Source organism: Perognathus longimembris, chromosome 18 (assembly GCF_023159225.1).
Source record: "Perognathus longimembris pacificus isolate PPM17 chromosome 18, ASM2315922v1, whole genome shotgun sequence".
NCBI classification, from domain to species: Eukaryota; Metazoa; Chordata; class Mammalia; order Rodentia; family Heteromyidae; genus Perognathus; species Perognathus longimembris.
In genome coordinates, this window is record NC_063178.1 from 51464393 (window position 1) to 51536481 (window position 72089).

The 72089-nt window shown below is 38.6% G+C and overlaps 1 pseudogene; it reads right to left on the reverse strand.

The window, feature by feature from the left end:
* Nucleotides 1–18103: 18103 nt before the first annotated feature.
* LOC125367062 lies at nt 18104–41744 on the reverse strand (annotated as a pseudogene).
* Between the last annotated feature and the right edge of the window lie 30345 nt (nt 41745–72089).

Below are 72089 nucleotides of genomic sequence, written 5' to 3' on the forward strand. Positions count from 1 at the left end.
TGCTGCCGAAAAGAATGTGTATTCTGTTGTTGGTGGGTGGAATATTCTGTAGATGTCAGTTAAGTCTAGTTGGTCTATGCAATTATTTAGTTCTGAGGTTTATTTGTTCAGTTTTTGGCGTGTTGATCTCTCCAGAGGTGCTAGTGGATTGTTAAAGTCCCCAACTATCAATGTGTTTGGGTCTATGAGTGTTTTAAGAGTCAGCAGTGTTAGTTTGATGAAGTTGGGTGCTTCTGCATTTGGTATGTAGATATTTAGAATGGTGATATCTTCCAGTAGGAGCGATCCCTTTACTAGTATGTAGTAACTTTCTTTGTCTCTTCTTACCTTTTTTAATTTGAAGACAATTTTGTCTGATACTAGGATTGCAACTCCAGCCTGCTTATGGGAGTCAGTTGCTTGATAGATTTGATTCCAGCCTTTTACTTTTAGATGATGTTTACTTTTGCTGGATAGATGTGTCTCTTAAAGGCAGCAGAAAGATGGATATTGATTTTTGATCCAACTTATGAGCCTATGTCGTTCCATGTCATTTCTTAGGTCTTGTATGGACTTCTTTACTTCATTAACTTGATTACTTTGGTTTTGAGTGTTGTCTCTCAAATTTTTCAGCTGGTTCGCTATCTTTTCATTTGACTCTTGAAGTTCAATTATCTTTCTATTTGTTGATGCCATGAAATTCTCCATTAATTTTGGCTTTGCCTCATCATGCTTTATAATAATTGACTGAAGAGATTCAAACTTTTCATTTATCATGTTTATCAGTAGACTTTGTAGAGCATTTTGGGGGTTCTCTTCTATGTCTTCGATTGACTGCTCTGCTTCCTGCTTGTTTTGAGTGGGGGATAAGACTTCATTGTTTGTCATCTTTCATGTGTTCCTTCTGCCCATTTGGATTGGGAATGCCAGTCTACCAGCACCTGTGAGCACCGTTTAAGATCCAAAGCAGCCCTTACCAATCACTGTTGTGTAAATCTTACAAGTTCACAATTATATACAGATACCCTTATACCTGTCTATAAAATTAGATTTGGTGTTCCTGAAGAATTCAATTTCAATGTAACAACCAACCCTGGGCCCTGTATTCAGTAGTTACTTATTCACGGTTACAACTCTATAAGCAATTCTTGTTTTTATATTAGGTTCTTTTAGGACTGGCTTTCTCTATGAACCCCTTTGATTCACTCGGATTAAGCTGTGATACCCTCTATCCAATAACCATGAGTCAATGGAAACTGGAGGTCCAGGCAGTAAGTCCGGAGGGTAAGTTGGAGGTATTAAAGAGAATAGAGTAAAATCTATTGGGGTGGGGGGGTGGTGATTTTGGTTTAGTTTCAGTGAGGTGGCAATGTGGAGAAGAGTAGAATCAGTAGAAAGAACAAGGTTAAAAATGATAGACAATGGAGTGTTAGCAGAAAAGGGTGGAGGTGTTATCCATAGGAAAGTAATTTTTAGAGAAAGGGAACACAAAGAGAGAAATAAAGTAAAAATACTAGAAGAGAGATGCACAAAACAGAAAAAAAAATTTAAAAGACAAAAATAAAAAGGAAATAAACCAGAAAAACGATCAACCAAAACACAACAACAAAAAAAAAAACTTGATAAAACAAACAGGTAAAAATGGAAAACAAATCAAACAAAAACAAACAAACAAACAAAACCAAGTGGGCTGGGAATATGGCCTAGTGGCAAGAGTGCTTGCCTCGTATACATGAGGCCCTGGGTTCGATTCCTCAGCACCACATATACAGAAAATGGCCAGAAGTGGTGCTGTGGCTCAAGTGGCAGAGTGCTAGCCTTGAGCAAAAAAAAAGAAGCCAGGGACGGTGCTCAGGCCCTGAGTTCACGGCCTAGGACTGGCCAAAAAAAAAAAAAACAAAAAAAAAAAACCAAGGACGTTTCAGAAGTGAAAAAAAAATGTTTTTTTTTAAGTTTAAAAAATGTTTGAAAAGAAGAAAAAAAATGGATTCCTCCTTGTTTGGGTGGTCTTTCCCCAGTCTCTGGTTTCCTTGCGATGGTCTGCAGTCTATTTTTCTGATTGGCTGGGTTTGACTCGATTTCAGTTTGCTGGTGGTGGTTCTGTTCTCCCCCTTCACCTCTGTTGGTGCAATCCTGGGTCTCTGTGGTTTGCACAGCTTGCGGGGAAGCCTTGCTGTCCTCTGTAGATGGGGACTTAAGTCTCAAGAACTGAGGCTCCTCTGTCTGCTGTGGAGCTGCTGCCTTTAACGAATGGCTTTGAATAGGCTGTGGACTCAGCAGGGCGGGGTACCTCTGGCCTGTTTTACCGGGCTGAGAGTTGCTTGCCTGGGGGAGGCTCCTCCCTCTTGGGCGGAGCAGCCTCCTTGGTGGAGGTGGCTATGGAATGCAGCTCAGGTTCAGGCTGGGAATTGGGCTTCCTCTGTTATGGGACTGTTAAACTTTCTCGGGAACTGTTTGTTTCCCCATCTGGTGTTTTCATGCCGCCGGGAGCTGCTTGCTGCTTTCACTTTAAATTTAAAAATTCCAGGGGCTGGGGATGTGGCCTAGTGGCAAGAGTGCGTGCCTCCTATACATGAGGCCCTGGGTTCAATTCCCCAGCACCACATATATAGAAAACGGCCAGAAGTGGCACTGTGGCTCAAGTGGCAGAGTGCTAGCCTTGAGCAAAAGGAAGCCAGGGACAGTGCTCAGGCCCTGAGTTCAAGCCCTAGGACTGGCCAAAAGAAAAAAATTCCAGTGGGCAGGACGAGGCACCTCTGACTAAGCCAAGGCCCAGGACATGCCTCCCACCTGGGCTGGGGGCATTCTTCTGGGCAGAGCTGGCTCTCACTGGTTAGTCCCTCTTGCCCTTATCAAAGATGGCTACTTTGACCCCACTTTCCCCAGGCCTGCTTTAGTTCCAATCTGGTTTGACCCTATGCCAGTGGCAAAGATGGCGCTTTGCTCTGGTGGTGGGGGAAGGACTCCCTTCCAGAAGCTGCTCTGTGGGTGCGAGTGGGAATATCTTTCGTGGGGTACTCAAGCTATCTCTGCGATTTCAGGTCGTCCGTGCTCAGTGGCCATCTGGAGTATTTCTCGCTGGTCTACGCTCTATGCTTTAGCTGCGTGGATTGTGGGTTGATGTTCTGGGCGCTGTGCCGGCGTCGGCACTGATGTGGTGGTGGGATGTCACCTGGAGCTCAAATCTGTGCTTTCAGAGGAGCAAAGTTGATTTTTCCTTCCTTGCCAGAATCCCTGTACTGTTAGAACTTACTCTGGCTGTCTTTCTAGGAGTAAAAGTTTCTATGGGGTGAGAAAACAGCGATGTAGGAGGGAGCTCAGCTAGTGCTCTGCAGCTCCTCCACTGTCTTCTCTGGATCTCCTCCAGGTAAATATTTTAAAGTACATAAACTAATGGGAATACAATTATACAACTCTCATTAACTCTCTATATAAAGAAAATATTTCTTTTGAAACAGGCAGCCAGGAGGCAATGTTCCCCTTGGGGTTAAGTTTTTGCATGCAAATAAAGGCTGAGGTGAAGGTGTGAAAGCCTCTACTTTAAAAGGCTTTAGAATGCCTTTCTAGATAAGAAATTTGGAAGTGAAAACAAGCAGCCTGAAGCAATGGGTGGCACCTAGGCTCCAGATGTCTTCAAGTACATCCAGGCTTGGTAAGACTTGAGAGATCAAAAATGGATCTCAAGATATGAGATTTGAAAAACAGACCTGTCCTAAATGGTTGTTTTAAGTTGGAAAATTATGGCTACCAAGATGATTATTTAATTACTACCCCCATTTGCCTTACAGCTGTTCAGTATAATGGTTTATTATTTGCTGCATCTGATAAAAACATTGCATCAGAATTGTTGCAAATTTTGCTTTTGCAATTGCAACAGTATGGTTTAATAATTTCCCCTGATAAAATTCATTTAAACAGAAGATCCATTTAAGTATCTGGGATATTTAGTTAGAGGACAAGCAATTACAACCCAATTAATAAAGATTTGGACTGTAGAATTAAACACTTAATTGTCAGGATTCTCGACTCACGTGTTTCCCCTGACCCGTTGGAGAGGCATGGGAGCGTACCCCCATGGAACCGAGAAGAGGTGAGAGCCACCCTCCCCAAGCCCGCACTTATGTTTAAGGCAGGACACAGGACACACAGGTGATTCGGGGAGAAGTCGAGCAAACATCTGGTTTATTAAGAAAAGACAATCACATTTATAGGCTGAATGTGGACAGGAAGGGGGAGGGATATGGAGTGGCTAGCTAGGCATGGGAATAGGCTGATTAGGCTGTCCATCACGAGTGACATCATGGGACTTCTCCTAAAGGCGGTCATCACATGCCCCAGGACCGCCTCTGGGTTCATCTCCCACCGCCATCTTGACGCACACACGGTCGGAGGCGGGAGGTGGGGCTGGTTAGAGCCGTCTTTCTGGTTCCGGGCCTGGGCCCGGAGAAGGCAGGCAGGGCTAGCAGCCACGTGGCTCCAGGGCTGGAGAAGAGGTGGGCCTCCACCTCTTAAAGCTGCTAGCCAGTGCCACACACATAATAATTTTCCAAAGTTATTGGGAAACATTAACTGATCCCTACCTATGCTTTACATAATCTATTCTCCATTCTTCAAAGAGATTCAGCTTTAGTCTTTGTAAATTGACTACTGAGGCACGTCAGGAATTACTTTTAGTAGAAAAAGCCCTGACTCAAAATTCCTTACCTTGGGTAGATTTATCTGCCCCTATTGGGTTATTAACTCTACTTACCAAAAAACTACTCTATAGGGGTGCTAGCATAGTACAACAAGCCTTTGGAATGGATATGTACCAGGCCCACATTCTCTAAAAGGCTAACCACACATCTGAATATGACCAGTTTTATTATCATGCAAGGCCATAAAATGTGCCTGCAAATCAGTGGGCAAGACACATTCTTCATTATCATCCCTATACCTAAACAACAATTCGAATTTACATTACAAACCTCTGATCTTCTCCCTCTGGCCTTGAATGTCTTTACTGGGGAAATTTAATACCATTTACATTCTTGCCCTTTATGGCAATTCTTTCAAAAACAAATTTATATTATTGATAATAATTTACATTCTAAGCCCATTCTAAATACTCCAAGTGTCTTTGTAGATGGTACTAAATATAACAAATGTACATTTTGGATAAAAGATAAATATCAAGTTTTTCTCACTTCTTAGCAATTGGCACAACAACAAGTTACAGGTTGTTATATATCCTTTAGAGAATTTCTTAAAACACTTTAATTTAATCACTGGCTCTGCCTATGCAGCACATGTATTATGCAATATATATTCTGCTAATATTTCCCAAATAAAACACCCACTAGATTCACTATTTAAACATTTACAAAGCTTGTCACGTCAAAGACAGCGCTCCCTGTATGTAGTTCACATTCATGCTCAGTCTAAATTGCCAGATCCTATGACATATGGTAATTCTCAAGGAGATACTTTAGTCTCTTTTGCTCCTGCAAAAGAAAACCAAAACCATGCTATCTTTAAAATTTCATAATACTTTACATGAATTAAATATAATCATCAAGGTCAAGGTATAGTACAACAAGCTTACTATACTTTAAAAACACAAATTAAAAAATAAAAAGAGGGAATATGGATAGTACCAAGGGGTATGAGACTTCTATAAAAAGTCTTTATGAAATAGCCAAAGCCATAATTGAGGAAGCAATTTGTTCTTAATTTATTTGTTCTTAATTTTTAAAATATTGCCTCTAGGAGATATAATGGCCACAGCAGAGAACCACTTCTTAGCCCTGCCTTTGTTAAACAAGTCACAGGCTGTCTGGACTTGATTGGGTATAGGACCAGATTGTGTTACAGGGGAGATAATAACCCAGGGGAGAGGGTATGCTTATATTTCTACAGAAGACAGCCCATTTTTCTAGCACCTGATCCTGTGGATTTGGCAACAAACGCCCCCTGTGCATCAAGACTGGTGTGTGACATTCTCATCCAAGTGATAAGGCTATTCTAATGGACAGGTGTGCAATGATAACCTGTAGGGGCTACATCAGAGGTAATATATTTGGCCTATATTTGTAACCCTCCTTTACTGCATCCATATTTAAAGACAGAAGCCACCATCTCTGTTTCTACATCTTCTGATTTACTTTCTCGCCCTTACGGGTCTGGCATTCCAGTCTCTCCTATGGAAGAAGGATGATCTTTTAACTTCTCTTACTCTCAGTTCTCTAAAACTATCTATTTAGGCCATTCTCCGTATTATCCCTTAAGATGTCAATATTGGATTCAACACAGAGGTTCATATAATTCCAGTAGAACTTGGCTGGTTAGACTGTCTTCTTGGTCTGTGGGATCTCACACCTATAAATTACACAATTATCCTAGTCCTGCTGGCCTGCCTAAATGTGACATTTTTACTTATCTGAACTTCAGTTTTACTGAAAGGTTTTGGGAAACTTGTCAAGGAATTTTTCCAACTATATGGAATACATCCCAACATATTTGGTATGATTGGGGACCTTTTGGTGTGTGGTTACAAAACTGCACCTGCTTTATCTATGAACATGTCCAACGCCATGTCTGCTAAACAGCTTTTAGAATGGTTTGGAGCAGGCTTTAGTGACCCCGAGCCTTCCCTTGCTCATGAAAACAGGCTATTTCCTCCCCAGCGTCATTTGTGGAAATTAGCCACCTCTCTGGACCCTGTATTGTTGGCCAGAAAATCCTAGCCCTATTAAAAATGTCTGATTACTAAAACTTATTGCCCTGGCAAAATTATCCTACGGCCGTTGATTGCCTAAAGCTGTTTTGAAATTCAGTGGGGCCCCAGCTTGCAAAAACCACTTAAAAAGCAACCAGGAAAATATTAGATTTTGCTCAAGTCAGGCGTTAGTTTAAGCTTCTTTAACCAGTCTATGCAGAAAGTTCCAGGAAGCCCAGCAGGAAGTGTGTCATTCTATTGGAGCCACTAGGAGACACTGATGCCTGCTGCCACCGGAGCCCCTGCTCATCCTTTTGGGTTAAGATGGAGGACAGCCTGACAATCATCTGGAAGAATCTACATCTTCACCCTGGGCACCCCTACCATGTCTAGATAGGATCGTGATTTTGATCTAGCGCCACTCACTTTGGATGCCTTTTCACATGCATCATCCCTGTGCTGGAGGAGTTTTACAAGGACTAGTAATGCGCTTTTGCTGTTATGCCAAAGTCATGAGAAGACCACAAAGAAGACCACAGAGAGCCAGATGTTCCAAAATGCAAAAACAAGGCTTTATTCAGCTGAGCTGCAGATTGGGCCTTGTCCTATCCACCGACACAGCGGAGGTTAGGAGGAAGGCCCTGAGATGATTTCACAGAGCTTATAAAGGCGAAAACCAAAGTTATAGCAATCAGATGTTCAAGCAAAATTAGGATACAGGTACAAATCTGATTGGCTCAGGGCTCCAGCCATTTCAGGGCAGTTAGAGTTAAGCATTCCCAGGCTGTTAGAGTTAAGCAAGGAGTTTCCTGATCGGCTGGGTCCGAATAAACATGTCCTGGTAGCCAGGATAATTGGTGGACTGGATTACTCATAGTTTAAACAGACAACAAAACAGGGGCTGCCTGAAAATGAGGTTTACTTTAACTCTTCATTTCAAGCAGCTTTTGAAGAAGATTTGTTGTTCAATTGGACTGATTATCGCAAAACTTGTCGGACTGATTGCCATTGCTACTACTGCAGAGATATCAGGAGCCACATTGCGACAATCTGTCGAAACTCATGAGTTTATGGTGCATTAGCACCAGGACTCCCACAATTAATGACAACATCAGCTGGAAGTAAACACCCACCTTCAAGATGAGATAGAAGGCATCAAAGGAGTGGTGTTCTGGCTTGGAAAGAAATATCTGGCTTTGCAGCAATGATTTTGACCTGTGATTGGAATTGTAGTCATGGCTGTTTAACGCTTTATAAATATAATGCCTCTGAAGGTGAATGGAATAATATACATATACTTATAGATGGAGCCATACTAAATGGTTCTTTAAGTGAGCAAAGTTTATACTGGGATGTTTTTGAGGCTTTTCCAAAGGAATTACCAAATGTCTCTTCTATTGATGAGATTGCCCAGGGACTAGCCCATACTAGCCCAGACCTTAGAAGGATTAGACCCCAGGGGGTGGTGGCAAAGTATTATACATAGTGTTGGAAGTGCTTCTATTGCCTTAATACTTATGTGTTTTTCACTGTAAATAGGGATGTCTCTTCACAGTAAATAGAGAAATCAGGGTCAAAGATAATTAGTGTCCAGGAAATATTAGCTAGGTGATAGTTTTCTGCTTTGACTGGTTTAATCATTTGTTTTAGTATCAACAATCTTTGTAGTAGCTAAGCCCTTTATAAGTAGCCACCCTTTGTAGTAGTGAAAACCTTTGTAATAGCCACCTCTATCGCAGTAGGGACATCCACAACTTTTTATTTATATGGATATCATATGTATTAATTTTTACTCCTGAAGTTGTGACTTGATTTCTAACCCTGTATAAACCCTGGCCCTCCTGAAATAAAATGTGCATTGGTCCACTCGGCTTTACATCCCCCCATGTCCTGACTATGGTTTCAGTTACGCGGGTCCAACAAATTATGATATAATAGTAGGTAGGTTGTGTTGCAATTTTTTTCTATTTGTTGCCGCCAGTGATTTCTGAGAGATGGATGATCATGTCAAGCAGGCAGGAACGCAGGGAGACAGGCAGGCAGGCAAGCAGACAAGCAGGAAAGCTGGCAGGAAGTTATTCAGGCAGGCAAGCATTAGGAGGTACAGTCAATATCCAGCCATGAACACCCTTTTGTAAGATTTATAAGGATACAATAAAGAGAACTTAGTTCACAGTCTCAATACATCTGGTAAGGGAAGCATATTTAATAATGTATACACCATGAACCCAAATCCTTTAATTATTGTGCTTAAGGGCAGTCACTTTGGTTGAGAAAATAGTGTCCATTATGACAAAATAGTAGCTATTTTTTTGTAATTTTTTTTCTGTTTTTTTGTAGGATGAGATTTCTGAGAGATGGATGATCATGGCAGGCAGGCAGGCAAGCAGCCAGCCATGTATGCAGGCAGGAGGGAGGTATTAGGAGGTACAGTCAATATCCTGACATGAACACCCTTCTCTCAAAAATCTCAGGCTATAGTAAACAGAACTTCATGGACTGTATCCTAGGATTTCTGAGAAATACGTGATCATGGTATGCAGGCAGGCATGGAGACAGGCAGGCATTAGGAGGTACAGTCAACATAAAGTCATAATAAACCTTCACTCAGAAAACCATGGAGACAATAAACAGAACTTTGCGCACTCTTTCAACACATCTGGGAGGGCAAGCATTTTTAATAATGAATACAAAATGCCCCCAAATCCTTTATATATTGTGGTTTTGGACAGTCAGATTGGTCGAGCAATAATGTCAATTATGACATAATAATAGCTATGTTTCTTGTAATTTTTTCGGCTTGGGATTTCTGACAGGTGTTGATCATCACATGCTGGCAGACCAGGAGGAAGGCATTAGGAGGTACAGTCTCCGTCCTGTCATGATCACCCTTCCCTCAGTAATCCCTGGCTATTATAAATAGAACTTTGTGTAGAACTTTGGGAAGGGAAGCATTTCTAATAATGTACACAACATGCCCCCAAATCATTTATATTTTGTGCTGAAAGGCAGTCAGATTGGTTGTGCAAATATGCCAATTATGATATAACAGTAGCTATGGTTTTTGGAAATTATTTCTGTTTATTGTAGCATGGGATGTCTGAGAGGTGGGGGATCATGGCAGGAGGGTAGGTATGCAGGCAGGCACACAGGCACGCAGTCAGGAAGGCATGCAGGCAGCCAAACATCCAGTTGGCAGGAAGGCAGTCAGACAGGCAGGCATTTGATGGTACAGTCAACAAACTGCCATGTACATGCTTCTCTGTGAAATTTCAGGATATAATAAAGATAACTTTCAGCACTCTCTTAACACATAAGTGAAGGCAAGCATTTTAAATAATGTATACAACATGCCACCAAATCCTTTATACATTGTGTTTAAGGGCAGTCAGATTGGTTTAGCAAATAATGTATATTCTGACATAATAGTAGCTATGTGTGTTGTAAATTTTTCTGTTTATTCTGGCCTGGAATTGCTGAGATGGGTGATCATGGAAGGCACACACACAGGAAGGCAGGCACGATGGAGGCAGTAGGAGATACAGTTAATGTACTGTCATGATCACCCTTCTCAGAAAACCCAGACTACAATAAAACAAACTTCACACTCTTTCTCAGCACATCAGGGAAGGCAAGGACTTTTGCATGTTTGTTTTGTATTTGTTGCCTGTCGTGGGGTGTGGACTAAGCTTGAGCATTGCTCCTGGCTTCTTTTGCTCAAGGCTAGAACTGTACCTCTTTAGCCACAGCGCCACTTCCGGCTTTTTTCTATGTATGTGGTGCTGAGGAATCAAACCCAGGGCTTTATATATAAGAGGTCAACACATTACCAGTAGTCCACATTCCCAGCTAAGGAAAGCAGTTTTAACATTGTATCCAACATGACCCAAAACCTTTATACATTGTGGTTAAGCTCAGTCAGATTGGTTCAGCAAATATCAACTATGACATAATAATAGGTATGTTAGTTGTAATTTTTTTCTGTTTATGGTAGCATGGTATTTGAGAGAGATTGGTGATCATGGGGGACAGGCAGGCAGACTGGCAGGCATCTGGATGTACAGTCAACACCCTTTCATGATCACGCTCCTCTCAGAATACACAGACTACAATAAGCAAAACTTTGTGCACTGTCGCAAAAGATCTGGGAAGGCAAGCCTTTTTAGTAATTTATTCAACATGTCCCCAAATCCCTAATACATTTTGCTTGAGGACAGTCAGACTGGGTGACCAAATAATGTCAATTATGACATAATAGCAGCTATCTGTTTTATAATTTTTTTCAGTTTATTGTAGCCTGTGATTTCTGAGAGTTATGTGATCATGGCAGGCAGGCAGGCACAAAGGCAGACAGACATGAAGGCAAGCTGGCAGGAAGGCTGGAAACAGGAAGGCAGATATTTAGAGGACCAGCCAACATCCTGTCATGATCACCCTTCTCATAGAAATCCCAGTCTACAATAAACAGAACTTGAGCAGTGTCATAACACATCTTGGAAGGCAAGCATTTTTAATAATGTATACACATGCCCCCTAATCCTTTTTTATATTGGGCTTAAAAGCAGTCAGCTTGATTGCTTAATATTGTCAATTATGACATTAGAGTAGCTATGTTTTGTTAGAAATTTTTTCTCTTTATTGTAGCCAGGGATTTGTGAGAGATGGGGTATCATGTCATGCAGCCTGGCAAGGTGCCATGTAGGAAGCCAGGCATGCAGACAGGAGTGAGGCATAAGGAGATACAGTCAAACTCTTGTTATGATCTCCCTTCTCTCAGAAATCCTAGGCTTCAATAAACCGAATTTTGAGCACTGTCTCAAAACATAGGAGAAGGCAAGCATTTTAAAAAATGTATACAACCTGCCCCCAAATCTTTATACATTGTTTTTATGGTTAGTCATATTGATTGAGAAAATAATGTAATTATGACATACTACTAAATATGCCCTGTTGTAAAATTTTTCTGTTTATTGTAGCCTGGGATTTCTGAGAGATGGTTGATCATGAGAGGCAGTGTGGCAGGTAGGCAGGTAGGCATGCAGGCAGGCAGCAAGGCAGCCAGACAGGTAGGCATTAGGAGGTACAGTCAACATCCTGTCATGCACAACCTTCTCTCAGAAATCCTAGGCTACAATAAATAGAACTTCGCAGACTCTCTCAACACATCTTGGAAGGAAAGAATTTTAATAATGTAGACAAGACTCAAGTTCTTTATACATTGTGCTTAAGGGCAGTTGTTGGGATCTGAACGATCCCTTTCTCCCCAAATTTCCAGGGAGAAATGTCCAAACCCCAAAAAACTATGAGAGAGCACTCAGCCTTATTTTCCGCCTGCAGAAGGTGAAGGTGTGCTCTATCTGGGCTGCGTTTAGCCAAGGAGAGTGAACTACTGAAATCTCCCACCCCTGCCCCTTCTCACGAGTCGGTGATAGGCGCAGAGAAAGGAAGACTCCAGGGAGACAGTCTGGGGTTATGAACTGAACTCCTCACCCAAGGGGCGGGGGGAAGGTTTTTATTATGGTGGGAAGGTTTTTATTACGGTGGGGAAGGCGGGAAGGCAGGCTTTGCTAATTGGCTGAGCCGGGCTGGGCTGTCCTGGCCAGAGTGGCATCTTGGGACTCCCCCCACGGGCTGATGTCATGCCCCAATTGCACCACCCCTGGCTACAGGCGGCGCCATCTTGAAGGCATCCATGTGGACCTGAGATCAAGACGGGAGGCGGGGCAAGCCAGAACTACTCTTTCCGGTTCCAGACCCGGAAGGCGTAGGAGTGGCTTCCGGCCATTTGGTCCCAGGGCGGGAGGAAGGGGAGGTCGATTGGGGCCCGCCCCTCTACATATCCAGCCAGCATCCCCACAGGCAGTCATATTGGTTGAGAAAATAATGTCAATTTTGACATAATAGTAGTTAAGTTTTTGTGTTTTTTAAATAAATATTTTGTCTTTATTGAGCCTGGGATTTCTAAGAGATGGGTGATCATAGCAGGGAGGCAGGCACACAGCCGGGAATGCAGGCAGGCAGGCAAGCAGGCAGGTAGGATTGAAGGCAGGTAAGCAGGCACGCAGTCTTTAACAGGTAGTGTCAACATCCAGTCATGATGACCCTTCTCTCAGTAATCACAGGTTACAATAAACAGAAATTCGTGCTGTCTCAACACATCTAGGAAGGTAAGCACTTCTAATTATGTATACAAAATGCTCCCAAATGCTTTATACACTGTGCTTAAGGGCAGTCAGATTTGTTAAGCAAATAATGTCAATTATGACATCATAGTAGCTATGTTGTATTGTAATTTTTTCTGTTTATTGTACCATGTGATTTCTGAGACATGAGTGAACATAGCAGGTAGGCAGGCAGGCATGCAAGCTTGCAAGAAGAGGGCAGGAAGGAAGGCAGGCATTAGGAGGTACAGTCAACATTCTGACATGATCACCCTTCTCTCAGAAATCGCAGGCCACAATAAAGACAACATTGTGCACTGTTTCAACAGGCATGGGAAGGGAAGCATTTTTAATAATGTATACAACATGCCCCCAAATCTTTTATGCATTGTGCTTAAGGGCATTCAGATTGGTTGAGCAAATGATGTCAATGAATACATAATAGTAGCTATGTTTTGTTATAAATTTTTTGTTTTTTATAGCTTGGTTTTTCTTAGTGATTAGTGATCATGGCTAGCAGTTGTCATCCTCTTCTCGTGCAAATCAGTTGAACTTGGATGTTTTTCAGAAAAGGGTGTTGTATCATCTCATGGTGAAGTACATCTGAGAGTTAAAACAGGAAACCTGAAAAGGGTGTTGTATCATCTCATGGTGAAGTACATCTGAGAGTTAAAACAGGAAACCTGAACTAAGAAAAGCTCCTGACTGCCTTTAATTTCTGATTCCTAAATGAAAAATAGCAGAGAAATGTAATAACATATCTTAGTAGAAATTCTATTTTACCATAATTACTTGATTACTTTAGAAATGTCTCATGTACTTTCAAGTCTCAGCTTGCTTCAAATGATGATTCTCAGTTCTTAGTCTCCTGACTAACACACACACACACACACACACACACACACACACACACACACACTAATAAAAATGTATTTTCCCCAGCTTTCCTTGTATCATGGGAAGGGAAAAGAGAAATATCCTCCAAGCTTCTCTCTTGAGATGATTTCTCCAACCTGAAAATAACCACAAATGACCCAAACTGTTTGTTTAGCAGAACGTGGGTGTGGAGAAGAGCCAGTTGAAAAAGACACAACAGTAGGGTCTTCTAAAAACATCCTGGGATTTTAGTGTCTCGGTTTATTTTTTACCAAAAGTAAGGAAAGTAAACAATGTTCCCATTGCAGGCAAAGTCTAAGGGTATTCTTTACACATTTTTTTTACTGTGTACACTATAAACAAACCACACATGCTATAAAATAATTTTTAATTTATCTGTCAAGAAAGTTCATAGAGGTATATTACAATGGCACATGTTCATATTTTATTTCAAATTAGTTTGCTTATCAGCCATTTCAAATCATTAATAGAGAAGTGTTATCTCCAAACTCTAAATTTGACTTCAGTTTCTAGATGAGAAAATTGTATAAATAAAACTAAATTTACCTTGGCTTTCTCTATAGAATCATTTTTGTTTTTTTCTTTTGTTTTCCTGGCTTAGTTTATGTTCAAGTTTGGGTCAAGCTAGTAGTCAACCTGTCATTGGATCCAGGTAAGGGTTAAGGATATTTTTCTTTGAAAGTAGGGAGTCTTCAACTGTAAGGTAAATCAGTCACACACACACACACACACACACACACACACACACACACACACACAAAACAGATAAGCCACATTTTGAGAAGTCAAGTTGGGAGTCTTTATTGGAAGAGCAACAATTTCAGGTAGTTTTTTTTGGTCACAATGAACTGCATATCCCTTACATACACTTACCATTGCTAGAAAATGGATACATGACATTAGTGAAACAAAGAAAGAACAGAAAAACAATTCCAACAAACCAGATGAACTCAAATGAAGAGCAGATATAGAATGCCATGGTGACTGGAGGACAGACAGGAGACACAGTGCAAGAGGCATGGTGTAATGGCATCTGAGCAGGTCTGGGCATAAATGAAATCAAGTCTCAGGCAGAGTCAGAGCTTCTGAGGTTCTGACCCAAGGTTGGCACCTCCAGTAAACTGTTGTCCAAGTCCCTGTCCTGCTTCTCAGAATTTAGATGTTCCCCTCACCTGGGATGTAGGACCTTATCTTCCTTTACCAGGAAGACAAGATGGCAACAGGTAACCTCAATTCATTAAATTGCACACAGCCAAGGTGAAGCTAGCTAGACAAAGCTTTCCCATTTCACACTTAGAGTTCTTTGATTGCCGACCAAGATTTCTTGGAAAGTCACGATGTTGACCAAAAATGGTAAAGATTCATCAGGTAAGTACACAAGCAAGCAAGCAGAGAAGCAGACAAAAATCATACAGACAAACAGAAAGGCAGGAGCCCACTATAACAGAGAGTGCATGATCTCATGAGATAGAGAGATTTTGATGGTAAGGCAGGGAGTCTACCTTAAAAGTTATGTAAAGACAGATCATCCTTGCTCTAATCACTCCTGATGTTACTTTTTAAGTTTCTGGATGTTTGGGTCCCTCTTTGCAGGTAAGAATGCATCCTTCCTTGAAACAGATCCTTTCCCTTGAGACAAGGAAGGCATCCTGTTATCTGTATTTTTGGTAAGGAGTTGCTTAAGCTTTGGGGAAGCAAGTCTTTGAAAGGCATACCTGCTGTCAGACAAGTACTATTTTATTGGGATGAAACATGCATGTATTCTGTTGTCTCTCTTTGATGTAAAGATGGCACTTCTACATTCATCATATGATCATTCTGAGAATCCTTCATTAGGCCTCCTTTTACTCAAGTTATCAATCTTAAAACATCATCTGAAAAGCAGCAGAGCCTTTCTGAGTGGCTTGGTTTTTTTATTCTCTCATACCTGTGAATTTGCAATATTTACATGGAAATCAAATGTTCATTTGAGAGGATTTTTTTTCTGGTTTTGGGGCTTTAACTCTGTGTAAGGTTTGCTGAAGTGAAACCACCCCGTGGTTCAGGCGAAAAGAGTTCACTGGAGTACAGCAAACTGCCAGCACACCTTGCAGTGGAAGGCCCACAGAAATGGTCTTACAACTGGCAGGGTTGGAGTTCAGTAGGAAAGGAAATGGAGGATCTGGGGCATGGTGAATGTAGATGTGACCTCAGCATCTGGGAACCTCCCACAATTTGATGATGATGTGAGGAGAACTGAGCTCCACACCCACTTCTGCCCCAATCAGTGAATACTCACTATATATACATAAAATAGTGCATATTTATATTTAATATGTACTATTATGCATTATTGGCTATCATTTTGAGTGCCTTGCTTATCTTATAACTCATTTAAATAGGTACTAATCCTTTGTATGTCATATTTTCTTTTTCTTATTATCAACATATGCCAGCTCAAGATCTTCACCTCTACAATTGACTATAACATTTGCACAACATTAAAATATGTCTTAAGAATCATCTCATGTATTTTTTTTACTCAGACTTGATAACTTGCTCTCCTGCAAGATGGCCAAAATGCACTTTCACTTCTGCATAACTTATAGTTGTGGATCTCTTATGTGATCAGTGTTAACTGCTTGCTACTAAATGGGCAACCAGTGTTTTAATCATCAATAGTAATCCATTTCTGTTGATGGATTTATTAAAATCAAGAAAGATAAAATGTGAACATTGATAGAAATGGAGATATTTTAACCATCCTGTGATAAAAATACTAATAATTTAGAAATAGTTGCTAAGTAGTATGCCTTTAGAAAGGAACATAAACACAATGCAGGATTTTATTTTGCCTAACAATTCTATTTTAAAACTAAAGCAATACAAGTCCATTGTCAGCATATAATCCCTCAGATAGTACAAAAGAAATGACATTGTAATCATAAATTGACATGTTTGATTGGAAACCAGTGTAGAAGTATGTAAAGATAACAATAAACATTTAGTAAGGAATGAATATTTCAGAAGAAATGTGCAACGAACGATAGAAAAGAGTAGAATAGCATGCCATTACGTGATCATATATCTTAAATAGTCATGTATTTCTTAAATATAATACAGAGTGCAATAATTCAGACCTTTTAATGATGAATAATACATTTCTTATACAATTAAAATATTAGAAATGCAACATTACTTTTTATCAAAAGGCGTAACATCAAATAACATGAAAAAATACACAGATGAAATGTATATAATTTTGTACATATACTAGTTTTAAAGTGATTGAACAAGAATAAGATGAAAAGGATATCCAGCTATGGGCAAGCAAATTATTATGAATCTCTACATCCAACAGGTATTATTTCATAAAGTCAATACCTTATACATAATTGAATATTTTTGTAGCAAATAAACCCATTGAAATTCTGAATCAATATAAGGAAAGAAGATAAGGTAGAGATATAAGGAAGTGAATGAATGAGAAGAATTAGGAAATTTAATCAGAGAGAATGGGAGAGATGTTCCACCGAAACAGACTGAGGAGTATTGGAAATGGCAGATCTGTGCCTGAAAATACAACACTTATGCAAAATACACTCAATTAAAATTATGAAACTATTTATTTATTTATTTATTCTTGACAGTCCTGGGACATGGACTCAGGGCATGAACACTGTCCCTGGCTTCATTTTGTTCAAGGTTAGCTCACTACCACTTGAGCCCCAGGGCCACTTGTGCATTTTTTTGTTTATGGTGTGCTGAGAAATTGAACCCAGGCCCTCATGCATGCAAGGCAAACACTATACCACTAAGCCATATTCTCAGCCCCAACATGGACCTTTTTAAAGAGGAAAATATAAATGAATGGTGACTAAGAAGAATAGCAATGCACAGGCAGGACGATGATGTAGTTTAAAAGTTAGAAAGGTATCCATAAACCCAGACATACAGGCAGACATGATTTTGTGATTAGGGTTTGAAGCCAATTTAGACAGAAAGTCAAGAGAACCTTATTCCAAGTTAACCATCTGAGTGGACAAAGTAGAGGTGTGCATCAAGGATTAAAGCACTAGCCTTGAGCAGAAAACAAGGACATTACCCAGGCTTTAAATTCATGACCCATGACTGGAAATGAAGAAATTTTAGGGAAATGATTCAGAAAGCACAATTACAAAATTAGTAACAGTGAAAATATTCTAGTGGAATTGATTGTGTCAGTGCAGAGTAAAAAGAAAGAAAAAATACACAGAATGAAACTCAGAGATTCATTGCTCTGATTGTAACTTGCAATTGTACCATTACTAGAGAAATGAATGAATATCACTTATTCATTGAATTGATTGCAACAATATAAACTAACATCAAATAAAAAAAGGAATGCAAATTTAGTCTCAACCTTGCATATATTTGATTGTACATGTAAGTTTCATGTCAAGAAGAACTATTTCTCCCAATGTGTATTTTGTCCCTAAAGCAGTGCAGAACATTTCTATCTGGCCTCAACAAGATGATGTAGCACTTGGGTGCAAAGATGCAGCCCAGGAGCCCTGCACTGGAAGCTAAGATGGAAAAGACCTCTACAGCCACCATGACCTTTCCCCTGGCACTGTGGTAGGCAGGCAGAAAAGTGAACCAGACACTGCAGAATACCAGCATGCTAAAGGTCAGGAACTTGGCTTCATTGAAGGTGTCAGGCAGGTTCCTGGCCAGGAAAGCCACAGTGAAACTGGCCAGGACCAGAGAAACCAGGTATCCCAAGACACAGTAGAAAGCAATGAGGGACCCCTTGTTACATAGGATGATGATATGACCATGTTCTGTGTGTGTATCTGTGTCAATGAAGGGTGGAGAAGTCCCTAGTCAGAGTACACAGAGAGTCACCTGGATCAGAGTACAGATGGGAATGATGAAATTAGGAGCCCCCAACACCAGCAGCCACCTCATCCTTCTCCCTGGGAAAGTGACCTTGAAAGCCAGAACCACAGTTACTGTTTTGGCCAAGACAGCAGATACAGCTACAGTGAATGCAACTCCAAACGTGGTTTCTTGCAGAATGCAGGAGATGGTGTTGGGACGGCCAATAAAAAGCAAGGAACAGAGAAAACAGAAGATGAGGGAGATGAGAAGGATATAGCTGAGAGCCTGGTTATTAGCTTTGACAATAGGAGTGCTCTGATATTTCACAAAGACTCCAAGAACAACTGCTGTGAGTGTAGATAAACAAAGAGCTATGCAGGTCAAGGCTATCCCCAAGGGTTCTCCATAAGCCAGGTAACTTGTAGCTCTTTGGAGGCATAGGGTTCTCTTTGTGTTGGCATACTGGTGATATAGGCACTTCACACACTGCTCCATGTCTGGTGAGGAATTCAAATAACCATTAAGCCATTGCAGTACTTAAAGGGAAGTTAGAAAAACTATACATAGAGATAATTCCAACATTTCAATACTTATTATCATGAAAGTAACTGTTACCAGACTTGTTCAGTATTATTTTATGTCTTCATCATATGCTGACATGCATTTTCACCTCTTTTTTTAGCCATTGTGAGTAAATATTAAACAAGTTATTTACTGCCCTTTCTAATATCCCGATAAAAATGTTCTATACGACTTTATGCTGCCATAGTTATTCTTAGCCTTGTCTACCCTATTCAAACCACTCATCCACAATAGTGCATAATAAGCTTCCACCTCTCTAAATGTCTGTGTCCAAAATAAATCAGAGCCCTGTAGTCCTTCCTTGCCATTTTATACTTGTCTCCTACTTACCTGGAAAGGGCTGATCAATTGAAAATCAAATCAATTTTTGAAGACTTAAATTTACACTATGGAAAAACCTGTGCCTGCTTCTTCCACAGAACTCAACCCACAGCACTTGCTCTGTTGCAATGACATTTCTGGGGAGTAGGATAAAAAGTTATGAAAGGTCTTTTTTGTGTTAAAGTTCACTTTGAAGTAAAAGGACAGCATACTTTTAAAAAGGCTTTGTATTTAATATAACTAATATTAAACTTACATTGGTGATTACTTGAGTAGACATGTTGAATAATGTCGAAAAAATTAAAGACACGTAATTCAGAGACCAAGATTTCTTTATCAAGGAGCAGTAGCATGATGGTCACAATTAGATTACCAAGTGAAGAAAGAAAAGCTTTGATGCTGCAATCCTAATACACAACTTTTGCATTGCCATGTTTGGGGGACACTAAGAGGGAGCATGAATTTTCTGTCTAAGTCATGCAATTACCTGTCTCATTAGCGATCTCATTTTCTGAACAAGGAGTGCATTCAAAACAACAGGCAGCCTTTCCCTCCAGAAGGGATTTCCTCAATCCAGGAGGACAACTCGCACTGCAGACAGAGTGTGGCGGCTGAAGAAAGCCAGATATGTATCAATAACCCATCAGACTTTTACCTGACACACGAATAATTCCATTGTTTCATTAAGCGTTGTGTTTTATGCACATAAATCTGGTCATTTGAATACCATTATAGACTCCACCTCATATCCCCCAAACTGCTTCTGTTCTATATTCTTGATCTCTATTTAACCTGTTGAATGGTGAGTATTGTGGAAATTATTGGTAAGAAAATAACTCCTACTGGCTAGCACTGTGGAGATTCTGGAATTCATGTTATAATTTCTCTCCTACGTATATGTGAGTGATGAGGAATAAGGAGGAAAGTCATTTTTGAAGCATTCAAAGTGTGCTGCACAGAAATGCACAAGCCTTTCCTTTTCAGACTTATTTGAAGCCCAGGGTCATCATATCTTCGTATTCATCCAGTGGCCATGGGCTAAGAAACTTGTTTTTAAAGCTTATGCTTCTTCATTGATAACTCTCACTACAAGTGCCTAAGTAGCAGGCAATTAAGTATTGAATAAAACTTCCACGAGATGGAGCAAAATAAACATTTAAAACAGCACAGAAACCTGCTGAGTAAACTGCAGTTTAGCTGGGCACCAGTGGCTCATGCCTGCAATCCAAGGTACTCAGGAGGCTGAGATCTCAGGATCGCAGTTGAAAGCCAGGCAGGGAAAGAAAGTCCTTGAGACTATTTTTTTTTTTTTTTTTTTTTTGGCCAGTCCTGTTTTTTTTTTGGCCAGTCCTGAGGCCTTGGACTCAGGGCCTGAGCACTGTCCCTGGCTTCTTCTTGCTCAAGGCTAGCACTCTGCCACTTGAGCCACAGCGCCACTTCTGGCCATTTTCTGTGTATGTGGTGCTGGGGAATCGAACCCAGGGCCTCATGTATACGAGGCAAGCTCTCTCGCCACTAGGCCATATCCCCAGCTCCGCCTTGAGACTCTTATCACAAATTAACTATCAGAAAAACCAGAAGTGTCACTGTGGCTCAAGTTGTAGAGGTCTAGCTTTGAGGCAAAGAACTCAGGCACACACTAAGGCCCAGAGTTCAAACAAAAAAAAGTAAATGATATTTTACGATACTATTCTCAGTAAGCATTGAGAAACACAATGGTAACACTTTTGCTTTTATTGGTATAATTTTGTGGTCAAGGTGATGTACAGAGGAGTTACATTTTCATAGGTAATGTAGTGTGAACTCAGAGTCTGGGCCCTGCCTTTGAGAATTGTTTGCTCAAGATTAGGATTTTACCACTTGAGGCAAATCTCCATTTCAGCTATTTAGAAGTTAATTGAGATAACATTCTCACAGATTTTTTCTACAGAGATGACCTGGCATGTAATCTGAGATCTAAAACTGACAGCTTTGACAGCCTGAGAAGATAGAATTACAAACATGTGCCATGAATGCTCCACCATATTAAATTATACTGTTCCTTTCCTATATAGTAGTCCATCCATGGAATTTCTTAAGTGGAAAATATTTAAAGGTCCAATACCTGCTTCTTAGTAAATACATACGGTATAAGTGTGTGTGTGTGTGTGTGTGTGTGTGTGTGTGTGTGTGTGTAACTTTAAGACTTGAATTGAAAGCCTAGGTTGTGTATCTGAGGTTTGTTGCCTTAGGCTTACCCTAATGATTAATCCAGAGCTCCACTTCCCACTGAATTCATGGGTAATTGGTGAGGCATTTCACAGGCTTTCTTGCTAGCACTGATTTGAAAACATGTTACTCAGACCTCAGCCAGCTAAGTAGTTCATTATAGGAGTAAGTTGCTAGCATCCAACCAGGCACAGAATTACGGATGAATTTTGCTTAATTACATATTCTGAAAATCATTAGAAAGATATCCAACACACCTCTGTAGTGTCTATGGACCACTGTACCATATCTTCAGATAAAGATAGTTGATGTCCTTGTAGAGTATATGGAGAAAACTTTCCTACTTTAACTTTAAGTTCAAGACCTTCTGGAAAATTCCAAATATTCACAAGATCAAACTCTGGCTCCAATTTCCTTTCATCATGCAAAACCACTTTATCTCCAGCAGGATTGTGAAATTGGATGTTCTTCAGAAAAGGATGCAACTAAAAGAGATACACTGGCTGATGGTGCTGTACATCCCAGAAAAGACCTAAACTAAAAAAAGTTCCTGATTGCCACAAATTTCTGGTTCAGAATTCAAGAATACCAGAGGAATGTAATAAAGTATCCCAGAAGATAATTTACAGAATACAAATAATCTTTCTGAATGCTGGCCACTCTGTATAGAAATATAAGCACTCTTTGCAAGAGAAATGAATTACATGTAAATAGTCATGAGTGAGACAATTTTAGGTTGCCTATCTACTGTTTTCTACAACCACCACTTTTTGTCAATGTCTTTATCTTGAAGTTTGTAAAATTTAGTATATAAAGTAGAACAAACCTTGATTACTAATATAAATATAGTGAATTATGTACGGGACTTCATCATTCGCAATTACTTGAGAATTTCAGAGGGAAATGGTGATTTTACAGTTTTCAAAACATTAACTATTATCATGTTGATGTTATTTGTAACTAAAAGAATTTTTAGACACATGAAATACAACTTGTCCTTCTTAGTGGCCTGCTTTTCCTGTAGAGTACATGAACACATGTCTACAGAATCTCACAGACATTTACAGATGCATAGTTGCTTTGTTTTTTGAAAACTATCTGAAATACTTAATTTCATGTAGTTAGAAACCTTAATTTCTTGTAGTTAGAAACCCGTCTATGAACTGAGTATATTCTTGGTGTGTGCCATCAACACAGGAGGCCTTCCTTACCAGTGCAGGGGAAGGCACTCTCCCTTTCCAATTTCCCATTGTTTGTTGTTCTGTTTGATGAAGAAGCATTTCATGGAGAGCCTGGGCCACAGCATACACAGCATTGTATATATTGTAACTGTCTCCAGACATAGTCATGTCTAAAATGTGCACAGGCAACCAACCCATGGAGGCATCACGAAGACAGTTCTCCAACATTACACAATCAGACTTAGAATCTGAGCAATTAAAAGAGAGAAACCACAGTTTAGCAAGGAAAAAGTCTTGTGGGTATTTAGAAGGGCTAACTTCCTTGACAAAATTTGTGAATCCAGAAACATCTGGGTGATGGTGTGAAAAAATGAACTGTACATGCAGTGAACCGAGAACATAGTATTTTTTACTACTGGTTGAGTCGACCAGTGAGTCCATGATAAAAACTTTGCCTTTTATTAAAAATTGCTCAACACAAATCATTACATGATGTAGGAATTCATTATCAGCATGGATGATGAAGACATTTGATGTAGATTTATTTATGTGGTTATAACTTCCCATGAATTTGAAAACATTTAAGAGGAACTGTTTTGGAAATGCTAGCTCAATGTCTATACAAACTCTGTTCTTGTCCATCTCTTCTTTCAATGCAGGAAGAATCCACAAATCATTCTCATCTTGTAAGGTTATCAGTACCACCCAATTCCACTTGAAGTGAAGCAGTAATAAGACCATTGCACTTGCTATTGATGTGTCCTTTGGGGCCATCTGATAGAGGCCACGAAACTTGTTATTATCTCTCAGAGTATGATCAAAAGGACCAAAAGTAATCTAAAGGGAATGAAAGTAGGACACTTCATGAATGAGATGATTTCCATCTGTCACAATTTCAGACATGGTATATATTATATAACCATGTGAAGTAGGTGAAAGGTAGGTTTTTCTTTTCGTTTTTGAAAAGGATTTAAACTTACAAATTATTGTACAGTGCACCAATTTGTTTGTAGGAATGTCTCTTCATTTTTGTCAGTTATCATCAACTCCAGTCTTGTGTTTCCAGCTTCTGTATTCTATGACCTTAGTAGTTCCTTTTTCACATACATACATTGAGTATTATATTTTATTTGCCCACTATTTTCTCCTTCTTTTGCTGCTGCTTTCCATATCCCCGTAACACCCACCCCCAAAGAGAAGATACTCTCCAGTATTCTGATGTTCACTTTTCATACTTACTGTGTTTTCCAGAGAAGTTACACCATGAATTTCTACCCCAATAAGTACCATATAAGTTAGCAACAGTACTCATGTGTATGTGTAAGTGAATATGTGTCTTCCATATTTTTAAATATTTAATATTCCTATTTTAGACCTAACATGACACATGAGAGAACACATACAATCCATTCTCTATCTGAGTCTGACTCCCTTCATTCAAAATATTTTATAAACAAGCGTGTGTGTGTGTGTGTGTGTGTGTGTGTGTGGCAGTACAGATCCAGGAAATCATGGCCTCATGAAGTTCTTACCCTTTCCCTGGAAGGCAGCACTCTACTATTTGAAACACGAATTAGTGTCCACTTTTTTCTCTTCAATTAGAAATAAGTGTCCTGGGCCACTAGGATTACAAATGTGAGTGACTATGGGGCTGGGGATATGGCCTAGTGGCAAGAGTGCTTGCCTCATATACATGAGGCCCTGGGTTCAATTCCTCAGCACCACACATATACAGAAAACGGCCAGAAGTGGCGCTGTGGCTCAAGTGGCAGGGTTCTGGCCTTGAGCAAAAAGAAGCCAGGGACAGTGCTCAGGCCCTGAGTCCAAGCCCTAGGACTGGCCAAAAAATAATAATAATAAATACAAATGTGAGTGACTAGCACCCAGCTCAATATCTCTTGACATTTTAAAATCACTTTACAGTTCCTGATTTTTAAGAAAATCAAACTTAAAACTCCAGAAAAGTCCCTTTGTCTTCTCTAACGTTTCCATACCCTTTTCTAAACCAGTGGGAATATATACAATTGTCTTTGACTATTCACTCTATCACTTGACAAAATTTGATTGGTTCATAAATCCAGTCTGTTTTTAGCATATTCTTCTAATGCCTGAAGAGACGTAAATTAGTCATTTTTAATATCCTGATCCCTTCCCACTCTCACCTGTGGAAACTTGTAGATGTCCAGCAGTGTCCCAATCAGGGAAGATATTGCTCCTGAATTTCCTGTAAGTACTGCTATAGGTTTTCTCTCTCTCATACAGTTATAGTTTGGAATCTTGTACTTCCCAAAGAGGCAAGTGAAGGGATTTTTCAATGATGTCCATTGTCCATATCGAATATTATAGATATCAAATCCTAAAGTCAAGTTATATAAAAGGTCAGGGTTTTTGTTGATTTCTTCAATGGCAAAAGCAAAGGCCAAAACAAACTGGTAGTTCTTGATGGAAAACCTGCATTGTGAACATAGAAATTCAGGAGGTTGATTGCAAACTCATGACTTTTATGGACTGAATGTTTGCTCTTCTGCCAATAAATATGTCAAAACATTATCGCCAATCTGGATGGCATATAAATGTCATGTCTTGTGCTGGTATATACTATTATATATGGACATGAAAGGAATTTGTCAATCCTCTCAGACACTTAGTTAAATGAGAAAGGGCTTTCTTTATCCTCACTACCACACACATGTAGCACAGCAAAGTTTTTTCCATTAAACATAGAGGAGGCTTTCATGAGACACTGAATATTCTTTTCACTTCCTTTTGAGTAATAATCTCCACCTGTGTGAAAATTTGTATGTAAGTCTCTCCTTATGTAGTTTGTGTTAAGTAGTTATTTTGTGGGTTGAGCTAAGGTAGTTTCAACTTAATAGCATCTTTCAGAAGCAAAGTCCCATTTAATGAAGATTCTATAGGAAACTGTGCTCACAAACCCAAACTAATGAACAGCTCTTCCTGCAACAATAAACATAATAAGATATTAAATATCACTTGAGGGATTTTTTTTATTTATGTAGGAAAAACAAATACAATCACCCAACTCCCAGTCAGTAACTGTTGAGAGAGGAACCTTTAACAAGTGGGTGCAGAAAGAATTGTGAGGAAGGTTTCCATAGAAATCCATCTTCCAAGGCCACAATAAGAAACTGCATTAATCACTATTATTTTCCCAATATATTTGGGTTGAGATACTGGAAAGAAAGAAAACAGAGGCGTAAGGAGGATAACAGTATTTTTCTTTATGTTTTGTCTTATATATGTGTGCAGTGGAATGTGGGAGTGTGGACATTCTAATGAAATAAATATAATGAAATTAAGGCACATTGTGTAAAGAAGGAATCAATAGAAGCAACAGGGAAATATAAATGATTCAAAATGGAATGAAAGTATTCATAGAAATACAAGAAAATGGAAATTAAGGAAAGATTGATTCTTACAGAAAATAAGTAGGCTACAGGGCAGACAATGAAGGAGTTAGAGGACAGTTCTACCTATGCTTTGAAAACACAGTGATAAAAATGTTGATTAAAAAAAGAACCTACAAAAGGCAATTTGTGAGCATGGTTGGACTAACTAAAGTTTAGTAGAATAATTCATGACATCTACAAAGAGACATAAATGAATATCAGAAGATGGAAGGGGGTCTAATGAAAACGTAGTCTCCCAACAAAATAATATGAGAGAAGACACAGATAACCTTAAGGAAATAAAGAAGTCCATCTAAGACCTAAAAGAAAGCCATAAAATAATCAAGTATAAGGGAAAGAAATAGAAAAATATAAAATGAAAAAATTTGACAGTGGAATATAAGACATAGAAGACATTTTCTAGAACAAATATAAGAAACAATGAAGGAACTTGCAAGAATTTCAGGGAAGAAGCAGAAGGACAAATTGTAGATCAACTATTCAGGAAGGAGAATAACATACAATGAAAGACACACTTAACAAAATTCTACCAGAGAAGTTCATGACTATGCAAAATTGTAGACACATTCAGGCAAAAGAAGACATAAAAACTTCCAGGAATATGGCAGAGGAGGATCAGATCCCTAGTTAAGCTCCCTCTGAGATCTCAGTTTTACCACTCCAGAGAAATTTTTACTCCAAGAAAGACAGCCCAAGTAAGTTATAACAGTATAGAGATTCTGGCCCCAAAGGAAAAATTGACTTTGCTGGCTGGAAAACAGATTTGATCCTCAGGCAGTGTCCCACTGCCACGCACAGCACCCGGCACGCCACGCACCTAAAGCACACAGAGGTGACCAGGAAGAAATCCTCCAGATGGTGGCAGACACATGCAGATCACAAGCTGAGCAAGGAGGGGCTGAAATCGTAGGGAAAGCATGAGTACCCCCACGAAAGACATTGTTATCCACGCCCACAGAGCAGCATCAGGAAGGTAGCCCTTTTCCCATCACCACAGCGAGGGCCATTTTTGACTCTGGCATACACTGGAACAGTGAAGACTGGAAACAAAGTGGGCCAAAGAAAAGTGAGGACAAACGGGCCATCTTTGAAAAGCGCAAGAGTAACTGGATGGGGAGAGCCAGCTCTGCTCTGGAGAAGGTCCTACCACCCAGGCGAGAGGCTTGTTCCCAGGGCTTGGCTCACAAACTGAGGTAAACTCAGTCAGAGCTGCCCCGCACCATCACACCCCTTCCTGCTGATGCTGCAGCTGCCAACTCCCCAGAAGCCAGAATTTCTAAAATCAAACTAAAAGTGGCAAGCAGCTACTGGCATCATGGAACAAACAGACAGGAGAGTAAACAGTCCCAGAGACAGATAAACATCCCATTACAGTGGACACCCAAATCTACTAGCAAACAGCTGAATTCCACAGCCAGCTCCACCCAGGAGAAGATGTCCCCTGCCTCCCACTCCACCCCCCCCCCAACATGGGGCTCTGAGCCAGGTAAACCAGGCCCAAGGTGGCCTGCCCTGATGAGTCTGCAGCATAAGAAGCAGGCATTAAAGGCAACAGCATGGCAGCGGACTGGAGGAACCATGATTCTCAAGACTGTTCAGTCTCCCCCAACTACAGAAAACTCGCAGCTCCTGCCTGCAAGTTGTGCAAACCACAGAGCCCCAGGATTTAATGAATAGGGGAGGAAGGTCAGAACAGAACCACATCCTCCATGCTGAAAGCAAATCAAACCAGCCAAGCAGCAGGAAAGCAAACTGTAGACCAGTGCAAGGAAACCAGAGACTGGAAAGAGCCCACCCAAACAAGGAAGACTCCCTTTGGCTTTGCACATTTGTCTACTTGTTCTTTCTTAAACATTATTTTAACTATTTTTATTTTTTTCTCTGTCACTTTTGAGTTGTTTGGTAGTTTTTTGTTTATAAGTGATATGTTAGTTTTGTTTTATGTGTTTCTTTTTCTGTATTCTTAGTTTCTCATTTTACGTTTTTTTCTTTAAAATTACTTTCGTTTGATTAAAACCTTTACTCTTTTCGGTTGACTCTCCAATAATTATCATTTTAATCTTGTTCTTTCTACCCACTCTACTCTTCTCCACCCTTCCACTTCACTGAAACTAAACCAAAATCATCATCCCCCATTCCTTCTACTCCATTCTCTTCACTATTCCTAACATACCACCCTAAACTTACTTCCAGGAACTCCAGACTCCATTGACCCCTGGTTATCAACAGACTAGATAGAAGGTATCCCTGTTCAATCTGAGTGAGTCAAAGGGTTCATAAAGAAATCACACCATCCAGAAAGAACTAAATGAAAAAACAAACTTGCTCATAGTATTATAGCGGTAAACAAGTAACCACTGAATAAAGAGCTCAGGGTTGGTTGTTATAGTAAAATTATACTTTTTGGGGATGCCAAATCTGCCTTTTATACAAAAAAGAGAGGGAAGGTATCTGTATATGATTCTGAGTTTCTAAGATTTATACAACAAGGCTTGGTAAGGTCTGCTTTGGGTCTTAAACAGTGCTCACAGGTGCTTGTCAATTGGCATTTACAATCCAAATGGGCAGAATAAGCACAAGAAAGATGGCAATCAAGGGAATCTCATCTCCCACTCATAATAAGCAGGAAGCGGGGCAGTCAATCAAAGACCTAGAAGAGAACCCTCATAATGCTCTACAAACTGTACTGATAAAAATGTTAAAAGTTTGAATCTCTTCAGACAAGTATTCTAGAGTGTAAGGAGGCAATCCAAAGATGAATACATCAGTTCATGCATACATTAATAGAGGATATCATGGCCTCCACAAATAGAAAGATAAATTGTGGGAGAATTAATTTCTCTGAAGGAGCATATGTAGAGGCTGAAGGCTTATTTGGTGTTAATTTTTCTTTAACAAAACTGACAGGAGATTGTTCCGGTGTAGCCATCTATTTTAGCTCCTGCCCAATTTGAGTTTTTACCTCCTCAGACAAATGATAAGCCTTCATAGCTTTCTCCACGTCAGCCTTCTCCACATTAGTCTTTAATTGTTCCCAGACTTCTAAATCTAAAGTACCTTCCTCCAGGAACCAGGGATAATACTCCACGACCACCTGTAAACACTCATCTATTTGTGAGCGGGAGACTATAGCTCCATTCCGTTTCAGTACATGGTGGATAAGATTAGAAAGTGGAGTTGATTTAGCTTGTCCCATAACCCCATAATTCTTTGAGAATAGTTGCTCACCACACAGATCTCTTATCTCCTGTGAATTACACACAGATCCCTTATCTCCTGTGAATTACAAAATATCTCTCACCTTACTTGAGAGCTCGACAGTTCCGCAACCTCCTATGGGTCAGAATATCAGGTCCCTGGTTCTGGACGCCATTTGTTGGACCCAGGAACTGCAACTGCAGTCAGGACACGGGGGATGAAAGGCGAGTAAACCAATACATACTTTATTTCAGGAAGGCCAGGGTTTATATATCATTAGAAATCAACTTACAAGTTTCAGGGTAAAGGTTAACACACCATATTATCCATTATAACTACAATAATTTGAGGAACACCATTTCTGGGAGGAAGGATACAAACACAGAAGTTTATCTACTACAAAATTTTATTGCTTTGAAGAGAATTTACTTATTTAAGGCTAAACTATTTACTATCTAGCTACTATTTGCTCCAGACCTTGACCAGGGCTCTATACACCTAAAGGAGACTTCTCTGTTTAATATGGGAAGAAATTATCCTGATTATTGAGAAGGGAATGTGCTATTTTCTAAGAAGAAGCTATCCTATCTATAATGAGTAACTATCACTAAAGGCAGCTGTGCAAACCAGTCTCCTCAGGGAGACGTTGTATGGAGAAGGGGAGATTCTCCTGACAAAAGGCGGCATCCTTTGGCCCACAGACACAAAGAAACTTCTAACTGGGAATATATTCCCAGGAGCCTGTCAGTATGCTGACGCGGCATTGAAGTGACTGTGCCTAGGCTAAGTCTTCCTTTGGCCCAACAGACACAAAGAAACTTCTAGCTGGGAATATGGTCCCAAGAGCCTGTCAGTATGCTGATGAGGCATTGAAGTGACTGTGCCGAGGCTAAGTCTTCCTTTTGGTCAGATAAATTAATTCTCCCACAATAAATGAACTTCAAGAGTCCAATGAAAAGATAGCTACCCAGCTGAAATATTTGAGAGAAAGCAATCAGAACCAAATTAATGAAGTAAAGAAGTCCATACAGGACCTAAGAGAAAATTATAGCAAAAATATGGAAGCCATCAAGAAAGACCAGTCAGGTGGAAGGAAGATTTGAAACTAAGTAGCTAGCCTAAAGAACAGACTAGAAGCAGAGGATCAAATCTCAGGAATTGAAGATTCCTTAAAGTGTATGGAAAAAGAACAACAACAACAACAAAAAATACAAAACCAGTCAAATAAGGAAAACAGATCACTTCAGGAGCTCCAAGATACAATCACGAAGCCCAATTTAAGGCTAAGAGGTATTGAGAAAAACCTAGAGAAAGAAGTTAACGGAATTGGCAATGTGTTCAACAGAATAATAGTAGAGAACTTCCCAAATATCCAGAAGGATAGGCCTATCCAGACACAAGAAGCAGTTAGAATGTCAAACAGACAAGACCCCAATAGGGCATCACACTGACACATTCTGATCAAAACAGGATCAATAGAGACCAAGGAAAGAATCCTTAAAGCTGCTAGGAAGAAGAAAGCAATCACATATAAAGGAAAACCAATCAGATTTACTCCAGGCTTCTCATCAGAGACCATGAAAGCAAGGAGAGGGTGGAATGAGGTATACCAAACCCTAAATAAAAATAATTATCAACCAAGAATACTGTACCCAGGTAAACTCTCATTCATAACCAAAGGTCAAGTAAAAGTCTTCCACAGTAAGGAAAAACTAATACAATATATCTCCACCAAACCAGCACTACAGAAAATCCTCAAGAATGTGCTACACATGGAAAATAATGAAGAACAAAATGCAGACAGAGAAATTAACCCTAATTAGAAAACCGTAATATTAGGACAAGAATAGGGAAGACACAGCCTTTAAAAAGATAGCGCTAAAGAAAGGAACACATGATCATCTTTCAATTCTAACTCTCAATATTAATGGACTTAACTCTGCAATTAAATGACATAGGCTCAAAAATTGGATCAAAAATCAAAAGCTATCTTTCTGCTGCCTCCAAGAGACACATCTATCCAGCAAAAACGAATATTTTCTAAAAGTGAAATGCTGGAATAAAGTCTACCAAGCAAACAGCCCCCATAAGCAGGCTGGAGTTGCAATCCTAGTATCAGCAACAATTGACTTCAAATTAAAAATGGTAAGAAGACACAAAGATGGTTAGTGCATACTAGTAATGGGATCTCTCCTAAAGGAGGATATAACCATCTGAAATATCTATACCACAAATACAGGAGCACCCAACTTCATCAAACAAACACTACTGATTCTGAAAACAATCATAGATCCAAACACATTGATAGTGGATGACTATAACACTTCACTGTCACTTCTGGACAGATCAACATGCTAAAAACTGAGGAAAGAAACCTCAGAACTAAACAGCTTCACAGACCAACTAGACTTAATTGACATCTACATAATATTCCATCCAGAAACACCAGAATATACCTTATTTGAAGCAGCACATGGAACATTCTCCAAAACAGATCACATCTTATGGCACAAAGCAAATCTGTACAAATTCAGAAGTATCAAAGTCATTCCCTGCATTCTCACAGAACACAAAGGAATAAAATTAGAGCTCAACTCAAACAGCCAGCCCAAAAAATCCTACAAGTCATTGTTGAAGCACCAGTGGGACATTGAAGAAATTAGAACATAAATTCAAATATTTATGGCATTAAACCAAGATGAGCACACAAAGTACCAGCTCCTTTGGGAAACAGCAAAGGCAGTACTCAGAGGAAAATTTATATCTCAGAGTACCTACATCAACAAACTGTAGAAATGGCAACTCAACCACGTAAGGAAGTACCGTAAGCTCCTTGAAAGAGAACAAGCCAAACCCAAGCCAATAGATAGAAGCAAATATTTAAAAAGTATTCAGAATTAAATGACTTTGAGTAAAAAAAAAACAAAAACATAGAAAGAATCAACAAAATGAAGAGTTGTTTCTTTGAAAATATTAACAAGGTAGGCAGACCCCTTGCAAATCTGACCGAAAAAGGAAGGCAGCACACCCGAATAAACAAGATTAGAGATAAAACAGGTAAAATAACTACACAAACAACCAAGATTCAGAAGACAATAAGGGAATACGTTGCAAACCTTTACACCAACACATTCAAGAACCTGGAAGAAATGGACGAATTCCTATCAAAAATTGATATGCCAAAACTTAACCGTTAAGATATATACCTTCTAAGCAGTCCCATATCCAGCATTGACATAGAAACTTCAATAAGAGATTTCCCATCCAAGAAAAGCCGAGGTCCAAATGGATTCAAAGCAGAATTCTACAAGGCCTTTAAAACAGAACTCATACCAATATTTCTCAAACTCTTCAATGAAATTGAAAGTGAAAGTTCGCTCCCAAACACATTCTATGATGCCAGTATAACCCTTATCCAAAAAGCAGGTGGGGACTCAATGAAAGAGAACTATAGACCGATTTTCCTGATGAAAACTGATGCAAGAATACTCAATAAAATTCTGGCCAATCGACTTGAACAGTTCATCAAAAAATCATGCACTATGACCAAACTGGATTCGTCCTCGGTATGCAGAGCTGTTTTGATGTACTCAAGGCAATCAACATAATCTACCACATCAACTGGAACAAGGTCAAGAATCACATGATTATTTCTCTAGATGCATAAAAAGCATTTAGTAAAACCCAGCACCCAATTATGATAAAAGCTTTGGAGAAAGTAGGATTCCAGGGAACACTCATGAATATAATTAAGGCTGAATGAGACAAGTAAACATTATTCTTAATGTGGAAAAGATAAAACCATTTCCTGTAAAATCAAGAGCCAGAAAAGGTTGTCTGCTCATCCCTCTCCTCTTCAATATAGTACTAGAATTCCTAGCCAGAGAAATTAGGAAAGAAGAAAACATAAAGGGGATCCAAATAGGAAAAAATGAAGCCAAACTCTCTCTCTCTTTGCAGAGGACATGATCCTGTATCTAAAGAACCTCCTATACTCTACTCTCTAGCTAATTGAGCTGATCCAAAACTTTGGCAAAGTTGCAGGATATAAAATAAACCCTCAGATATCAGTGGCTTTTCAATATGCCAATGACCCGAAGACTGAGACCAAATCAGGGAAACAATTCCTTTTGCAATAGCCTCAATAAACATAAAATACCTAGGAGTAACCTTAACTAATGAAAGACATCTGTGATGAGAACATTCAAAACATGAAAAACAAAATAAAGGCAAAACTAAGGAAATGGAAAAACCTCCCATGCTCCTGGATTGTTAGGATTAATATAGTCAAAATGGCCATATTGCCAAATGCTATCTACAAATTCAATGCAATATCCATTAATATATCAACACCATTTTTTAAAGAAATCGAGGAAGCAATCCAGAAATCATATAGAACAATAAAAGACTGCAAAAAGCAAAACCAATCCTAAGTAGAAAGAATAATGCTGAGGAATTACAATACCAAACTTCAAGCTGTATTACAAAGCTATAGTAATAAAAACAGCTTGGCATCGGCACAAGAACAGGCATGAGAACCAATGGAACAGAAGTGAAGTCCCAGTAATGAACCCACAGATCTATGCCTACTTAACCTTTGATAAAGGAGCTAAAAAATAGGATGGAAGCAAGCAGGCTTTGCAGCAAATGTTCCTGGCAAAACTGGTTCAACACCTGCAACAAATTTAAGCTTCATCCTTAGATGTCACCGTGCACAAAGACAAATTTGAAATGGATCAATGACCTCGAAATAAAAACAGATACCCTGAAAACACTACAACAAGTCATAGGAGAAACCCATGGGCTCCTTGTTACAGGACAATACTTCTTTAACAAAGGCCCAGAAATGCAACAAATCAAAGAAAGCTTGGACAAATGCAAGTGCATCAAACTGCAGAGCTTCTGCAGGGAAAAGGATATAGCTTGCAAGATAAACAGAAAGCTTGGGAGAAGATCTATACCAGGCAAACAATGGACAAAAGCCTCATATCTAAAATATATGCAGAACTAGAAAACATAAATTCCTCCAAAACAAATCCTCAAAGAATCAATACCCCCTCACCAAGTTGGCTAAAGGTGAAAAAGAGACTTCACTGAAGAGGAAATGAGAATGACCAAGAGACATATAAAAAAGTTCTCTACATCCATGGCCATAAAAGAAATGCAAATCAAAACAACATTGAGATTCCAGATTTCACCTCACCCCAGTAAGAATGCCCATTATCAAGAAATCTAAAGATAACAAATGCTGGAGGGGATGTTGTCAATAGGAATCCTACTACGTTGTTGGTGAAAATGTAGACTTGTTCAGCCACTCTGGAAAGTAGTATGGAGATTTCTCAGAAGGCTACATATAGAGCTCCCCTAAGATCCAGCAGCCCCATTCTTGGGCATCCACCCAAAAGATTACAAACAAGAACCACTAAAGCCTCCACCACAACAATGTTTCTCACTACACAATATGTCATTGCTAAAATATGGAACCAACCCAGATGCCCCTCAGTAGACAAATGGAACAGGAAAATGTGGTACATATATACAATGGAAATTTATGCCTCTATCCGAAAGAATGGCATTGCCCCATTCATCGGGAAATATAAGGATTTGGAAAAAAAAATTATACTAAGTGAAGTTAGCCAGACCCAAAGAAACATGGACTCTATGGTTTCCATCAAAGGGAATAATTAGTTCAAGCTTAGGCTAGTCACAGCAGAGGATCACATGAGTCCAATACCTAAGCCTTATGAACACATAAGATGATGTTCAGTGAAATGAACTCCATGTTATGTAAACGAGTGTTATATCACTGTTGTAACGACTTTCAACATGCCATGTGAAACTATAGCTATTTTATTATTGTTGATGATCCTCTTGTATCCCTGCCTATGGTTTTCCCGTGCTATCATTGTCTCTCATCTGAGTATCCTGGATAATGTATATACTGGTATTAGAATTAGGGAAGGAAAAGGGAATATTAAAATTGAAAGACAAATGATAAAATGACAAATAACTCCAAAAGCAATACATACAAAACCATTTGGTGTAAACCAACTGAACAACTCATGGAGAGGAAGGGAAAGGGGGAAGGAGAAGGGGGAATGGAAGAAAATAGGGAGGATGTAAAAAATTGAACAAGAAATGTACCCACTGCCCTATGTATGAAACTGTAACCCCTCTGTACCTCACTTTGACAATACATGAGTAATTATTCAGAAAAAAGAAGACATAGAAGTCCAAATAGACTAGACCAGAAAAGAAATCAATCCTGTTGCGACATTGTAATACCCACAGGATCAGAAGAGACCAAGAAAAGAAATATGGAACCTATCGGAAAGAAGTAATTGATTGCTTATGAAAGAAAAGCTGTCAGAATAAGTACAAATTTCTTATCTGAGACCATGAAAGCAAGGAGAGCTTTAACAGGTGTATGCCCCATTCTACAGGCAAAGTGTCAAGTAGAATGTACCCAGAAAAGAACTCTTTCATATCGGAAAGGCACATGTAAAACTGCGTAACAAGAAAATGGAAATAATTTTCTCCAGTAGGCCAGAAATAAAAAAGAAAGGTAAAACATCCAGCATATAGAAAACTAACCCTCTGTACTTCATTTTTACAATAAAGAGGAGAAAAAACACAAAACCAACCAGAACAGGATACTTGCAGAGAAACTGTCCATGATTAGCTAGTCCGATCAATATAATCAGAAAATATGATGCACAGACACCAAATAAGTGGATAATATGTCAAGAGTTACCAAACACTTTTCACTTCTCAATGGATTTAAATCTCCAAATACACAACACAGATTGAGTAATTGGATAAAAAGCAAAACTCATCAATCTTAGGTCTACAAGAGGCTCATACTGCCAACAAATATTAACATAATCAAACTAAAATCCTGGAGTAACATGTTTCAAAAAATGGCCCCCATAATGTGGGTGGAGTCAAGATGCAGAATCACAAGAAATCAAATAAAGTCTAGATGAATGAGACTGCCTCCAAATGAAGCATTTCAGAATGGGAAAGGACATACCTGCCAATATGAATAAACCCCCAAACGAGAAAAGCTCTTTAATTACTTTGTGTAAGACAATGGACCCATTTCTAATATGGATTAAGAGGTCAAAACATTGAATTCAACAAAAACCAAATCCTCAAAGAAACAACAACCGAATTAATAAATTGGTGAAGGAATCAAAGAGAGACTTCACTGCGGAAGAAATAAGTATTGAAAATAGATACGTATAGAGATATTGGACAACTCTGGCCACAAAAGAAATGCAAAGGAAAAGAATATTGAGGGTTCACCTCACCCCAGTTACAGTGCCCATTATGAAGCAAATTACCAATTAAAGATGCTGGCAGGGATGCGAACAAAAAGGAACACTACCACTCTGTTTTATGAATGTCAACTTGTTCAACACGTTTGAAAGCAATATAAAGGTTCCTCAAAAGAGTAACATAAAGCTCCCATATGACCCAGAAATTCCCACCCTGGGCATTCATCCGATAGAACACAAATGAGGCCACAGTAAAGGTATCAGCCAATTACATACATTTCAGCATTGTTTACTATAGCCAAGATGTGCAATCAACCCAGATGACCATCAAAGGATGAATGGATCAAGAAAGTGCGCTATGTATGCAAAAGGCATTCTATGTCTCTGTCTTAAAGAGTGATGTTACTACCTTCATAAGGAACTGGAAATACTGGAAAATAGCATATTAAGCCAAGTAAGCCAGGCCCAACAAAACATAGTTTCTCCCATTGTATTAACTAAAATTTGTCCATATCTATCTACCATATATCTAAAAATAACTCCAATGGATGGTGAAAGACAAAAACTTACAATTAGACAGATAAATTATACAGGATTCTAAATATTCATATAGGGAGACCAAAGGAGAATATTCTCAAGAGAGGATCATAAAGGCTCAATAGCTATATGCATATGATCTTAAAATCATATTTACTGAAATGATCTACAACAAATGGAAATGAGATTTTTGTATTATGATTTTTATTTTGTTTCTTTCTTTTTTCTTTTGTCACTGGTTTTGATTTCTTTCTTGTGTGTAAGTTTTCCAGTTTTGTTGATGTTAAGGATGAACACAGAAATGATGGGACAAATGATGAACGAATGCAGCAGGGATACATCCTTGACACTAGGTTGAAACTCAAATATACAATTTGTGGGGAGGGTTCAGGATGGAAAAACAGAGAAATGGGGGGAGTAGTGCCCCCCATTATCTGGCTTATGTAACTAATCTCTGCACATCACCTTAAAAAAATGTCAATTTAAAAAATAAAAAAGAATTGGAATAAAGCACTTCATATAGAGGGAATTTTTTTTTCTAAAACAATAGTAACTAATAACACATCACAGGAAGTAGACTTTAATGAAAAATGATAAAGCACAGTTTTCTTTTTTCTTTTATAATAATTATTATTCATTGTCAAAGTGAGGTACAGAGGGGTTACAGTTTCATATGTTAGGGCATGGATACATTTCTCGTACTATTTGTTGCCTACTCCCACATTTCCCCCCTCTCCCTTCTATCTCCCCTCATGAATTGTTCAGTTGGTTTACACCAAATGGTTTTGCAAGTATTGCTTTTGGAGTCGTTTGTCTTTTTATCATTTGTCTCTCAATTTTGATATTCAATTTCCCTTCCCTAGCTCTAATACCAGTATATACAGTATCTAATGTAATGTACTCAGATGAGATACAGTCATAATGTGGGTACAACCACAGGAAGTTGATACAAGAGGATCATCAACAAAGAAGCTACTGTTTCACGTGGCATGTTGAAAGTAATTACAAAAGTAATATAACAATCGTTTCCCTAATATGTTCATTTCACTTAGCATCGCCTTATGTGCTCATCCACATAAGTGACAATTTCTTAATGCTATGATGGAGGGATCAAATCAACAATATGACATAGCACTTCTGTTTCTTTTCACACTAACCAAACTGATGCAGACTTTAAGATAGTCCATGATACAACACTAGCTGAAGATTTCACAGAAAGTTCTTCCCAACAAAATCAACAGAAAGGCATCAGAATTAAATTGAACCATTAATCACATGAAGCCCACATTTATAAAGAGATTATTTCAGTGAAATTCTATTGAGTAAAACACTATTCATCAACATACTGAACATTGTCCAGGAGAGATGACGGTGAGGACAAAATACCTGGAACGTTTTAATTTTTTTGAAAATATATTGAGCACACATGCAGATCACACTGTAGTACTGCTACAAATTAAGAAGGAATATAGCCACATAACATGAAAATCAAATGAATTATTCTGAAACCATTACCAAATACTTACATAAATTATATTAAAAATTTTCAATGTAATTAAAGATTAATGCATGATAATGTGAATTGTTTTTCAAGGCAAATAACAAAAAATACACTGATCCTTTGAAGAAATGAAAGTGGCAACAGCATAGACTATTGCTACAAATATAGAAAATGAAGGAATGAAAGGAACATCACAATCTTGTTTAAATCAAGTGCTCAGTACACTGAAAGAACTTACCCTGCATTTCAATTAACTAGAAATAGATCCCTAAATGGATAAAAAATTGAAATATATTAGAAAAATGAAATATGGAGTAAAATCACAGAAGGAATAAGCAAGGATTCAAAAGGAAGTTGCATAAAAGCAAAAGTGAAATGTTACTGAAGAAAAAAATCATGAACAATCACAGCAATAATCAACACAGTTACACATATCAAGACATAGCTCCCAGATTGTGGATGAACTTGAACAGTGCGGAGCATAAAGCCATATTACTGAAAATCATGCACTAGTTCAGTGACGTCTCTATCCCATTTCCTATCACTTCTTCAAGGACACTGAACAGTCAAGAATAAATTTTTTGAGAAACTAAATCGATAATTATCTAGACCTATCTTAAGACACAGTAAGTATACTGAATTATTAGTATACTCTGCCTGTATTCCTTTTATGCAGCTCTGCCAATTAGCAGAAAAATTACTGAACTTGACAGGGAGTAGAAAAAATGAGGGTCACCATACCTACATTGTTAACTTCAATAGAACTCAAACCATCATAAAATAAAATAATAGCAAGAATTAGCTCTGAATGTTTCTAAGTAGGAGAATTCCTAAATTTCACCCAACACTAGAAATGTAAAACACCTTTGGTTGTGTCAGATTATAAAGTTTCAGCACAATGCATGAAACAGTGGGAAGGCCAAAATGTATAGTTGAAACTATTGCTGCTTATTCATCTCTCAGAATATGAGTAAAATAATTCTGAAATGTATGTAAGTAAAAGTCTAATTAAGAAACTCACTTATGAGCAGATATTTTAAAAATTATATATTACAAGTGGAAATCCAGCGCAGAAAAAAATTTTAAAGCCTTTGAGCAAGCAGGACAGAAATGTCAAAGCTACAGTGAGTTACCCATCAAGCCAGAAAGAAATTGCAATTTTCTGGAACTTGAAAGTGCTTTGGGGGCAATGAGAAAAAGGAAAATAACCAGCTGAACATTTAGGGCCAAAGAAGTTTAAGTTGAATTGGAAGATGACAGTGTGGGCAGAAGGAATATGAATTTTAAATGATAATATAAAACACATAAAAACTAAGGTAAAGAATCAGAACTGGAGAAACATGCTGGAAACATGGTATTTAAATTCTGCTCTCCTGTGGAAAAAGTAGCTACTTCAAAAGTGATGAAAAGAGGTCACAGACAGTGCACAGGCCCTGAGTTTCCAGATGAAGCACCAATGTACTCCCCACCCAAAACAACAACAACAACAACAAGAACAACAAACAGAGGAGGGAACATGCTAGTGATGTATAAGATAAGAATATATAGTCTATAACAGGGAAGAGAGTAATTCTACCCCTCCCATCTCTGATCCCATCTGTGGGCAGCTCTCTAAGTGACCACTTGTCATATCAGCACTTGAAATGAAGTGCACAAAATAGTCAATGCCATTTTATTTTGAAATAAGTATCAAATTACCTGCTGTATTTTTTGGAGTTGTGTATAGCCACCTTTCTCTCTCTCTCTCTCTCTCTCTCTCTCTCTATATATATATATATATATATATATGTCTCTCTATTTAAGTCTTTTCTTTCTTTCTCTCCCTCTCTCTTTCTCTTTCTTTCTTTTTTCTTTCTGTCTTTCTTTCTCTCTTTCTCTCTTTCTTTCTATACCATTAATTAGTGAGACCTTCTTAACACAGCAAAAGCCAAGCATATGCAAGTGTTCAAATAAAGCAGATCTCATCTTTGACAGATTAATACTCCAAATAGGGATCTTTGATAATGCTGACATGCTTAATAATACCTGGATTGTAGAGTGTTTGTGGCACGAGCTAATAGTTGTTACCTTTGAGGGTAACTATTTTTACAGTAAAAGATAGATAGATAGATAGATAGATAGATAGATAGATAGATAGATAGATAGATAGATAATGTGTGTTTGTGTCCATGTGGCTGTGTCCTATGGCTTTGATTGAGTGAGTGTATGGACACTGTTCTTTAGCTTTCTTGCTCAAGGCTAGCACTGTCCCACTTAATCCCCAGGTGTACACTCAGCTTTGGCTAAAGAAAAGGACATACATTATAAGGGAGTTTCATGCCTAAGATGGATTTAAACATTAGCTTACTGAAGAGTTAATGATCACCTCATCATCTAGCAGCTTACAATGAGAATTTTTGTCAGTGTCCTCAAAATATATGTGTTTCCAAACAAAACTTCTTAGACCACTGTCTTGTGAGGAAGGAAATGTGTCTGTAGCCTTTTAGTACAGAACACTTGCCACTGATTCAGGTTGTTTGTAATCACATCACTCCATCCTCTGCAGTGACATCTGGCATGGAAAAGATACAAGGATTACAGTGAAGTGCTTACAGCCTTGGAGAGAGAAACTACCAGGAGGAAAAGCACAGCCATTTCCTACTGGAAGGTATAAATTTTCTCAACAGTAGATGGAAAATGCAAAAATGAAACTGAGCTGTTCTGGTACACTAAGGGCAGTTGGCAGGGTAGAGAAGACAGAAAACTCTCACCTGTGCTCCTAGAGTTCTGTCAGCCATTGCCTATTCTAAGAACAAGACATAAAAGAAAATAAAAACAGATAAGTTACTTACGGGTTGTTCTGTCCATATGCAGAAGCATCACTGTTACTGTTATCAGCTCCCAAAGTGTGCAGAGGGAAAAGCCCAGCAATCATCATATCTCCATCCATGTATGCTCGGGGCTTCATTGTAGAAAAGCAGCTAGGGCCAGCCAAGGACCTGACAAGGAGGAGAAGTTGCAGAAGAAGGAATGTGAAATTCAAAGGACACATCCCTGAAGCCTCTTCCAAGCTGAAATCCTGGCTGAGGTGAGGCAGATAGATATATATTCATGTAACTCTGTACATGTGTACAAGTGTCTTTTTTAGTGAGTCTTTTTAGTGACAGATGTATGTAGCCAATCTTTCAGGGGAACTTCTGGTGAAACCCCAGGAAGTATGTGTTAAACTCTTTCCTGAGGCTCTGCACCTGAGATCTTGCATCACCAGGAGGAAAAAAAATAAGTTGGAAAACATGTTTGCAGATTCTCTTTCTTCATCCCAGATACTATGCTTTCCTCCAAGTTCACAGATAGTGAGGCCCTAGGGATGAAGTTCACATTGATAGATTTGGTCCAACATCTGTGTTAAGAAACTACTTTCATGAAGCCATTTAGGATGATGCAACTGGCTTCAATCAAAAGATGCTAAATGAGGTGAATGATGAAATGGCCAGAAAAAAAATGTATGCCAGTAAGTTACTAGGGCATCACAACCTGTGGGTAAGTTCACAACCTCAATGTGTAGAACAACCATGGAAAGTTTCTGGTTCAGCCAAACAAGTTTCTGTAAGATTTCCATTTGTACAGGCTTCCAGAAATGCACTTGCTGACTATTCCCTGGGAAGCCATGATGCTGCTTAAACAAGCAGCATCTTACTGAGGTCTCTGCATGGAATTTATATCAAATATATTCTCACCAATTCACAGATCAATTCATCATAAATCTATCATCAATTGAGTAATCTCAAAAAGCCAAGTTAATGCCAAAATTGAGTTTCACATTTTAATCTGAATGTTAACCTTCACACATGCAAGTTTTCCTAAACATGCTAACACAGATCAAGATTTTGTTTTCATGATGCAATGGTCAGAGAACATGTGTGTTTCTCAAGCATAAATCAATATGAAACCCAACTGTATGTTTTCTACTTTTCATAATATGTTAAACTCAAATCCTTGCAGAGACATCAAGGGGACTGGAGACCGGAGCTACTTCTGGTTAATGAACACACTCTTGAACAAGGCTGCAGTGGTGGAAGCACATACATATCACAGTATAAACAAAACAATATAAATATTTTAAAACACTAGGAGGAAGAATACTTGCTAAACCCTCAAAATATTCAGCCCACAGTTTCTGTCCATCTACCTGAAATTTGCCAATACCCAGAAGGCACTAAAGTGTCTGTTCAAATGCTAACAGCAATTCTAATAATGTGAAACTATAAAGCCTGCCTTTGAAGCCTAGGCAATAGAGCTTGGGAAATGGGGTTTTCAGAGCAGCACCCACATTGACTATTGCCAGCATAGTGTGTTAGAAGCCAGAGAGGTGTAGGCTTAGCCTGTAGAATGTATAGTCCACATCCGTGGGATTTTCCCTGTGCCTTTATTTCCTGATGAATACAACCTACTACGGAGCTTGCTTCAATTATTTGAGGAAGGAGAAAAGGAAGAACTCTTTAGTCAGACTGAATCACATTCTATCTAAAAGGAATATCCCTAAACTTCATATAGACAGAGCAAGGATGATGCAGAGCAGAATGAGAAGCTCTAGTCACCCAGGATTTTCTAGGAAGGAGCTGTTTGTCCTCACACATTGCATAGAAATAAACCAACTACACAGTAGCAGTGTTACTCCTGGCACTGAGCTACTGTCAGTAAGTATTTGGGTTTCCTGCTTAGGCAGCCCAAGGGCCTTGCCTTGTGTTGTGCTGGTCTTTAAACTGACAGCAACAATTAATGATCCCCAGAAACCACAGGGTGATAAGGGAGGAATTTGCACTCTTCTTTGGACTCAGGTTCCCTCCTGTCTACTTCAAGTGCCAGCACCTCTTTCCTGGCCCTATGTCAGGGTGACTACTGAGAGATCTGTAAATTCTCAGAGTGTATCTGTCTGCTTCCTCATCAGAAACTCTGTAAGTGTGTGTCATACCTGGAATGTCATACCCTCCTTCCCTTAGCTCAGATGGAGTTGCAAGGATCCAGCAAAGAAAAGCCTCATATTTCAGACCATGGAGCTGAAGGGCTGGCCTGTGGCCTAGTGGTAGAATGCTTTCCTGTTGGAGAACTATAGTCTCCAACCAGTGGAAAAATTTAGTCCCAGCGCGGTTACTCTGATGCCTCATTAGCACACTAATAGGCCCTTGGGAACACATTCCCAGTAAGGGGTTCCTGGTGTTTGTGGGCCAAAGGAAGCCACTTGTTGTTGTGAGAATCTCCTTTTTCCCCCTGCTTAGCCAGACTTGCTTGACCGGCTGCCTTTAATGTTAGTTTTTCACTATAAACAGGAAAGTCTCCTCACTAGATTCTCACTATAAACAGGAAAGTCTCCTCACTAGATTCTCACTATAAACAGGAAAGTCTCCTCACTAGATTCTCACTATAAAGAGGAAAGTCTCCTCACTAGATTCTCACTATAAACAGGAAAGTCTCCTCACTGTTATTTTCACAAGTATTTGGAGAAGTCAAGATTGATGAGATAGTAGCTAGGAGATAATTATAGTTCTACCTCAGTTGTATACAGTTCCTTGTTTTGATATCAACAATCTTTGTAGTCACTACCTCCTGTAATTAGAAAGGCATTTGTACCAAGTTCCTGCCCTCACAGTAGGAAATTTCCTCCACTTTTGTATTTGAGACAAATGTCATGCTGTATTGATCTTTTACCCTGTAATTGTAAAATTGGTTTCTAACCCTATATAAACCCTGGCCCTCTTGGAATAAAGTATGCATTGGTTCACTCGCCTTGCATCCCCCGTGTCCTGATTTCCACTGCAGTTACCCAGGTTCAACACTTTCCTACCCTTCATGTAGCCCTGAGTTTGATTCCTCAGCACCAAATAAATAGAAAAATGCCTGAAGAGGCAGTGTTGCTCAAGAGGTAGGGTGCTAGCCTTGAGCACAAAGAAGCCAGGGCCAGTGCTCAAGCCCTGAATTCAAGCTCCAGGAATGGTAAAAAAAAAAAAAAAAAAAAAAAAAAAAAAAAAAGAAAAGAAAAGAAAACAGACCATGGAGCTGAAGAAGACTGTATATGTGGGCATAGATGATGAATCACTCAAATGGGAGAAGGCTTCAACCCTAGCCTTGGGCCAGGAGTGAGATAACCTTGAAGTACAAAAGCAGGAAGTTACAGAATTTTTGTATTGATGCTTGTAGTTTTGGTGTCTTAAAGAATGAGGCATTCTTTGCAAGTCTTCCAAGTCTTTGCAAAGACTTAGAACAAAACAGTAATGTTCATCCCCTTTTTGTCTCATATTGCTCTGTCATTAGCTCCTAATTTCATTCTGAATCAAATGCCAGAGATGGATTTAGCTACATCACTGAGACTGTCACATATCCCAGTAGGTTAACTAGGATCTGTGCCATCTTCACACTCACCTTTGACAATCAACTAGACACACAAAGAAAAATTTCTGCACTATTCCCTGATTCACCCTGGGATTGGTTACACTAACATTAGATCAAAAGCTAGAGCAAGAGCCAGCTCTATCATATTGTCTTGTTCTAGAGGCTGCTACTGTCCAAGAAAATTTTATACACACACACTAATCCTCAGTACCTTTTCCAGAGCTGTAGCTGGATTCTTGAGATTCTGTATTGTGTTAAAACAATCCATCAACTTCAACAAAAGTTATGGATGTTTCAGCCATTAGGTCTTAGTCTCTCGCCATTCTTACCAAGATAATGGGTTATCCTCCACCAAATTCCATCATCTTACAGTTTAATTTGCTCTTGGCCCTTGTTTTCCTACTTGGAAGCTGTGGACCTCTGGTTCCGCACACAGCTAAAGGGAAAGCTTAGAGATGTAGTTGACCCCAATGTTCTACCCACCAAAGCTGAGGACTATAACTTTGTCTCACTGAGAGATATTATGTAGGTGTATCCATTGTTTCTTTGCTATGTTAAAGTCTTTGTGTGAGGATGTACTGAAGATTGATCTTCATTGGGATTTCTTAGGATGCAACAATTGCCTTGTTCTTTGTATTTGCTCTTCCTGAATTCTGCTTCTTGGTTTCTTACCTATTGATATATTCAAAACTACTTTGCCACCAGCTCTCACTTTGTTAGCACTTCTGCTGTGAGGCCTATGTGAGAGTAACTTGTTAGTTGAATATTCAGACAAGAATGTCTGACAAGTAATGTTATCCCATCAAAATCTCATGTCTCTGCTGTTCTGTGTAGGTTTGTGTGTGTGTGCCAGTGTTGAGGCTTGAAATCAGGACCTCGGCAATATACCTGTGCTTTTGTGCTCAAATCTAGTGATCTACCACTTTGAGCCAATGTCATTGCTGGATTTGGGGTATTTCATTGGATATGAGCATATCAGTGACACTCTAGCCCAGGCTGGCTTTGAAGCACAACAGTTAGATCTCAGGCTCCTGAGTAGCTAGGATTATACCAATGAGTCACAAGCACCCATCTCCCTCTGTGTATTTTTTGTAAAAGTGTTTCCCTCACTGGCTCAGCAAACAAATGGTCTTAAATCCTTTTGTGCATTCCCACCGTAGTTGTGTTTACAGGTATGCACCTCTATTGAGACTATCATGCTCGCAGAACTGGACTGGAATTCTGATTCCCTTAATACCTACTTCTTTCACAGTTAGGATGAGAATTATGCACACCATGAAATTGGCAGATCCCATAAATTTTTGTCCAGCCTGGATTTAGACAGGGATCTTATTATTCACAACTAGGATTATAATTATTTGCCATTGATTGATGATTAATGATTAATTTTTCTCTTCTTAAAAAATCAATCCACTGGAATTTTCAGGGATATATGATTGGGGAATATACCCCATTCAGCATTTCAATTCTGCTAATTTGTGATTACAAAAAGTCTTTTCAGTTTATCCCTTCTAAGCTTTTGTTTTCTTCAGAGATGTCTTTTACATCCTTTATTAGTTTTACAGTCTAGTTGCTTCTTTTTAGGAATGCTGACATTTGAACATGTATTTTAAATAAACTGTGCTTAATATTTTGTTTTACCTTAAAGGATTAAAAGGAAAACTTAAGTTTGGGCCAAACTGACAAAGGAGAAGTTATTTTTCCAACTTTATTACATAAGTTTATACATATATATATATACACACACATATATACATATATATAAACTGTGAAATTTTATTTTGTATGTAATGTTAAATTTTTACTACTATATTCACTTGATCAAATGCACCTATATCCATTATTTGTTTTATTTCCTTTTAAAAGTTTTAACATATCTTATTGGGCTCCATTACCTTTCTTTCATTCTTGGGTATGAAATTTGTAATATTATGATAGAATGTATCTAACCCTTTTGGAAGCAACAGAATATTATATAAAAACAACCCTATGGCTACATTTTCCTTCTTCCCTTCTGTTGCCTTTTTATTCTATCTATATTTATCTATGACAATACTGTATGTGCTACTTTAATCCTGCTTCCTACTCATTCGTTCTTGCTTTAACACATCCATTCAGCCATATGTACATTCTCAACATCCCTTCATTTAAGCAAAAAACATGTTTTGTAAACTTACTGAAAACTGAATAAGAAGAAATTGGAAAGGAACACAAAGTATTATGCAAAAGAATTGAAATCAAGTATTCTCCCAACAACTTCCTGGAGTATATCGCAAAATGCAGATTCAGTGTTTTACCTAGTTATAGTAAGTCAATTCTACTAACAAATTCCTAATATATAGAGGGACAGTAGACGAATACATCCAATAGGAACTGAAGAATGTTCTGATGATATCTCATAAATATACTGTGGATATTGGAAAAATATTTACATGATTTCATTTGTTTCACAGCATGGAGATACGAATCTCATAGCTTGTTTTGTCTGGGCTGGCTACAATCAGCAATCCTCAGATCTGGCACACCAGAGTAACTAGGATTATAAATATAAAACATTGGTTCTCAGCTTGGAATTTTTTGTACGTGCTTTAATTTCATTCATTTATATTGGACTTTTAAATATTTTTTATTATTTTTTATTGGTCTTTATTATCTTTTGTTTTTCTAATTCATCTTTGAAGAGTTTTCTATGCCATGTCTTCCATGTTTTCAAGTAGAATAACAGGAAGTTTCATCTTAAGTATCTCAAGTTGAATTTGTATGTTTCTATTATTGCATGTCCAATCATATTTATTCCAGTCTTTTCTCCATTGTTCATATTCTAGCTAAAGACTTCTCCCTTTTAATTTTGAAGAACATCCTGTGTTTCATTGATTATTCTGTTTTTATACATGATTTCATTTATTTTATTTATGTATTTTTCTAATAAGTATTGGTTTCATTTCTTTCTAGTTAACTGAAGTACAGTGTGGTGGACTAGTATAGATATATGTACTTTTGATTTAACATTGGCTGTTTCTTCTTTCTCATAGTCTCTTTTCTATATACATTGACATTGTTATTCTATTTTCACTTTGTTTCTTTTCTAGTGTTAGCTTATGTCTACAATTTTTGTCTTAATTCAGAGGTTATAATTCATTTAATATTCATGTATTTGCATATTTTGTTGGCTTTCTTCTTAATTCCTAGCTTATTACAGTATGGTCAGTATGTGCACTCAATAAAATTTTAGTAATTTTTAAATATTGAGGTGAATTTTGTGAACAATTATAAGATCTGTTTTGAAGAATGTGCAATATATTGATGACAGTTGTTTTATTCAGACGTTGGGTGAAATACTGTAGGTTTATGTGCAGTTTGTTTGATCTCATGTGAAATTTAATTCTGATCCTCGATAAACTCTCTTCCCTCCATAACCTCTCCAGTTACTGGTACTATCACTGACCACCTGTCTCTTAGAATCTGCTAATATTTCCTTAATAGCATAAAGTGATAAAACACTAGGCAAGTACATGTTTAGGATGCTTGTATTTTTTTGTTGATTAAACAACTTCATCAGTGGATTAGGAATATCATTGTCACATTTCAATGCTTAGAGTGTATTTTGTGTGATATTTTAAGGACAGTGCGGCTTTCTTTTAGCTTCCACTGGAATGAACTCATTATTCCACTCCTTTCTTTGCAGTCTATGTGTGTCCTTAGAGGTGAAATGCAAAATCACCATATAGGTGGCCTTGCATTTTTATTCAGTAGACCACTCTCACTTATTTGCATATTTTCATGAATTTCTGTTTCCATTCATTGTCATTGACCACTTTCCATTGCTCACATTACATAACTTGTTCTCAGATTTCTTGAAGTTTCTTCCAATTTTATTTCCTTTAGAAATTTCATTGATTACCTTGTGAGCTCTCTAGTAGTTTGATGTGATTTTTTTGTGTATTGTTAATTTCCCTTGGTGGTTCACAGGAGGCTTAACATATATTTAATTACAACAAGCTATTTGGAATGATGACAAGAATTCATGTTGATAAGATCATGATGATTATAAGAGAAAGTCTCATCCCATGAGAAGGCCAATGGTGACAAAAGTCTATTAAGTAAACACACAGAATATCTTAAAATTAATCAATGTATGAGTAAAAGAGTAAAGGCATACAAATGAAAAATCTAGAAAAGCACTGTATTCTTCCCAAATTTTCAAATATTGAATAGTCAATTTTAAATTATTATATGATGAGTACTGGGTAGTAAATTATTCTTTGAATCTTTTTTTAATCCATTTAAAGAAAGTATTTGTGTGGTATGCCTAGCACTTTACCATTGTCATCTTCGTTGTATCATCACTCTTATTGCTTTTGTACATTCCCCTATATTTTTTGTTCATTAATGTTTCTTTCTGTTTCAACAATTTTCTTTATGATCAAGCAGATCTGCTAGAGATAATATTCACTTATAATTTCTTCAAGTTCACTGACAGGAGCCAAACTTGCAGCTAAATTCATTCTGACCTCAGACTGTGCTGTTATCACCAGGATATGCTAGATGCAAGGACATTTGTTCGCTAGCATTTGTTCACAGTCACTATCCAGAATTCCTTTGCTACATCCTTTGCTATGTCCGCCTGGCTATGTCTGCTGGAGTACATTCCTATGTTAATCAACCTCATCCTGTATTTACTGTAATCAGATGTTGCAAACTTCAAAGCCTCTTTGTGTTCTTGAATTTTAGCAACCCTATGCTATTCCCTGGTTCCAAAACTGCATATAAGCTGGAAGTTAAGAATAACTTGGGCTGCAGTCTTGAGTTACAATCTGGAGATGCAGACCTCACATACCCCATCTTTGCCTCTTGTCTTTTTTCTCTTGTCTTTTATTTTTCCTTTTCCTTAATCCTCATCCCCCTCATTCAGGATTCCATTTTCACTGACGGCTGGCTTGGCAGAAATGGTGCCTAAACAGGGACCTGAACACCTGGGACGATGGCAGAGGACCCCTGCTCAGGTAAGGATGTCTGATCACTTGGGAAGGAGAGCGGGAGAGAGAGACTATTGTCGGGAGTAAGAAATTATAGGACAAAGTATAGGCTGCATGCTATACGTGCAGGCCCCCAAAGGCATGCTTCATGCCCGGGAGTGAAAGTTGGACAAAGTCACTTAGAATGCCTCTTTCACTTTATTGAGGAAGTATGCCCCCAGTTCCTCGAGGAAGGAACCAATAACTTAGAAATTTGGCAGAAAATAGAAAAAAAAGATTCAGGAACATTATGATGCAAATGGCCCAGAGAAAACACCAGTGGATGCTATTATTCTTTGGTATCTGGTCTGAGATTGCTTAGATCCTAGATGTGAACAGATTAAATTCAATCAATCAATTAGAGAAACTGAACAGGGACCTGATGAGTGTTGCCCAGCCCCAGGAGCATATGGTGCTGCCCTGGAAGAGCTGAGAAAATTAACAAGATCTGAACCCAATGGGCTAGATATTAAGGAAGACTCAGATGGCTCAGAACCTGAGAAAGAAATATACAAGGAGTCTACTAAAGATAGATTGATCCATGTTGAGAATATGTGTTGAAATTAGTTATAGCACTATTGTCACAGCTTCATCCAGAACAACAAACTCATTTAAGGGTAGATACTCGAGAGCCCCCACCGACAGACCTGGAAGACATACAGCTCTCTTAGGTGCAGGCTGCTCACAGAGGGGAGGGACCTGACGCTAGGGGAATGCTAACACCACAGAGGTAACTTCTCCCAACCGAGCGCTCTACTTCCATCCACCATGACAACAACAGATTTGAAACGCCAACCAGGGCAAGTGACCATTAGCCTGGAGCTTGGATTTTCCATAAAGCCACTGGGCTAGGTCAAGGGGATCAGCAATTGTGGGTGTTTGGAGTCAACTGATCTCTAGTTCAGCTCCTCTGGTTGCTCATCAACTGGGGGAAAGTCTAAAATGCTTCAGGAAAGCTGCTCAAGTTTGAGCCCAATCCTACATATTTGGAATATATTTGCAGGACTTACCTAACTTCTATGAGTGCTCAGGAAGATGAAGTTCTCTCTGTCTCTTTTTCTGCCTCTCTCCAAACTCTGCCTGCCTGCCTGTGAGATAGGATGGGCTGGTGCTAGCTTCCAAAGGTATCAATATTTGTTTAACATCTGCTTTAAAAGACTCAAAGAAAGGTTTTCTATTCTTATTATTGATGTTAAGTTTGGAGACTCAGTTAAATCCTGCTTGTTTGGCTAAATAGTAAGTTTTCTCTAGCGTTGAGCACATGGTCAACAATAGGATTCCTTGGAGTGAAAGCCTGCCTGTCCCCCAGGTGACAGGTATGCCAAATTCCTAGAGGCTGGGCAGGGATTTGGGGTCACCAGCTCCCAGTAACCCAGCCACCACTCTGAACTCTGTAACTGTGGCCTTGCATTCCAAAGTTGCCTTGCAATTCAAATGCTGGAAGATGAAAGTGTCTTTCTGTGAGCTTGCTGTCTGTGTTCATGTCCTGTCTCCCATAAGCTCCCCATGGGAGCTAAACTGGTTTCTCAAAATGTGGCTCCTCGGATAATCTGAAAATTTTGGTTTGTTGGAAAAGTTTTTTTGTTTACTATCTAACCACGTGGTTCTAGAATATAGGCAAAATAATATCATTTGCCACTGGAATTCCAGAAAACTTACATAGCCATTTAAAGAACAATTCTAAGCACGCCCCAAAACTTGTGCACATTGCCTGTATGTCTGTCTGTCTATGTCTATCTGTTGGTAAAACTTAAAAACAAAACAAAAAGCAGGTTTCAAACCCAAACTGATCATGTTTGGGTGCAAGCAAATGTGTCTAAGAAAAACTCCAAAAGGTTCTAGTCTAGTGTACATCTAATCCTGACAATTCTTTGATATAGACTAAGATTTTGCTTCTCCATTTTTTTCCTTTATTTCCCTATGTTCTCATGAAATCTTTAAGATCAAGGGACCAGAGTCATTTTAGAACAACTGTACAAATGTGACTATTAACCTAAATTTTCCTGACCCAAAATTAACATTTTGCTTTATAGGATTCAGGTTGATATGTGTGCTAGCTGAGTGGACCATGGCAGTCTGTGGCTACAGGAAGCTGCCTCCACAGTCGGCTCCCAAACTGCCTGGTTTGCTCAGGGAATCTAGGAGTCCTGTGATGATTTTGATAGGCCCAGGCTGTCAAAGGCTACTACCCTGGCTCTGCCTGCCCCAAGATTAGAGTTGGGTTTATAGCAGGCCTATCATGACTGAGTTGCAACCGAGACTTATTCCAAGAGTAAAAGCATCAGAGTTGTGTTTGGCGACCACAGGGTTGTATTGGAGTAGCATTGGTGTCTTCTCACTCAATGATTCAGAAACTGTCCTGGCTGCTGCAGAGAGAAGACTTGGTTAGCCTTCAATCTGTGTGGATTTTGTGACTAGAAAGACGGTTAAAGGCCCAAGCCTTCTAAAAGCTGCCTAAAAAATGCCTTTAACTTGTCTGTGTAAAAATTTGCAGGCAACCAGCAAGAGGTGTGACAGCCTATCCAGGGGACTCAGAGATGCTACTACAGCCTTGCCCAGATGCAAGCCATCTCTCCTGCCGACCTGCTAATTTGGGATGGAAGACATGGCCACTTCAGATCCACTGAAGCTGAGACTTTTATTGTTATTTGTTTTCTCTTTCACGTGCCAGTAAGGTAAGGTTAAATAATATGATTTGATTTAATGGCACATGGATCTCATTCAGTCTGCTGTTCTTCAAGTGTTACAGCAAAACTCAGGCAACTATTTGTTCATCAATTCTTAACAACTTACAGGTAAACTCTACTCCTTTTGTCCTCCTGTTGCTTTAATTGGAAATAAAAAGGGGTTTTATGGCTAAGAATCCTTGGACAGTTCAAAGCCAGCACAGGCAGAGAAAAATAAAAATCCCTCTTGGTCATATTTGAGGTCCTTATTATTTTACTAGTCAAAAATTACAGATTAAGACTTCTCGTTTGAGTAGCTTGCATGATTTTCAAAAAAAATTTTTTTTTTCTGGGAGATATTAATAGGCTTCGCCCTTATCTTAAATTATCCACAGCTGAATTACAACCCTTATTTGATCTATTAACGGGGGACCCTGACCCTACATTTCCCACAGAAATGACAACTGAAGCAGACAAAACCTTAAGCATAGTAAATTCTGCCATTTCTTCCCAACATGTAAATTATATTGATTGCTCAGCCCCTTGGGAAGCATATATTTTAACTACACCTCATTCTCCAACAGCTGTCCTCTGGAAGAAGAGACCCCTTTTATAGCTTTCCTTGCCTGCTACTCCTTCAAAAGTGTTAATTCCCTATTATAAATTGGTAGCCACCTTAGTTCCTTATGTGCTGTGCGGAATCTTGTAAGTATCTTGGATGAGATCCACAGGTTATTTACATAACCTGTATGTTACAACAGCAAGAATGGCTTTATATTCATTGTGATTCTTGGGCCATAGCTTGGGACAATTTTATGGGCACAATTTCACAACATTGTCCCTCCAACAAATTACTTCACTTTGCCTCTTCTTACCATTAAGTGAGGGCAATGTCATTACGGATGAGGCTACTCAAATTTTTCTCATTCAAATTGACTTAGCAAAGCAATCACATGCTGCCCACCATCACACGTGAGGCGGCTTGTCAAATTGTAAAAACTTGTCCCAACTGTACTACCTTCCTACCTGTGGCCTACAATGGCATTAACCCTCAAGGCTTAGTGGCCAACCATGTTTGGCAAATGGATGTTACCCACCTTCCCTCTTTTGGATGGCTCCGCTTTGTCCATGTTACCATAGACACTTACTCTAAATTTTATTATGGCTACTCCTCTTATTGGGGAAGCTAGCAAACATTGTATCTCCCATGCCTTATGCTGCTTTGCTACTATAGGACTTCCTAAAAATATTAAAGCTGATAACGGTCCAGGATAGGTTGGACAAGCTTTTCAAACTTTTTGTAAATTGTACCAAATTGTTCACTCTACAGGAATTCCCTATAATCCTCAAGGTCAAGGAATTGTTTAACGGGCCAACAGTTTTAAAACACCAAATTTCTAAATTAAAAGGGGGGGGGAAATTATACCCCTTCTCTCCTGTTAATATTCTTTCTCATGCTTTATTCGTACTGAATTTTTTAAATTTGGACTGCAATGGCCAGTCCGCAGCACATCGGTTCAGGGAAAAGAGAGAGCAAAGAGCTTTTGTCCAAGGTAAGTGGAAAGATCCTTTAACAAGTGCTTGGCATGGGCCCGATCCAGTATTGACATGAGGTCAAGGATATGTCTGTGTTTTTTCACAGAATGAAAATGATGCTCACTGGCTACCTAAGCGTTGTGTTCGGATTGTGGAAACTCATCAGGATGGTGCATGCGCTGACCCACTGGGCTTACGTGCCAGATCCACTGATTTTGCACCCTGTGACTTGGGAAGGCGCTAAGGTGTTTGTCCATGTCAACAGATCAGCATACGGTACATCTCCAGATCCTGTTGTCCAACATAATAAAATGGGAGACTTTGCAGCTTCTGGCATTGGAAGACCTTTATGTTTTACAACTCACTCCAACAGTTATATTCCAGGCTGTACTGTAATGCAATCCATAAATCACAGAATTTGGATTCCTGATAACAGTCAAGTATATAATGTATGAATGACTTCATTGCCTACTGGGTTTCCTGTACATGCTAATTCCACATCGTCCTTCATAATACCTCGCTGCATCAACTCTTCTCAAATTGTAGAATCCACGGGAGAACTGCATCCCATAAAATGTAGACATGAACATCCTTTTATAACCAATATTTCAGGAACGAATTCTCAACTGATGGATAGGTCCGGAGCCAATCTCACCAACGTGTACAACCCAGGTCTGTGGTGAATGAATGGACACCCTCATCGCCATGTCTGGATGTTAGTGGCTGCACTAAATAATATCTCCTGGCCCACTTCTTCTTCTTTAAAAAGTATTATGAGTTGTGTAACACCTCCTTATGCCATTATGTTTAGACCTTTAATATTTCTATAGGAGCCATGTATTTCAATGTTACTTGTACTCACTGTTCTTTTTACAAATTGCTTGTATAGTGGTCTTACTGATTCTGTAATTGTAATTAAGCAGCCTCCATTACTCATGCTTCCTGTGAACATATCTGACGCTTGGTATGAAGAAACAGGTATTCAAGTGTTAAAATATTTAAAAGAGCTCAGGCACCCTAGACGATTTGTAGGGCTATTGATAACAGGCATTGTAGCCTTTATTTCTTTAGCTGCCTCTGCTGCAGCAGCTACTGTGGCTTTTACACAAAGTATTCAGACAGCTCACTGCTAATCAGCTTGCTCATAATACTACACAAGCCTTGCACTTTCAAGGCAGGATTGATGATAAGGTAGAACAGAAATTAGAAGCATTGTATGAATCTGTGTTGTCTCTGGGAGAACAAATCCGTGCTTTACACACTTTGCTATGGGTGTGCTGTCATGCTGGGTTTGACTTTATTTGTTTGACCCTCCATAAATATAATGGGTAGAACTATCCTTGGTAACAAGTTGTGGCACATTTAAATGGTATTTGGCACCATAATAATTTGTCCTTAGATCTCTTTCAAGTCCATAGGCAAATAGCTGGACTAGAACAAGCTCCGCCTCTGAACTCTAAAGTGGCAGAAACAGCAAAAGAAGTGTTTGAACAACTTCAACAGTATATCCCTTCCTTGACTAAGGTTAAGGGGCTGCTAATGACATTGCTCAGCCCAGGGATACTTTTGCTGATGGCTTTCCTATGCCTTCCTTGCATTGTACGCATGTTGCAAAACTCTTTCATAAGTTTAGCCAGTCTTCTGCATAAGGTCAAGCTCCATGTGAATGAATTTTCCCCCCCGAGAGGAACTGCAGTCAGAGACGGGTTTGAGAGCGGGGCCAGCTTGACCAACATAAGTCAAGGGCCTTCAGCATTGCTCTGAAGAAGATCCCGAGGACGGGTAAGGCAGGCTAGGTGACCCACCTACCTAAGACAGGCGGGTTCACTTCTTTAAACAAAGACCAGGGAAATGTCAGGAGCCAAACTTGCAGCTAAATTCATTCTGACCTCTGGCTGTGTTGTTATCACCAGGATATGCTAGATATAAGGAAATTTGTTCGCTAGCATTAGTTCACAGCCACTATCCGGAATTCCTTTGCTATGTCCTTTGCTATGTATGCCTTGCTATGTCTGCTGGAGTACATTCCTATGTTAATCCACCTCGTCGTGTGTTTACTGCCATCAAATGTTGCGAACTTCACTGCCTCTTTGTGTTCTTGAACTTTAGCAACCCTGTGCTATTCCCTGGTTCCAAAAGTGCATATAAGCTGGAAGTTAAAAATAACCTGGGCTGCAGTCTTGAGTTACAATCTCGAGATGCAGACCTCCCGTACCTTATCTTTGCCTCTTGTCTTTTTTCTTTTGTCTTGTATTTTTCCTTTTCTTTAATCCTTGCCTCCCTCATTCAGTATTCCCTTTTCACTGCCAGCTGGCTCGGCAGAGTTCACTAAATATTTTCTTATTTTTTAAATCTGTTCAACATGAAAACAATCGACTTACAACAGTAATATGATGATTTTGTCCTGTGATAATTCCATATGAGAATACAGATTATATTGAACAAATTTATCCCTTCATTTTTACTTCCATTCCTGCTTTCATATAGGGTGTCCTGGCTTTCATTATGCTTTCCACTTATATACACACATATTAGTTTTTTACTAACATATGCATATATACTTGGTTATATACATACAACAATATACATACTTTGATTTTCTTATTGCTTGTGTAACTTTTCATTATAGTAACTCAATCTAAATATACTGGTTCAAGAATAATGATTATTAAAGTTTTGCCCAACAATGTATTTCATCATGGTAGCCTCAAACTAAGATATTTGTTTTAGACTCTTTTTTATAATTATTTCCCCATAATCAGTGATGAAGAGATATTTTAATGTCTTTATTAACAGAAAAAAATGCTTTCAATCCATCAAAGACTTGCCTCTGTATTGGAAGATCATGTTTTGAGTACTCCTTTCAAATTTCTGTATTTGTTGTGCAGGATTGTCTTCATGAATTACCAGCTTGTTCTCATTTTGGCTTTGGCTGTTGAGGAGATCAACAAGAAGCCCAACCTTTATACAACATGAGTGTTGTAGATGATATTGAAATATTTATTTCAAAAACGGATTGACATTCACGAATCCCTTTAGTTTGGCTTTCTACATAATAACAAAAGGTGAACTATGCATGCCTGAAAGAAAGCTGGGATCGATACATAAAAGACGACCAGGAACATCAGTGTCCAGATTGGGGCACTCCTGGACCTCTACAATTTTCCACAGTTGAGGGTGGGATGAATGGAAGAATTTGAAAACATGTCTACATTGGTGCATTTTCAAGTGTGTGAAGAATCGGAAGGGATAGATAGGATTTATGAGCATATCAAATTTTACAAGTCTCCAATACTAAACACAAAAAACAGTGGGATATCCACATTCCATTATTCACAAAAGACACTACAAAAGATCTGAACAGAACCAGTCCAGATGCCCTATGTCCTTTGTGTGGTCTCTTGGCTGTGCCCTATTAAAAATGGTGTCCCAATTCAGCCCTGCATTAAGGTTGATCTGAAATGTTGGAATTGCTTTTCTGATCTTTCTTTACACTTCTCCCCTCATCTATCAGTGTTTCTATTAGTGTTAAGTGTATTTGTGGGTTTCAGATCTTTGTGATAATAGTCAACTTGTAGTTGCCATCTTTCTAATAAAGATTCCCAATTCAACCCCTCAATATATGTATCTCACAACAACCCGTGGAAGTTTCCAAATGTGCATCAATCGGCTCCAAAAAACACATCACTACCCAACATGATGGCCTGCTTCCTGCTTCACATCATGTGGAACTGGGTGAGCCCATTAATCTCACAAGATGAGAATGGGTTCTCAACTCTTTCAGAACTGAGGAAGATATTAAAAACAAGTAAAAGAACTATATGAAATAAAATATTCCAAGAATGTTTTCACAATCCAAACAATTATACTTCTTGAACATCTATAAGGCACTTTAGATTTGTGTTCATGTACCCTTTAAGAAAAGGAGGTAGGTAAAAATGAAGAAATGTATTCCAAGTGTGTATAAATACTTTTAGTTACAAATAACCTCTACATGGATGCAGTTAATTTTTGAAAACTATAAATTAAGCTTTCCCCTCTGAGTTTCTTAATAGCAAAATGACCTGCTGAATAGAATTATCCGTAATCTTTGTTACTGACCTTGTTTCATTCCAAATTCAAACTAGACACATGTAAAGTTGGTGGCTATGGAAAACTCTAACAAAGCAACTAAGAATTGTCTGATTCACTATCTGCATGAAATTGGATTCTCTTGAAAAGAGGCCTTATACTCCTTTGCTGAGTAATCAGGATTCAGAAAGATTCCTTCTTTTTCCTCCATAGATTCTCTTCTGGGATACTTCTTGTTTTTGGTTTTTTTTGTTGTTGTTGTTTTGTTTTTTGGCCAGTCCTGGGCCTTGGACTCAGGGCCTGAGCACCATCCCTGGCTTCTTCCCGCTCAAGGCTAGCACTCTGCCACCTGAGCCACAGCGCCCCTTCTGGCCATTTTCCATATATGTGGTGCTGGGGAATCGAACCGAGAGCTTCACGTGTAGGAGGCAAGCACTCTTGCCACTAGGCCATATTCCCAGCCCCTGGGATACTTCTTTAAGTGTTCCTGCAATTGTTGAATTCTGTATCAGAAATTAAAGGTAATCAGAAACTTTTCTAAGTTCAGGGTTGCTGTCCTCAATCTGGAATGTACTTCACTGTTAAATGATATGCTTTTTTACATGCATCCTTTTCTGAAGAGCATAAAATTCTACATACTTGCTGGAGACCAATGGATTTTGCACGAGAAAAGGAAGTTAGAAGCACAGTATGATACGGTGAACATTTGGGATTTTTCCATAAAGTCTTGAACTTGAAGTGAAAAGAGGAAATTTTCTGCATATACTCTACATGGCCATCAAGTGTTTTTCTTTGCAGATATGGCAAAGTAGGTCATAGGAACTACAGATGCTTGCTTGGTCTAAATGAATGATGTTTTGGACAGGTACATAAATAAAATTCACCTTAAAATGTATACCTGGTTGTGGGCCAGCAACTTATTTCTGTAATACTAGCCACTCAGGTGGCTGATACTTGAATATTGTGTTTTGAAATTAGCCAACCAGGAAACACTCTGTACTCCAATCTTCATTTAACCACAAAACCCTGGAAATGGTGGTGTGGACCAAGGGCTACACTTATGCAGCAAAGTTCAGATGTAAAGCCAATGATCTGAATTCAAGCCTTCTACATACCACAGAGAGAATGGAAAACTTATACAATATGTACTCACTAACAATTTAAGATTACACATTAAATATATCCAAGTTAAATTGTATCACCTATTGGGTAGAAAAGAAACTTAATGGAATAGGGCTGGACACTTGTGGCTAATGCCTAGAAGCTTAATTACTCAGGAGGCTGACATTTTCATATCAAGTATTACAGGTTAGTTTAAAACTTTTCCTAAAGTGTACATGAACAGATGTCTTAAGTACCTTATTGGCATTTGACAAGTGTAATTTGTTAGGTTTTGAAAAAATCCTTGGAATATTTAATATAATATGGTAAGAAAACCCTCCAGGAAATGACTGTTCATGCTGTGTGTCATCCAACACAGAAGTCCTTACCAATGGAGAGGAAGGCACTTTTTCCATTTGATTTCCCATTGCTGTAGTTCTGTTTGATGAAGAACATCTCATGGAAACCCTGGGACATTGTATATACAATATTGCATACATTGTCACTCCCTCCAGATATAGTCACTTCAAAAATGTATCCAGGCAACCAATCCAAGGAGGCATCCTGAGGGAAATTCCCTAACATTACACAGAGAGAATCAGAATGTGAGCAATTAAAAGAGAGAAACAACATCTTAGCAAGGAAATAGTCTTGTGGGCATTTGGAAGGGTTCACTGCCAGACAAGGCAGAAAAGTCAGTGAGACACTTATCTCAGTTACCCACCAAAAAACTCAAGTGAACCTGTGGTTCAAGTGGTAGAGTGCCATTTGTGAGTACAAAAAGCTAAGTTCCATGCCCAGAGTCCTAGTTCAAAGCCCAGCATCAGCACAAAATTGAATGTTGATTGGAAATTTTTCATAACTGTCCATTACATCTTTCATAGCAGGTTTCTAACATGGTGCAAAAGTGCCTGAGAAATCACTTTTTATGTTTCCAGGTTTATTTTGCTTTGTTCTGTGGAAGTTCCATTCAACCTTTAGTTGTATTCACGGTGGCCAACACTGTGATTGTGGTTCTGACCCTCAAGTCTCCACGTCTCAGAGAGGCTTATAAGGGGCATCCTGGTAGTATCATGGGCACCCAAATGCATGATACCCATCTTTACTCTAATCCAGGTTAAGGTGACTCTTTTTGGAATACAGTTAGGAATCTCTCCTTCCTGCATTGACACAGGTGCACATTTGGTCCATAGCCACATCATCATCTTGTGTAACAAGGTTTGCTGTGTCCTGGGATACTTTGGATTACTCACCTGGGTCAGCTTCCCTGTGGGTTTTCAGGCCTGGAAACATTTTTGATACAGTCAATAAAGCTATGTTCCTGATATTCGGCATATCGGCGTTCTGCAGTGTCTGGGTCACCTTTCTGCCTAACTTCCACAATAGCCAGGGGAAAGGCAAGAGGGCTGTGCCAGGTCTTCTCTTCCAAAGCTTCTAGTGCAAAGTTCCTACACTGTGTTTTGCCCCCAAATGCAACATCACCTTGCTAATGCCAAATATAAGTTCTCTGCAGGAATTCAGCGATAAATGACACAGAATAAGAAGAATAAGAATGCTTAAGATTAAATTCATGTGTTTCATTATTATATACGTCTAATGTAAATCTACAGCAAATTTTCAACTGGATATATGGTGAAATTTTACTTCAGTGAGTGAGGGTCTAGTACTCCTTTTTATTACTACCATGTGTCGATCATCATTTAAAGAGAGTTTTTTACTTGTATAATTCCTATTAGACATCTTCTCTTTGTCTTTCCACTGTTGACTTTGCCAATCAGTTTCTTGATTGTTTCTTTGTCAGTTGTGTGGCTTGAACTCAGGGTCTTGGTGCTGTCCCTGAGCTAATTTGTACCCAAGTGTTGCAGTCTACTACTTGAGACATACTGCCACTTATAGTTTGTGAGTGGTTAAGTGGAGATAAGAGCATCACAGGAACTTTTCTACCTTAGCTTGCTGTGAACTACCATCTTTAAATCTCAGCCTATTGAGAAGCTAGCATTTTAATGAAGCATAAGTAAAGAGTACATGACTTTGAAAAGGTTTTAACTATGCTAACTTTCTATACAGCATCATACTGCGTATTCTTCTAACATATTTGATTACTATTTTCCTCTCCACAATGTTTCACCTTTTAACATGATTCTTAGAGATTGTTTTTTTCAAAATTTGTATAGTTCCATTCACACATTTATCTTCTGCAATAAACTTGAAGTTCTTTTATGGGACCTGTCTATGTATATGTCTGTCTCTCTTTCTACTTGTCCCTCTTTATCTCCTTCCCACTCATCCTATTCCCTCTCTCTCTGCTTCCTTCATATGGCTTTTAGACATCTAGGAATGGCCAGTACAAGCTATCAAAATCCATTTCAATTTAAGATTACAATGTGTAAGGTTATTTAACTTCTTTTCAGAGAAAAATTGGTAATGTTTCATAGTCTGCTCTTTCATCACTAGAATAACTTTAAATTTACTATTGTTCAGCCACATAGAAATTTGCATACATTAAATCCATTTTACATTTTTGTTGTAATGTTATTACATCTTACTATCTCTTGAAACATGAGAATGTTTATGTACCACATTTCAAAACTATTAATTTGTAAGGGAAGCATTATTTGTTGTTTCAAATAGGTTATGGTGGGTTCTATACTACTTTTCAAAATCACAAAACTATTTAACACATATGGACACCATCAAAGGCATTTCTTGTCTCTTTGATGTACTTTCATATTTCTTCTGATATGAATTAAATTTCTATATTCATCGTGGTACTGGAGCTTGAACTCAGGGCCTAACATGTACCCTAACTTTTTCACTTAGGGCTGCTCAATCACTGGAGCCACAGGCCATCACTGGCACCCCAGTAATTGGACAAAAGTGTCTCATGGATTTTTTGCCCTGGCTAGCTTCATACCTTAGTTCCCAAGAGGTTAGAGCCTTCAATAATTAGGATTCTCTTCTCACATTTACATTTCTAATAGATAGATGATGATATCATTGAATACAGATTTTTACTAATTATAATTTAGTTGAAAATACGACAATGTATTTCCAAAACTAATATTTTACATGTGATGTTTTTGGAGGGCATGTTGTTTAACAAATGAAATCATGTAATAATATTTTCAATATCTACAGTATATTTATCCAGATATCAACACAATATTCCTCAGTTTCTGTTGGATGTATTTGTCTAGCTTTCGTCTTTATTTTAGAAATTTCATTAGTAGAATAGATTTTAATATAGCAAAGTAAAACACTGGACCTTCATTTTGTGATATACTCCAAGAGGCAGTTGGGAAATTATTTGACTTTTTTTGTTTTGCCAGTACTAGCACTTGAAGTCAGGGCCTCAGCACAGTCCCTGGATTCTTTTAGCTCCAGGCTAGCACTATGCCACTTGATCCACACCGCCACTTCTGGATTTTTCTCTCTACATGGTGCTGAAGAATTGAACCCAGCACTTCATGTATATGAGGCAAGCATTCTAGCACTAGGCCATATCCCCAGATCCTTTGATTTTAATTCTTTAGCATAATATTTTGTGTACCTTTCCAATTTCTTCTTAGTTGGTTTTCACTAAATTTATACAACATGATTTTCTTTTAAGTGAAGGGATGAGGAGAATGTACACATGGATGTTCTAATGTATTGAAGCAAGAGTGTACGAATAGGAAGCAGGAAGAAAAAGCACATAAAATAATATCACAGCTACTCAGTGGCCACAGCCTGTGCCTGCCAATGCAGCAGCCAGCACTGGCACCACGGCTGATAGCCTCACAAATGCAGACACAGAATACAGCTGATACTAAAGCCTTGGCAGCAACAGTCTCCCAATTACTGAGGGCACCCAACTTCTATCGGCAAACTTCACAGAACCACACAGCCAGCACCGCCCAAGAGAAGGTCTCCCCACACAGGTGGGAGGAACCTCCCCAGGGTTACAAGACAGAGAGAAAAACACAAAACAAGGAAACCTCATTTCTCATTTCTCCCCATTTGATTTTTAGGCATTGAGGGTTATTATCATTTACCCTCTTTCATTTTTTATTTTTATTGTTTTTCTCCTCGCTTCTTTCTTTTTTTACTTTTTCTCTCTCTCTATTTGCTCTTTAGAATCACTCCCTTCTGATTTTTACCTTTTCTACTTAATTGTTGAACCTCAACAGTATTTCATCTTAAACCTGCTTTTACTTTCTATTTTACACTACTCCACTTTTCCATCTCACTGAAATTAAATCAAAATCTTGACTCTCTACTCCTTTTATTCCCATAACTTCATTTTTCCCAACTTTCCCACCTAAATATACTTGCCAGGACCCCCAGAATTCATTGATCCCTGGTTATTGGCAGGAAAAATACAGGGCATTTTTGGTCAATCTGAGTGAGTCAAAGAGGTTCATAGAGCAACCTTAACAACCCCAAAAGAACTAAAAGAAGAACAAACAGGTAAATGATTATAACTGTATACAATCCAGCTACTGAATACAGAGTTCAGGGTTGGTTTTCACTTCCAACTTGTAAACTGTGGGGATTCTAAATCTGCTGCTACATACAAAAGAGAGAGGGAATTTACCTTTCTATGATTTTTGAACCGATAAGGTTAGTACAACAGGACTTGGTAAGGTTTGGTTCAAGTCCTAAACAGTACCAAGGAAGGCTAGCACACCAGCATCCAATCCAAATGAGTAGAAGAAACACAAAAAGTATGGCAAGACAGATATTCTCATATCACACTCAAAAAATAGGAGAAGGCATGCAATCAAAGTCCTAGAGGGCCCTCAAAATGCTCTACAAACTCTGCTGATAAAAACGATAAATGAAAAAGTCTCATCAGACAAATAATCTAGAGCATAAGGAGGCAAGCCAAAGAATAATACATGAACGTGATGAATCCAACTGTAAGTTAATACAGGAATTCATGGATTCCACAAATAGAAAGATAAATGAATTCCAACAGAAAGAAAATGGCCTCTGGAAAGACAGATACTCAGCTAAAAGAGCTTAGAGATAGCACCCAGAACCAAATTAATGAAGTAAGGAAGCCCATAAAGGACCTAAGAGAGAATTACAGTAGAAACATGGAAGCCATCAAGAAAGATCAATGAGAAGGGAGACCAGAAGTCAAGTTGTAATTCTAGGGAACAGACTGGATGACACAGAGGATTGAATCTCAGGAATTGAGGACAGCCTAGACATTATGGAGAAAGAACCAAAAAAATACAAAATCAATCCAAAAAGCAAGACAGATCACTTCAGGTGCTCCAAGATATCATCTGGAAGTCCAATATAAGGCTAGGAGGTATTGAAGAAAACATAGAGTGGAAGTTAATGGGATAGGCAATTTGTTTAACAGAATACTACCTGAGAATTTCCAAAATATCCAGAAGAATATCCAGGACGACACAGATACAAGAATCAGTTAGGACCTCAAACAGACCAGACCAGAATAGGACTTCCCATGGACACTTTGTAATCAAAACAGGATCAATAGAGGCCAAATAAAGGATCTTTAAAGCCTCTAGGGAAAAGTGAACAATCACATATAATGGAAAACCAATCAGAATTACTCCAGATTTTTCAGCAGAGACCATGAAAGCAAGGTGCGCCTAGAATGAGGTATCTATCCTACACCCTTAAGAAAAATAACTGTCAACCAAACATTCTGTACCTAGATAAATGCTCATTCATAGCCAAAGGGTAATAAGTCTTCCATAACAAGAATAAATTGAAACAATATATCTCCACCAAACCAGCATTACAGAATATTCTCAAAGACGTCCTCCACGTTGACAATCACCAAGAGCATGATCCAGACAGAGAAAGGATACCTAAATAGAACTCCAGATTATTAGAGAAAAAAAATGTGAAGTCACAGTCTCTACAAAGGTAGGCATAATGAAAGGAACCAACAATCACCTCTCAATCCTAACACTCAATATTAATGGACTTAACTCGGAAATTAAACAACATAGATTGACAAGTTGGATAAAAAAATATGATCCACCTTTCTGCTGCCTCCAAGAGACACATCTTGCCGGCAAATGCAAGCATATTCTAAAAGTGAACGTCAAGAATAAAATCTATCAAGCAAATGGCCCCCATAAGCAGGCCGGTCTTGTAATCTTAGTATCAGATAAAAGTGTCTTAAAATTAAAATCAGTATAAAGAGACAAAGAAGGTTAATACATACTAATGAAGGGATCTCTCCTACTGGAGGGCATAACAATCCTATGCATCGATACACCAAATAGAGGAGCACCCAACTTCATTAAACAAACACTACTGATGCTAAAATCACTTATAGATCCAAACACATTGATTGTTAGAGACTTCAGGAGCGTGGGAGGTTTTTCCATTTCCTTATTTTGTCTTAATTTCGTTTTTCATGTAGTTCTGATCATAGAGGTCTTTCACTTCTTTGGTTAAAGTTATTACTAGGGATTTTATTTTATTTTTTTTGAGGCTATTGCAAAAGGAGTTGCTTTCCTGATTTTGTCCTTGTTTTTTGGGTCATTGACATAGAGAAAAGTCTTTGATTTTTGAGGGTTTATTTTGTATCCTGCTACTTTCCAAAGTTTTGGATCAATCCAAATAGCTTGAGAGTAGAGTCTATGGGTTTTGTAGGTAAAGCATCATGTCATCTATGAAGAGAGAAAGATTAGCTTCATCTTTCCCTATTTGGATCCCCTTTGTGTTTTCTTCTTGCCTAATTACTCTTGTTAGGAATTCTAGTACTATGTTGAAGAGGAGAGGGGAGAGCAGACATTCCTGTCTTGCTCCTGATTTTAAAGAGAATGTAATTAAACCAAGATGACCACACAAATTACCAGCTCCTCTGGGATACAGCAAAGGCAGTATTCAGAAGAAAATTTATAGCTCTGACCACCTACATCCAAAAATAGGAGAATTCTCAATTTAACAACTTAATGAAGCAAATTGAGCTCCTTGAGAAAGAGAAACAAGCCAAACCCCAAGCCAATAGACACACGCAAGTAATTAAAATTAAATCAGGATTAAACGACTTAGAGTCCTCCCTCCACCCACAAAAAGACATAGAGAGAATGAACAAAACTAAGAGTTGGTTCTTCGAAAAAATAAACAAGTTACACAGACCCCCTAGAAAATATGAGAAAAAAAGAGAGCACACCCAAATAAACAAGACCAGAAACAAAATAGGAAACATCACCACACACACACAAAAAAAACTAAGATCCAGAATTTATTAAGTGACTAGTCTGCAAAACTTTATGCTAATAAATTTGAGAACCTGGAAGAAATGGACAAATTCCTAGCAAAGTAAATATGCCCAAACTTAAACAAGCAGATTTAAACCTACTAAACAGACCCATACCCTGCAATGAAATAGAAACTGCAAGAGATCTCCCATCTAAGAAAGCCCAGGTCCAGATGGATTCACAGTGGAATTTTCTAAGGTCTTCAGAACAGATCTCAAACCAACATTTTTCAAACTTTTCAATAGAATAGAGAGCAAAGGTTCACTACCAAACACATTCTACGACACTAGAGTAACACTTATCCCAAAATCACACAGGGACGTGTCAATTGAGGAGAACTTTAGACACATTTCCTTGATGAACTTCAATGCAAAGCTTCTCAACAAAATTCTAGGCAACCAATTTCAACAAGTCATCAAAAAAATAATACACTATGATCAAACTGGATTCATCCAGGGATGCAAAGTTGGTTATATCCCTAGATGTGGAAAAAATAGTTTGATAAAATCCAGCATGCATTTATGATAAAAGTCTTAGAGAATCTAAGAATGCTGGGAACATTCCTGAATATAATTAAAGCTGCCTATGACAAGCCCACAGCGAGCATAATACTAAAAGGTGAAATGCTAAAGCCATTCCCTTTAAAATCAGGAGCAAGACAAGTGTGTCTGCTCTCTCTTCTCCTTTCCAACATAGTATTAGAATTCCAAGGCAGAGTGATTAGGCAACAGAAACAAGAGTTGTACTACTGTTGTAATTATTATCAACATGCCATGTGAAACCACACCTTTTTTGTATTATTTATTGTTCATTTGTTTGTTGGATTGTTTCGTTTAGTTTCTATTGTATTCCTTTCCTGTGGTTGTACCCCGACTAGCACCACATCTCATCCAAATACCCTGGATAGCCTGGAATACCCTGTAATGGGGGAAGGAGGCAGCGGGAAAATGAGAGAGGAGGTAACAAGTTGTACAAGAAATGTACTCACTGCCTTACATATGAATCTGTAACACCTCTGCACCACTTTGACAATGAAAAAGATAGTTTAATAAAAAAAGAGGATACCATAAAAGGGATCCAAATAGAAAAAGATGAAGTTAAACATTGTCTCTGCAGACAACGTGATCCTGTACCTAAAGAACCCCATAGACATTACTCCAAAGTTACTAGAGATAACTCAAAACTTGGGCAAAGTAGCAAGATATAAAATAAATCCTTAAAAATCAATGGCTTTTACATATGTCAACAACCTGAAGAGGGAGGCTGAAATCAGAAAAGCAACACTTTGGCAATAGCCTCAATAAGCATAAAATACATAGGGATAACCTTAGCCAAAGAAGTGAAAGATCTTTGTGATGAGAAATTTAAAAACCTGAAAAAGGAAATTAAGGCAGAACTTAAGAAATGGAAAATCCTCCGCTGCTCCTGGACTGGGAGATTAACATTGGGAAATGGTAATATTACTAAAAGCTATCTAAAAATCCAATGCAATTCCCATCAACATCCCAATTCCATTCTTCAATGAAATAGAGGAAGCAATCTCGAAATTCATATGGAACAATAAAAGACCCCGAATAGCAAAAACAATCCTAAGTAGAAAGAACAGTGCTGCAGGAATATCAATACCAACTTTAATCTGTATAACACAACCGTAGTAACAGAAACAGCTTGATATTGGCACAAGAACAGGCCTGAGGACCAAGAAATAAACCTGCAGATCTATGGATACCTAATCTTTGACAAAGGAACTAAAAAGATAGGATGGAAGAAAGGTAGCCTTTTCAACAAACGGTGCTGGCAAAACTGGGTTAACACCTCTAACAAACTAAAACTAGATCCCTATTTATCACCCTGCACCAAAATCAGTTCCAAATTGATCAAAGACCTGGAAGTAAAATCAGATACCCTGTAAACACTGCAAGAACGAATAGGAGAAACACTTTGACTCCTCAGCACAGGATGAAACTTCCATTAAAAAGGCCCAGAAATGCAACAATTCAAAGAAATGTTGTATCAATGGGACCGCATCAAACTGCAGAGTTTCTGCAGGGCAAAAGACACAGCTTGCAAGATGAACAGAAAGTCCACAGATTGGGAGATCTTTACCACCATACAATGGACAAAGGCCTCATATCTAAAATATACACAGAACTTATAAAGTAAATTCCTTCAAAGCAAATTTTCAAAAAATTAAAAGCCCCCTCAGCAAATGGGCTAAAGACCTAAAAAGAGACTTCTCTGAAGAGTAAACGAGAATGGCCAAGAGACACATGAAAAAGTACTCTATATCACTGGCCATAAAAGAAATGCAAATATTCCAGCTCACCCCAGTAAGAATGTCCATTATCAGGAAAACTAATAATAACAAATGCTGGATAGGATGTGGCTAAAAGGGAACCCTACTACATTGTTGGTGGGAAGGAAAACTTGTTCAACCACTGTGGAGGTTCCTAAGGCTAATCATAGGGTTCGTCTATGACCCAGCAGCCCCACCCAAAAGATTACAAGCAAGACCACAGTAGAGCCACCAGCACAACTATGTTCATTGCAGCACAGTTTGTTATTGCTAAGATATGTAACCAACCCAGATGCCCCTCAGCTGATGAGTGGATCAAGAAAATGTGATACATATAGGCAATAGAATTCTATACCTCTATCAGAAGTAATGATACTCCCCCAGTCGTTTGGAAATGAAAGGACTTGGAAAAAATCATACTAAGTGAAGTGACCCAGACCCAAAGAAATATAAACCCTATAGTTTCCCTCAGAGGGAATAATGAGTAAATATGTAGGATAGACAGAGCAGAAGAGTACAAGAGCTCAATAGCTCTAGCTTTTTAAATGCAAAAGATAATGCTAAGCAAAATGAACTCCAGGTTATGGAAATGAGCGGTATATCATTGCTGTAGTTAATCTCAACATACCATGTGAATCTAGAACTTTTGTTCTTTCATATTCCCTTCCTGTGGCTTTACTTCTGCTATTCCTGTAGCTGATCTTAGTACCCCTGATAATGTATAGACCTGTATTGAAACTCGGGAATAAGGATCAGAAAACAAAACACTGAGAAAGTGATACTTACAAAACCAATTGGTGTAAACTAACCATACATCTCACGGGGTGGGGGAGGGATCTACCAAGCAGAGAGATGGTGGGACAATGAGGGAGGAGAGAGATGGTGGGAAAATGAGGGAGGAGGTAACAAGTTGGATAAGTAATGTACTTGCCTTATATATGAAACTGTAATCCCTCTGTACTTCACTTTTACAATAAATAAAAAATAAAGAAGTTTTATGATACATTGTTCTGTGAATTTGTGCGAATATATTTGACACAAATTCCATGCAGATACTGCAGTAAGATGCTGCTTGTTTAATCAGCATCATTGTTTTTGCCAATGAATACTCAGCAGGTGCATTTTTGGAGGCTTGTGCATATGGAAAGTTTATGGAAACCTGACTGGATGAACCAGCAAAGTTCTATGGTTGTTCTAAACACTGAGTTTGTCACCTGACCCACAGGATGTCATGCCCTATTAACTATCGTTGATAGGCATACATTTTTTCTGGCCATTTCATCATTCACCTGATTTGGCATTATCTGATGCAAGCTAGTTGTATCATCCCAGATGGCTTTCATACAAGTAGTTTCTTAAAAGAGTTACTGGACCAAATCTATCAAAGTTACTTCACACCTAGGACCTCACTATCTGTGGTCTTGGAGGAAGTCATAGCACCTGTGATAACGAAGAAAAATCTACAAACATGTTTTCCAACTCATTTTTTTCCTCCTAAATGAAAGGCCTCAGGTAAATAGCCTCAGGGAAGTTTCACACATTCTTCCTGGGGGATGCACAAGAGGTGTGCAAGAAAGTTGGGCTACATACATCTCTGTCATTAAAAACACTTGTGTCCACATATACAGAGTAACCTGAATATATACCCAAATCTGTCTGCCTCACTTGCAGCCAGGATTGCAGCATGGAAGAGGCTTCAGGGATGTGTTCTTTGAATTACACATGCCTTCTTTTGCAGCTTCTCCTCTTTGTCAGGTCCTTGGCTGGCCGTAGCTGCTTTTCTTCAATGAAGCCCCAAGCACACATGGATGGAGAGGCGATGATTACTGTTTTTCCCTCTCTACACTTTGGGATCCAAGGACCCTAACTGCGAACGTTCTGGGCATGGACAGAATTTCCATTAAGTAATAGATTGTTTCTTTGTCCATTTATTGTGTTGTTCTCAGGACAGGCAGTGACTCAGGGAACTCTGGGTATGCAGATGAGGGTTCTCTGTCTTCTCTACCCTAACAAACAGCCTCATTACACCAGCAACAGTTCAGATACATTATTGTATTTTTCCATGTACTGTTGAGGAAGTTTCTGCCTTTCACTGTCAAAAATTCTCATTTTAAGCTGCTAGATGATGAGGTAAACATAACTATTCTGGAGACTGATGTTTAAAGTCACCCAAGGCATGAAAATCCCCGAGACTTTATAGCCATTTCATCAGCCAAATCTGGACATGCAGCTGTGGTGCAAGTGGCAGTGTGATAACATTGACCAATGAAGTTAAAAAACTGTCTCCACGCTCTCATTTGAAACCTTAAGACATGGACACGCATGGACACAAGCTCTCTCTCTCTCTTTCTCTCTCTCTCTGTCTCTTTTACTGTAGAAAAATAGTTACCCTTAAAAACTAAGAACTGCATCATTATTTCATGTAACTTATACTCATCAATCCATATGTTATCAAGCATGTCAGCATTATCAAAGATCCCTAATCAGAGAATTTTATCTGCCCAAGATGAGATCTTCTTTATTTGTGCACATGCATAGCTTGGCCTTTGGTCTTTTTGCAGAGCGTCGCACTAATAAATGGCTATACAAAAAGAAAGAAAGAAATGTGGTTATACACAACTCCAAAAAATTACAGCAGGAATTTTGATAGGTATATCAAGAGAAAATGATATTGCTCTATCATGTGCACTCCTTTTCAAGAGCTGATATGACAAGTGTCACTTAGGTACATCCCCACACTTGGGAATAAAGATTGCAGGAGCAGAAATACTCTCTTCCTTGCCATGGAATATATATCATTATCTCACATATCACTATCATGTTTGCTTATCTTTTTTTCTTTTGTGCTTCATCTAGAAACTCAAGGCCTGTGCACTCTCTGTGACCTATATTTAACACCTTTGAAGTAGATACTTTTCATACAGGGGAGCAGCATTTAAATACCATGTTTCCATCATGCATCTCCAGTTCAGATTCTTTACCTTA